We start from the raw sequence: 71524 nt of genomic DNA on the forward strand, positions 1-71524 counted from the left end.
AAAAAATTGAAATGTAAGTCCGTGTAAGATTTCTTTTTGAACTGTACGGTGTTTTTTTTTGTATAGTTAACACACTATCAAATGTGTCTTTAGATAGCCCTGTCCTGGTGGTATTTTCAAGAGCCACTAACCTTGCCTGGTACAGTATGGGGGTTGTAAACTGCCACAGAAATTTAGCCAGTTTTTGTTGATGCACAGCACAAATTAGTTATATATGAGGATGGTAGTTTTTTCATCTTCCATTGTCTCTGATGCAGCTTAAACAAAATAATTGTTGTTCTGTTAACTGAATACCACTCTGTAATTGCAAAAAAAAAAAAAAAAAGTTGCAGTTGGCCGGGCACGGTGGCTCACACCTATAATCCTAACTCTCTGGAAAGCCAAGGAGGGTAGATTTCCTGAGCTCACAAGTTTGAGACCAGCCTGAGCCAAAGTGAGACCCTGTCTCTAAAAAATAGTCAGGTGTTGTGGTGGGCACCTATAGTCTCAGCTAGTAGGGAGGCTGAGGCAAGAGAATTGCTTGAGCCCAAGAGTTTAAAGTTGCTGTGAGCTATGATGCTACTGCACTCTACCAAGGGTGACAAAGTGAGACTCTATCTCAAAAAAAAAAAAAAAAAAAGTTGCAGTGGTTTTGTTGACGTTCCGAATGCTTCTAAGTAAATACAATTTTTTTAAATTAAAAAATCTCCAAAATACTGGGAGGTGCCTGTGGCTCAACGGGCAGGGCGCCGGCCCCATATACCAAGGGTGGTGGGTTCAAACCCAGCCCTGGCCGAACTACAACCAAAAAAATAGCTGGGCCTTGTGGTGGACACCTGTAGTCCAGCTAATCGGGAGCCTGAGGCAGAAGAATGGCCTAAGCCCAGGAGTTGAGGGTTGCTGCTACCGAGGGTGATAAAGTGAGACTCTGTCTCTACCAAAAAAAAAAAAAAAATCTCCAAAATACCAAGTTCAAGTTTGATTCAAATCATATCCAATAAATATTGCATAGGATATACTTCTACTAAGAAGCAGTATTTATTGCTTAACTGAAATTTAAATGTAACCATACTTAAAAAATAAAATAAATAAATGTAGCTATATTTTAAGTGGAAACCCTACCTCTGCTAAACTTCCACTAAGCCAGTTGTTTTAGGCAGCAGAACAAAAAGCGAGATGCTAGCTGGTGCAGTGTGTTAGTTCTGGGGTTAACCTGCCCAGGTTTAAATTCTAGATCTACCCTTTTCTAGCTGTGTGACATTGGGTGAGTTATTTGCCCTCTGTGTCCCATGTGGAAAGTGGAAAGAATAATTGTATTCATCACCTGGAGTCTGGTGGTAAATTAAATGAGATACTACCTGAAGCATACAGGAGTCGCTTCACAAATAATGTTATTTTTTTATACACACAGTGTTAGATAAGCTAGGAATATCATGCAACTGATGCCTGAGGGTTCCGTTTCACTTCCAATCACCCCTCAGTTTTCGGTTGTTATTTGCTAACAATCCCCAGCCCTCTCAACACACAGGCACAGATGGCAGTGGCCTCAGTAGAAACTATGTTCAATAATGCTGTAAATGCTAAGGGTGGTGCCTGTGGCTCAGTGAGTAGGGCGCTGGCCCCACATACCAAGGGTGGTGGGTTTGAACCCAGCCCTGTCTAAACTGCAACAACAAAAAAATAGCCAGGTGTTGTGGCAGGTCCCAGCTACTTGGGAGACTGAGACAAGAGAATCACCTAAGCCCAAGAGCTGGAGGTTGCTATGAGCTGTGACTCCACAGCACTCTACCAGGGGCAGCAAAGTGAGACTCTGTCTTTAAAAAAAAAAAAAATAAATAAATGCTAAGCCCCACCCCCAGTCCTGGAGTAATGTGAAGAGCTCAGGGCTGGTCGATTCCAGTTGTTTCTCAACATTCATTTCCCCCTTCTTCCCTAGTGAAAAATAACAACATTCTAGCTGGTCATATGATCTGATGACCCAGCTAAATGACTTCACTTCCCAGCTTCCCTTAAAGCAGTTATGGCCCAAAGACAAAGTTCAAACCGGTAAGAAATAAGCAGAAGTGTGGAATCTCTGGGAATTGCTCTTGAAAGGGGCAGAGGACCCTCCCTTTCTTCATCTTTGTTCTTCCTTCTTGCTCGCTGGGATGGTGAAGTGATGGCTGGAGCGAAAGCAGACATCTAGGACTATGAGTTTCCTGGAAGCCAGAGCCACAGTGAAAAGAAGAAGCTAGGTTCCTGGAATTGTAGATCATTTAAAAAAACCCTCTACTGACCACCAAGTCTTGTTCAAGCCACTGTTACATGTTTCGTTGTTATTGTTGCTCATCTGTTGTCATTATATGCAGCCAAACCCGATCCCAAGTGGTACATGAAAGGTTACAGAGCCAAAGATGAAAGATTATTCCAAGGTGAGAGACGAAAGGAAAACGGAGATCTGGTTTGTGCAATAAAAATGGCTTTATTCCACCTGGCTGCAGGTGGGGAGGATCTCCAACCAGAAAGAAATCCACAGTTGGGTAACAGTGAACAGGGGGGTTAAAGGTCAGGAAGGTAGGGGTTGGGACATTCCCTTTCCTGGGTTGGGCACCTGTTGTAAGGGTTGGACCATTTACCTTTCCCAGGTGGAACATCCAGTGGGGTAGTGTAGGGGGTTGACCCATTCACATTTCTTAGGTGGGACATCTGGTGGGGAAGGCTAGGGGGTCGATTCTTTTAGGTGGATCCACCCTATATAGGTACATGAGGGCTCTCATCCTACTTGACCATTAATCAGCTTTACAACTTTAATCACATTGGCAAAAGGGCAGGGGAATAAATTAGTAAAAATGGAGCAACTTGCTCATTCTAAAATTCTCTGATTCCAATCAGTCTGATGCGTCAGCCTTCCGTAACATGTGTTCCTAAGGGAGATGGAAGGTGAGCTGTGGTTGGCATGGAGGTGCCCCAGTGGTGCCAGCTGGTGCTAATTTGCTACAGAGGAGAAGATGCTCAATGCCTGTCTGCTGAACAAAGAACTGAAGGAATTCCTACCAGGAGAGAGTGCTGGCATTGGCCAGAAAGCCACCAGTGGGATTTATTTATTTATTTATTTATTTTGAGACAGAATCTGACTCTGTCACCCTGGGTAGAGTACTGTGGCATCATAGCTCACAGCAACTACAAGCTGTTGGGTTCAAGCAATCCACTCACCTCAGCCTCCCAGAATGCTAGGATTTCAGGCGAGAGCCAATGCACCCGGCCTACTAGTAGGCTTTATAGTCGATCAGAAGGCAGCCTTGGCCCCATTGTTCTTGCCCAGCCTCAAAAACCGTGGAATGAACAAGGTAAGTGTTGGGAGAGGAGGTGTTTCTGATTCAGGAAAACCACGCTGGCTCAATCTAGACCCCAGGCAGGGATGCCCTAATGAGGGCATTCTGGGGCGTCTGTACATGTGAAAATAAATAACAGTGAGTCAGGCCAGGGCCAACATGACACAGTTGGTCTGGTAGCAATATCCCTGACAGCAGACCCGCCCTGGCATTTCCACGGGTCCTCTGTGTCTGCAACACGGAAGCTACATTCTCCTCCTGGTGCCGTAGGCCAACCACCACCTGACAAGCAGGGCCCCTGTCTGTGAGGTCCCTGACCAACACAGAGGTCTCAAATGTTGGGGTCTCAAATGTCTCCACAAATGAAGAACTCCAAGAGATTTTTTTCACTGCACAGGGAGAAATCCTAGGGCATCTAGTACTTGAGAGGTGCTGGAATAGAACCGGTGTGAGGGTCTGCAAGAAAGGCGAGGGGGCCAGCCCAGGGACAAGGGAAGACTGTAATAGAGGGGAAAGGGGAATGGAGATGGACCGGGTGTCTGCTCCTTCCCACACAGTCGCAAAGGTGTTTATTAACCTTATCAGTCTGTCCGAGATGGGGAAGTGAGCCCAGGGCTCACCTCTAGTTCGGATTAGGATTATGGGTGTATCCTAAGGGTCAGGGTTATGGGCGGGTTTCCAGGAACGGCCTTGAGGAACTCCAGGAATCTGGGAAGGGGATTCCTGGTTCCTGACCTGATTTTCTTAAATGGTTGCACTCCCGTGAGAGTTGTGAGAATTCCTTTCCTACAGTAGCCAGGCAAGAGTGCAGTGGGCAATATACACCGCATCCTGAATCCCAGGAGGAAGGACACAGTTAGCCAGGTGGAAGCTCCTCATTCCTCGAGAATTTGGTAGCTATTTGCCCACTGAAGAAACTGAAGGAGCTAAGAAAATTTCACCCCAAAATAGGACTTCCTGGCAGAAAGAATATTTTTAATTGAAGGCCATTCAAGGTCAGGGCACGCTGAAGGAGCCTCCCCTTTACATAAACCGAACTGGACTGATCAGAGGATCAAAGGAGACAATTGACTCCCCTTCTCTGTTCCTGTTATCCCAAAATATTTCAGGAATGAGGGTTGGGAATGTAGGTGGACTTGGCCTAAATCATTTGGGTCATCAACACCTGTCTCCCAGGTTAATCCACAGTGAATCTATTTCTCCCCCATCCATTCCTCTTCCCTAGCAACCATTTGTCACCCTATACCCCTCAATATCCCTCCTCCCCTCTAAAAAGCTTATGTAAAAGTATCTGAACTCCTTTGGAAAATTGGGTTATCACTGTGATTTCTCCCTATGCATGTGGTAAATAGATCCTTTCCCTTATTAATCCCGTAACTGTGAGTTGATTTTTCTTTTTGAGACAAAGTCTCATTTTTGTCGCTCTCCGTAGAGTGCCATAGCATCATAGCTCACAGCAACCTCAAACTCTTGGGCTCAAGTGATCCTCTTGCCTCAATCTCCTGTGTAGCTGGGACTATAGGTACCCACCACAAAACCTTGCTAATTTTTCTATTTAGTAAAGAAGGGGTGGCTTCTTTAGTAAAGAAGCCCTGGTGAAGGGCTTCTCCATGATGCTCCACAAAAGAATGGTGTTTACAATCAGAGCCCTGGGTTGCAGGTTTTCTCACCAGCCCCCAACAGGAGCCAGGAGGAGTCTGGCACCACTCTGGAGGCAGAGCTGGAGCCAGAAAGGGGAGTGCAACCAAGGGACAAGAAGCCACCTGACACTTCACACCCACAAGGATGGGTAGAGTCAAAAAAGATGGACAATGACAATGGGTGGCAATGGTGTGGAGGTATTGGAGACCCTGCTGGTGAGAATGGAAAATGGTGCAGTCACTTTGGAAAAGAGTTAGGCAGTTCCTGAAAAATTCAAACAGAGTTACCCTGTAGCCTAGCAATTCTGCTCCCACATAGGTGCCCAAGAGAATTGAAAACACATGCCCATAAAAACACATGTGAACACAAATGTCCACAGTAGTGGCATCATTCACAATAGCCAAATAATAGAAACCATCCAAATGTCCCTCAGTTAATGAGTGATTCATCAAAATGTGGTATACCTATGCAATGGAGTATTATTCATCCTAGAAAAGGAAGTGCTGAAACATTCCACAACATGGATGGACCTTGAAAACAAGATGCTCAGTGAAAGAAGCCAAGCCGCAAAGACCAGGTACTGTATACCTGGGAAATGTCCAGAGTAGGCAAATCCATACACACAGAATATAGATCAGTGGTTGCCAGGAGGAAACAGGGAGAGATTGCTAATGGGTAGGGGTTTCTTCTCATGGTGATGAAATGTTCTGGAATCAGATAATGGTGAAGGTTGCACCATTCAACCCTCTGAATATACTGAAACCATTGATTGTACACTTTTTTTTTTTTGAGACAGAGTCACACTCTGTTGCCCTCCATAGAGTGACTTTGTATCACAGCTCACAGCAACCTCCACTCTTGGGCTTAAGTGATTCTCTTGCCCCAGCCTCCCAAGTAGCTGGGACTACAGGTGCCTGCCATAACACCCGGCTATTTTTTTGTTGTTGCAGTTGTCATTGTTTAGGTGGCCCAGGACGGGTTCAAACCCACCACCTTTGGTGTATGTGGCCGGCGCCATAACCACTGTGCTACGGGCACCGAGCCTGATTGTATACTTTTAAAGCATGAACTTTATGGTGTGTGAATTATATATATATCTGTTTTTTAAATAGGCCAGGCATGAAGGAGCTACAGGGCCACAGCACCCTCTGGTTTCCAGAGTGGGCTGGACAGCAGGGAGGGGGCTGGTCAGGCTCAGCACTGGCTGGGAGGAGCCGAGGAGTCGTCAGAAGTTCTGGGTAGTCAGCACTCCCTCAAGAGGGGTCACTGTGGATGAACTGGCAGGCAGGACCTGAAAAGAGCAAGGAATGTTCTAGACCTCCTCCACGTGCCCCCTCCAGCCCCTCTGAGCCTCTTTTGGTCTCTACTTTTTATCTGCCTGGAACATTATCCCCTCCCCATCCTCACCTCTTGTCCCCACCCACCTGCCCAACCAGGTAACTCCAGCTCAGCTCTCCAAGCTTCAGACAAAGCTCTGCCCACAGCATCAAAAACAGACAAAGTGGGAGAAAAAGCAGAGAAAACCGATTTTATTCAAATGGTAGGGGCAAGGGCTGAGCTCCCTTCTGATTTGGGCAGAGGGGATTGGGATTCTCAAGGAAGAATGCAGGAGGGGAGAGCCAGAGAAGTGAAAAATTACAGAAGGCTGCTCAGTACATCTGCTCCCTGCCAGTCCTTAAAGTCGGGATTCCAACCCTCACAGAGCCGGGGGGACACAGGCCTTTCCCTTTCTGAGGATCACATGTCACAGGAATGGCTCCCAGGTCCTGGAGAGACACTGTGAGCTGTGGGAGATAATCGCATGTCTCAAAGGGCCAGAGGGGCATCACAGCTGCCAGCCTCCTGGAGTATTATAAATGCTAAGAAAGGGAGGTTGGGGCTCGGCACTCGTAGTACAGTAGTTATGGTGGCAGCCACATACACAGATGCTGGCAGGTTTGAACCTGGCCTGGGCCAGCTAAACAACGATGACAACTGAAACAAAAAATAGCCAGGTGTTGTGGTGGGTGTCTATAGTCCCAGCTACTTGGGAGGCTGAGGCAAGAGAATCGCTTAAGCCCAAGAGTTTGAGGTTGCTGTGAGCTGTGACACCATAGCACTCTACCAAAGGTGACATAGCGAGACTCTGTCTAAAAAACAAATAAATAAATAAGGGAGGCTGGGGGTGACAATGGCTTCTCAGGCAGCTCTGAGCTTTGTCAAGTCAGTGTTTCAACAGGGGCTGGGGTCTCCCTAGGGAAGTGGCTTTCTGCTACCAGAAGCCACACTGGAGTTTGGCCATCTGTCTCTTGGTGCAGATGTTTGGATGGAGTCATTACCTGTGCAGAGTTCTGTGGTTCTCACCAGGCACCCCTTTCCTGACCCTGGACCCCGAGATGGTCCCAGCTCTAGGCTTCCCATGCCTCCTGTCATAACTCATTGTATTTGTTATGACACTTGTTGATAGAAAAGTGTGTGATGTGTTTGTCCCGTTTGCTCCTGTATGACCAGCAGCATGGAGTAAATACTTATTAAATCCTGAATGAGTGAATGGATGAATGAATGAGTCCCAAACTAGAAGTGTCTCAGACGAGGAGGATTTAGGCAGGATGAATGGGAGGTGGGGAATGAGAGAAAAGTTCAAATCCAAATAACATGAGCACCTGTCCCATCCTCCCTGGAGCCTTGGAAAAGGGGGTCAGGTTCCCCCCTGCATCTGGCAATAGCCTGAGAGCGGCAGGAGCTGTAGGCTTCTGTGCCCCACTTGACTTCTGTGCCATGGGCCAGGCTGCACTGCAAAGGCCCTTCCTTGGACGCGGGAGTCACAGCGGGATCACAAACCACGGAAGGGGTTAATTCCACATTACACAGATGACCATGAGCTTTCTCTCACCGTCCCTCGCTTTTCTACCATCATGCTTGCCCCCCTAAACAAGCAATCAGTCACTTGAGTCACTTTAGAAGATTCAGGATTAGTGAGAGGATAAGCTCTTTGAGGGAGCCCACAAGCTGACAGGCAGACATCAGTCAGGGCTCAGACTCTGAGACGACGAATCTCCAGGAAATGGAATGGCCCGAACAGTCCACCCTCTCCTGCCTCTAGAGGCAGGTGGTGGACAAGGACTGATGAAGGACACCCCTTTCCCACTGTCCCTGAGTTTTAAGCCCTTTTTTGCAGGGAAAGCCTGTCCAAGTAATTAACAGAAGTAATTAGGGGTCAGATGGTCACAAATGGAAATCACTCAGTGGCCAGCACTGATGCCAAGGCTGGTGCTGCCAAAGAGGGCAATGGCTCAGAGAGGGGCACGGGTGGCTGTCACTACCCAGCCAGACATGGTGACCTGACTGACAGCCTTGGTCTTCCAGGCTCTCAGAGAAAAGGCAAGGCCTGGGGTCTGGGGGTTGCAAACAAAATCAGCAGCTGAGATGCTGGGATGGGCAGCTGCCAAAGAAGGAAACATCACAGGTGGTTCCCGACATCACTGCAGGCCTGAGCCCAGGCCTGCGCCCTCTGCAAGGCAAAGAGGGATTCTTCTTTAGTGCATTAAGTCTGAGTCTCTCTCTTTTTACTTATTTATTTATTTGAGATAGAGTCTCACTTTTTCACCCTCGGTAGAGTGCTATGGCATCATAGCTCACAGCAACCTCAAACTCTTGGGCTCAAGCGATCGATCCTCTTGCCTCAGCCTCTCAAGTAGCTGGGATTACAGGTGCCCACCACAATACCCAGCAATTTTTAGAGACAGGGTCTCTAGCTCAGGCTAGTCTCAAACTCATGAACTCAGGCTATCCCCCTGCCTCGGCCTCCCAGAGTGCTCGGATTACAGGCATAAGCCATCGCACCTGACCTCTTTTTTTGTTTTCAAGTATGGGACTTATAAATCCTTCTTCAGTCATACTTCTCACATGTAATGTATGCCTTTCAAAACCTTGGAAAGAATAGGAAACTTAGCATCCATCCATCCATCCAGGGAATGAATGAATTCTCTCCACCTTTTTGTTTCACTCCGACAACAACCTCCCACATTGGGTAAGGGCTGATATTTTTGATCCCTTCTGGAAATACCCTCACACACACACACCAGAAATAATGCTTTACCCGCTACCTGAGCATTCTGAATGGAGTTAAGTTGACACCTAAAATTAACCATCCCTGAGGGTGACGGGTGAGGGTTTCCTTGGCTGGGATGGGCAGGGAAGTCTTCTCCGAGATGATGACCTTTTAGCTGAGACCTGGGTGCCAAGAAGGAGCAAAGGTCTGGGGGAAGAGCCTCTAGACAAGGAGACAGCAGAAGCAAGGGCCTCTGGCTGGGCCAGGCTGGGCCTGTGAAGAACCAAAGCAGGACCATGGGGCAGAAGGGCATGAGTGACAGGAGAGGCTTGGAGCAGCTGGCAAAGCCAGGACACCAGAGCACCATTGCAGAGCCCAAAAGGCAGCTGGCTGAGCAGCTTGGCTGTCCCCTAAATACTCAGGAGGAATGTGAAACTCTGCTATGCTGCTTGAGTACCCTGTAACTCTACTATTATTCTAATACTTGTGTAATACTACAGCCAAATAGTGTCTTAGAACCACTTCTGTGGTTGGGTGTTTTGGAAAAGGTCAAATGCAATCAACTCTGGCTCGAACCCCAGCATGAACTCTGCCATGCCTCCTCACTCCTGGACTTGTGCCCTTAAGGGAGACCGCATGTGGCAGGGTCCTCTGCAGAAGTATTTAATGATGGGTGACACCCACTATCCCTGACCTCATGGAGTTTACAGTCTAGAGGGCACCTCTGGGGACAAAGGAATTACAGGGAGGAGGGGAGATGGGCAATGGTGCCAGCACAGACCCCTGGTGGAGGGCCCCGGGCTCATAAGAGCACGTGTGGAATCCACGGCTTCCCTGGTCACCAGCAGGAGGAATTTTCACAACCCTGACAGTACAGCCATTTAAAAAAATCAGGTCAGAAACCTGCAATCCTCCTCCACAGACTTCTGGATGCTTCAGGGACAGAATTTCTGGGAAGCATCCTACCCTCCCACATCCATAATCCTGACCCAAATGGATCACTTCCCCATTCCAGCTGTGCTGATAAGGCTAATAAAAGTCTTTGCAGGGCTGTGCCTGTGGCTCAGTGGGTAGGGCGCTGGCCCCATATACCAAGGGTGGCGGGTTTGAACCCAGCCCCAGCCAAACTGCACCAAAAGAAAAAAAAGCCAGGCATGCTGGTGGGCACCTGTAATCCCAGCTACTCAAGAGACTGAGGCGAGAGAATCTCCTAAGCCCAGGAGTTGGAGGTTGCTGTGAGCTGTGATGCCACAGTACTCTACCAAGGGTAATAACACAAGACCCTGTCTTAAAAAAAAAAAAAAAGCCTTTGCAACTATGTGGGAGCCAAGCAGACACTTGGTCAGTCTTCATTCTGTTTTTCCCCTCTATTAAAGTCTTTCCTTGTCCCTGAACTGGCCTCCTGTCTGTTTTTGCAAACCCTCACCCAGCTTATATGCCAGCAATCAGGAAGGTGGGGTGCTGTCCCAGCCTGATCTGGGGCTGGCCAGGCAGGGCTGGAACCTGAGTGGAAGAGGCTGATGAAAGAGAGGTCTTGGTATTCAGGGAAGAGATGGGAGAGGGAAACCCTGGAGATTTTAGGGAGTCTGCTCCCAAGCCTGCCCCAGAGACAGGTCTGACTTCAAGGAGGGGTCATGGTCACCATTTCCATGAGAAAGAGTGGCCCTGGGGGGTGAGTAAGGGCTGAAAGGACACTCACCCCAAGAGGGAAGCTCTAGGGATTGAAGCTCTAGGATTAAACCTGTGGCCGGGCTTGGTGGCTCACGCCTGTAATCCTAGCACTCTGGAAGGCCGAGGCGGGTGGATCACTTGAGCTCATGAGTTTGAGACCAGTCTGAGCAAGAACAAGAACCCATCTCTGCTAACAATAGCAAAACTGAGGCAAGATGATCACTTGAGCCCAAGAGTTGGAGATTGCTGTGAGCTATGATGCCGCTGCAGTCTACCCAGGGTGACAGCTTGAGAATCTGCCTAAAAAAAAAAAAAGATTAAACTTGTGGGCATGTCAGGGACAGCTTGAGGTTGGGGGGAGGAACCACAGCAGGGAGGGTGGAGATAACAGTGCCTAGGGTAAAGATGAGCCTGGCGCAGACATCCTGGATGCCTAGGGGGCACCAGTTAGGCTGGGCTTCAAGCCCCAGAAAAGCTTAGCGTCTGTGGGCTGGGGCATGGAGTAGGGGAAGGGGCACTTTTACTGGGCTGGAATCTTGCATTCAGGTGGTAAGATGACCAGGACATCATTTGGGTTGTATCTCTAGATGAGTGGACCCTGGGGATACGTGGGTCACATGTGCAAAGCAGCCTCAGACATTTACATAGATTGTCTGAGGTGTAGCTGGGGCATTGGGCCACTCACAGGGGCCCTATGGACTAATTATCCAACAATAAAGAGAGCTCGGGTCTTCAGACTACTGGCCGTCAGTTCCATTTTCTTTTCTTTTCTTTTCTTTTTTATTATTATTTTATTTTTTATTTTTATTTTTTACTTTTTTTTTTTTTTGTAGAGACAGAGTCTCACTGTACCGCCCTCAGTAGAGTGCTATGACGTCACACGGCTCACAGCAACCTCTAACTCCTGGGCTTATGTGATTCTCTTGCCTCAGCCTCCCGAGCAGCTGGGACTACAGGCGCCCGCCACAATGCCCGGCTATTTTTCTTTTGCAGTTTAGCCGGGGCTGGGTCTGAACCTACCACCCTCGGCATATGGGGCCAGAGCCCTACTCACTGAGCCACAGGCACCGCCCCTCAGTTCCATTTTCTGATGTTGGGATTTGAGGTCCTCTGACAACTGCAAACCTCTTCCATGCACCTGCGAATATTCAGCCAGACACCGTAAGGATTCTGAAGGAGGAGGGCAAGGAACAGACATTTGCAGAGCGATCCCTCTCAGTCCCTCATGGGCTCTCATCAGCTCTGCCATGAAGTCAGTGTTACCCTGTCCCACCGAAAGGACCTGTGGCTCAAGAGGACTCATAGTGTATCACAGAGGATAGACGGAAAAAAATACAGCAAAAATATTTTCTTTTAAAACTTCCTCTACTCTGGCTAGGCATGGTGGCTCAGACCTGTAATCCTAACACTCTGGGAGGCTGAGGTGGGTAGATTGCTTGAGCTCAGGAGTTAGAGACCAGCCTGAGCAAGTGCAAGACCCCATCTCTACTAAAAATAGAAAAGCTAGCCAGGTTTTGTGACAGGTGTCTGTAATCCCAGCTACTCAGGAGGCTGAGGCAGGAGGATCGCTTGAGCCCAAGAGTTTGATGTTACTGTGAGGTATGATGTCGTGGTACTCTACCCTGGGCAACAGAGTGAGACTCTGTCTCAAAAAATAAAACTTCTCCCACTCTTTCGGGGAACCAAAACCTGCATCCCTGCCTCAGGTCAGTGGCCAGGACAATGTCTTTTATTATTCTTCTCCTTCTTTTTCTTTTCTTTTTTTTTTTTTTATGTTGCCCTTGGTAGAGTGCTGTGACGTCACAGCTCACAGCAACCTCAAACTCTTGGGCTTAAGCAATTCTCTTGCCTCAGACTCCCAAGTAGTTGGGACTACAGGCGCCCGCCACAACACCTGGCTATTTTTGTGTTGTTGTTGTAGTTGTCACTGTTGTTTAGCAGGCCCGGCCGGGATCGAACTGCCAGCCCTGGTGTAGGTGGCCGGTGCCCTAACCATTGAGCTATGGGCACAGAGCCTCTTTTGTTCTTCTAGCTACAAATGACTCAGCAGAACTGTCAGCTTGAGGGGCTTGAGGGCAGATGTCTGTTGGGCGTCCCAGGCGGGTTGAGGTCACAGAGGAGATTGTCCTCACCTGAGATGGAATCAAGCCTGGAGGCAGAGGTCCCAGGCTGGGCCTTCCAGGTGGCTGGAGGTCACAGCAGAGATGGAATGATCAGCACCATTAACTGCAATTGAAGGACAATAGCTAGAACTGAAAACCCTCCCTTTAAAATAGCTCAGTACTTCTGCTTACTTTTAGGACCGTGCATCTAGACAGGAGTCTCCATCCTCCTCATTTGTGGGCAAATGAATGAACTCCTCCTTCCTTCTCCTCAGACCACTTGTCCTTGCTCTCCTGAGGCAGCCTTAAGGACAAGTGCCCAGCTTTCAGGAACAATAGCACAGCCAGGGCCACTCAGCTGTGCGGACAGAGTGGAAGCTCCATTGGCGGGCGCCCTCCACCACTCGACAGCTCCTGGAATGAAGGGTTAACATGAGGTGGCTTCGCTCTGTGACTATCCACAATCAGAGGCTCGGATGGTGATAAGGGCTCTGTCTTGAAGATCAAACACGGAGAATGATTCTTGGAAAACCAACGCCCAGCTCGGGTTCCACCAGAACTCCAGAGAGCAGATGAGCTCATGAGTAACAGCCCTGAGTCCAGGTGTGAAGTTTTACCAGAAACATACATTGCATTTGTTCTAAGCCCAAAACATAACAACTCACACCCTGTTTACCAAAAAGACATTGCATTTGTGAACAGCAGAGAACAGTGCTCTTTTTCTTTCTTTTTTTTTTTTTTTGTAGAGACAGAGTCTCACTTTATGGCCCTCGAGAGTGCCGTGGCCTCACACAGCTCACAGCAACCTCCAACTCCTGGGCTTAAGCGATTCTCTTGCCTCAGCCTCCCGAGTAGCTGGGACTACAGGTGCCCACCACAATGCCTGGCTATTTTTTGGTTGCAGTTCAGCCGGGGCCGGGTTTGAACCCGCCACCCTCGGTATATGGGGCCGGCGCCTTACCGACTGAGCCACAGGCGCCGCCCGAGAACAGTGCTCTTTTTCATTTTTAAAACAACTTTTCCATGGAAATACCATTTAAAGTTCTGATGTGTGTTTACTGGCCTGGGGACCTCCAGAACAAAGCTACCTAGTTGGTGCCAGACAAATTAAACCCACAGGGGTTTGCTTTTGGGAGGTTTCACTGTTCTAATAGAACATATTGCAAATAATAAATGACTTGACCCTCAAGGCCACTAGAGGCCACTAAGAAGTTCAGACCACAGCCCAGCCGCAGGGCTGGCGGCTGACTCAGTGGTGACAGGATGTCAATGCAACTCAGAGTCTGGATGTGCTCTAGGTCCAGTTAAATTTAATAGAGTCGGAAAAGCCACCCAACCCCAGCTGCTGACTGTGTCTAGATCAGACCTGTTAACTTTGGCCACCTGAGCATGTAGAGCAGTGGTTCTCATCCACAGGAACTGTATTAAAGGGCTGCGGCATCAGGAAGGTTGAGAACCACTGCACAGAGACATGGGGGTAGGGAAAGGGAAGAGGGGGAGGGGACCAAGGAGAAGGGGAGGCAGCAGCAACAGTGGTGTGGTAATGTTCTGCACAGCCCTCCCTGACTGGGGAGAGCAATCACACATGCACATTTCTCAGCCTTCCTGCCAACAGAAAGGCTGGTGCAGACCCGCACGGCAAGACAGCGCAGTTGCAGGTCCTGAGGCCAGAGCCAGGGCATGCTGCTGCCCTTTGGTCCCTGCGGTGGTACCCAGGCCCTCTGTAACATCTGTGAAGCCAGGACAGGAATGCAAATACCCTCCACACATTTCTTTTCTTTTTTCAGACAGAGTCTCACTTTGTCACCTTGGGTATAGTGCCATGGCATCATCATAGCTCAAAACAGCCTCAAATGCTTGGGCTCAAGCAATCTTCTTGTTGGCCAGACATGGTGGCTCATGCCTATAATACCAGTATTCTGGGAGGTTGAGGTGGTTGGATTACTTGAGCTCATGAGTTTGAGACCAACCTGAGCAAGAGTGGGACCCCATCTCTAAAAATAGCTGAGTGTCGTTGTGGTCTGTGTCAACATCCTGTGTGGCCACTCAGTCTGTCCTGGAGGAAAGATGCTGGGAGGAGGCCCACATCAGAACTTGGGATCATTTGTGCAGGAAATTCTGGGATCCTGAGTACCCAGAGAATGTTCTAGAAGAGCACACTGATTCGTGGGCATGTGCCTTTAGTTCCATTGTTCCTTACTCCCTCAGGAAAAGCACAGCTGGAGGAAGGCTGGAGTAGGGTCCTCCAAAACGCTGGACCTAACTAAGATAGGGCCTTGCCTGCCCAAGGGCAGTGCTGGTGGTACCCACTGTCACCATGGTAAGATGGACTCGACTGTGACGCTGCTGGGATCCTCTAGTCATTAAAGAGAGCATGACAGTGAGAGGGAATATTCTGCTTGTTTGACTCTCCCAAAAGGATCAGAGATGTTTGATTTGAGGTTTGAAAGAAAGTCACATCCGGGCAGAGACAAGATGGCTGACTGAAGCCAGCTTTCCACAGAGGCTCCCATCCAGAAGGAGAGTTAAAGGACAGAAATTTAGCAAGTAACCTGGTGGATTGGAGCTGCACCAAGAGAGAAGATTGAAGAACGCACATCAACCCCGCTGAGGCAAGCTGCGACCCTAAGGATACAAACAAAAGGTACAAAATCCATCACCAAGCAGACAAGAGTCTGCTCCCACATGAGAACACCTCAGAGTGCCCCACAAACAAATGAGCAGAGTTCAAAGGTCCTCCCACTATACTCCATAGAAGAGACCCTCTAAAAACTGGACCTACCTCCCCTACTAGGGTGCCATGGCATTCTCCTGCCAGGCATAAAACTGTATAAAACTGTATATATTCTCTACCTGCAATTCTGAGCTCCCAGCACTCCCGTCCACTCTCACTCTGAGGTCTAGAGGCCTGTCCGCCAGGAGTCCAGATTCTTGGGTGATTTCTCAAGGGATGTGGACGGGGCCTGGACTGCAGCTGGTCAGTGCTGATTCTGCGACATGGGAGTGAGGAGAAGAGAGGATGGTCAGCTGGGAGGGAACCAAGCTGGAGTGGCGGTGCTCCAAGGCACAGAGCAGCAGCTGTTTTTTGGCAACAATAGGGCCCACTCCCGGATATTCCAAAGTCATACCCCCTGTCTCTCTGGGAAACCAGAGGAGGCTGGGCATCTTCTCAGGTGGCAACCACCATGGAACAGATCTAGGATGGAAACGCAGGCCCTGTGAGTAAAGGGTTTGCCTGAGGTGGTACCAGCCTGGGTGGAGTGCAGAGCCGGGAGATTCCCGGGGCAGGCCTGACCCAGGGACAGTCAGCTTAAACAAAGGAGGGCAGGCAGAGGCTGGATCTGACAGGTAAGCGTGCTGCGAATACAAACAGCTGAGACGGTACAGCAGCACAGACAGGGCCTGAGGCACAGGTTCTGGGAACTCAAAACAGCTTCTCTTCTGCAGGGGAATTTAGCGGGGACAGAAACAAATTCCCACAAAGTTGTTCTGTTCTGTCAGTAATATCAATCAGGGGCGGGGGTGGAACTGAGTGAACCCCACCAGCCTCCATCAAGTGCCCGAGGTTGTCAGGCGTCCCTCCCCCTGCTGGATAGAGGCAGAGAACAGCAGCCTGGCTGAGCAGACAGATTTCCTTGTGATTCAGGCAGGTGCAAAACCCTGGAGTATCTGCTCATTGGAGGCAACTGGGTCACAGCCCTGTGGGGTTATCAGTACTGGGTGTGACAGAGGTACAAGGTGGGGAAGGAGGCATCAACCTTCCCAAACTAATCTATTTGGTGGGTGGGTCCTCCTGGCTTCACAGAGCACCGGAGCAAGTCATATTTGAGTTGTCTGCAGACCCCTGCGATCTAGTTGCCAGAGACCTTTTAAACTCTCCCACCTGAGACAGGTGCTGACTGAAATAATTGATTTGGACCTTTTGAACTGAGCCAATCACCCAAGGACTATCCAAGTGGTGCCCTAAGTGTGTGGTTGTAGGAAGGTTCGATTTTCCTTTTCCAATTGTTACCTGTGGGGGCGGGGTGACTTAATTGCTGGTATTTCTCCACAGCTGAGACTTCAACCCAGAGTAACTGTTTCACTAGGGTTGGACAGAGAACAGGTGAAAACAAGACAGAGTCACTTAGCCCCAACACACCAAACAGGTCCCCAGTTTCTCAAGCCATAGCACTGTACAGGTCCTCGACAAAGCTCCAGGGGAAAAGTAAAACGGTGTAAAATAATCATGAGGAGGAATCAGCGGAAAAAATCTGGTAACATGAATAACCAGACTAGATCAACTGCCTCAAGGAAAGATATGACAGATGTAACTGAAGATACCACTCATAAACAGCTGGCCGAGATGTCAGAAATCGAATTCAGAATTTGGATTGCAAACAAGATTAATAGAATGGAGGAAAATTTGGAATTAGAAATTTGAGGAGCAATTCGAAAGTCGGAATTAGAAATTTGAGGAGAGGGCAACGCCTGTGGCTCAGTCGGTAAGGTGCCAGCCCCATATACCAAGGGTGGCGGGTTCAAACCCGGCCCTGGCCAAACTGCAACCAAAAAATAGCTGGGCGTTGTGGCAGGCGCCTGTAGTCCCAGCTACTCGGGAGGCTGAGGCAAGAGAATCGCTTAAGCCCACGAGTTGGAGGTTGCTGTGAGCTGTGTGAGGCCACGGCACTCTACCAAGGGCCATAAAGTGAGACTCTGTCTCTACAAAAAAAAAAAAAAAAAGAAAGAAATTCGAGGAGAAATTCTAAAGTTGTCTCAAAAGTTTAACGAATTTAAAGATAAAACCACCAAAAATTTTGACACACTAAAGCAAGAATTTGCAGCCCTCAAAGATCTGAAAAATACAGTAGAATCCCTCAATAACAGAGTAGAGCAAGCAGAAGAAAGGATTTCTGACATTGAAGACAAAGCTTTTGAACGCTCCCAAACTCAAAGAGGAAGAGAAATGGAGAGCAAAAACAGATCATTCTCTCAGAGAGCTCTGGGATAATTCGAAGAAGGCTAATATCTGCCTCATTGGAATCCCAGTGGCTTCGCAAAGCACAGAGGCCCTTCTCCATGAAATTATGAAAGAGAATTTCCCAGACATGCCAAGAGATTCTGAAATTAAGATAGCAGACAGTTTCAGAACCCCAGCACGACTCAACCTGAATAAGACATCCCCCAGGCACATCATAATTAACTTCACTAAAGTTAATATGAAGGAGAAACTTCTGAAAGCAGCCAGACGTAAGAAATCCATTACCTACAAAGGGGAGAAAATTAGAATGACTGAAGATGTCTCTGCTGAAAATTTTCAAGCCAGAAGAGGGTGGTCATCGACTTTTAATCTCCTAAAACAAAAGAACTTTCAACCCCGGATCCTGTATCCAGCTAAACTGAGTTTCATTTATGATGGAGAAATTAAATACTTTAATGACATTCATATGTTGAAGAAATTTGCCATAACCAAACCAGCTCTTCGGGATATTCTTAGACCTATCCTCCATCATGACCATCCCAATCCTCTACCACAAAAGTAAACTCACTCCAAAATCGATCACATCTTAGGTCACAAGACCTATCCTCCATCATGACCAGCCCAATCCTCTACCACAAAAGTAAAATCACTTTTGATCAAATTCCAACTTCCACAGTGGCGAAAGGATTAAAAAATGTCCACTGGACTTTTAAAAAACTCAATACCCAAAATTTTACCAGACTTATCAATATCCTCCATTAATGTGAATGGCTTAAACTGTCCTCTAAAGAGGCACAGGTTGGCTGACTGGATACAAAAACTCAGGCCAGATATTTGCTGCATACAAGAATCACATCTTACCTTAAAAGATAAATATAGACTCAGGATGAAAGGATGGTCGTCCATATTTCAGGCAAATGGTAATAAGAAAAAAGCAGGTGTTGCAATTCTATTTGCAAACACAATAGGCTTTAAACCAACAAAGGTAAGGAAGGATAAGAATGGTCACTTCATATTTGTTCAGGGTAATACTCAATATGATGAGATTTCAATTATTATTATTATTTTTTTTTTTTTGCAGTTTTTGGCCAGGGCTGGGTTTGAACCTGCCACTCCGGCATATGGGGCTGGTGCCCTACTCCTTTGAGCCACAAGGCGCAGCCCCGAGATTTCAATTATTAATGTTTATGCACCCAACCAGAATGCACCTCAATTTATAAGAGAAACTCTAACAGACATGAGCAACTTGATTTCCTCCAGCTCCATAATAGTCGGAGATTTCAATACTCCTTTGGCAGTGCTGGATAGATCCTCCAATAAGAAGCTGAGCAAAGAAATTTTAGATTTAAACCTAACCATCCAACATTTGGATTTAGCAGGTATCTTCAGAACATTTCATCCCAACAAAACTGAATACACATACTTCTCATCAGTCCATGGAACATACTCCAAAATCAATCACATCTTAGGTCACAAGTCTAACCTCAGTAAATTTAAAGGAATAGAAATTATTCCTTGCATCTTCTCGGACCACCATGGAATAAAATTTGAACTCAGTAACAACAGGAATCTGCATACTCATACAAAAACACAGAACTTAAATAACCTTATGCTGAATGATAGCTGGGTCAGAGATGAGATTAAGAAGGAAATTGCCAAATTTTTTTTTAACAAAACGACAATGAAGACACAAATTGTTAGAACCTCTGGGATACTGCAAAGGCAGTCTGAAGAGGGAAATTAATAGCACTGCAAGCCTTCCTCAAGAGAATGAAAAGAGGGCAGCGCCTGTGTCTCAAAGGGGCAGGGTGCCGGCTCCATTTGCCAGAGATGGCGGGTTCAAACCCAGTCCCGGCCAGAAACTGGAAAAAAAAGAGAACAAAAAGAGAGGAAGTTAACAACTTAATGAGACATCTCAAGCAAATGGAAAAGGAAGAACATTCCAACCCCAAACCCAGTAGAAGAAAAGAAATAACCAAAATTAGAGCAGAATAAAAGGAATTATACAATAGATCAATAAATCAAAAAGTTGGTTTTTTGAAAAGGTCAATAAAATAGATAAACCTTTGGCTAACCTAACCAGGAAAAAAAGAGTAAAATCTCTAATTTTATTAATCAGAAACGACAAAGACAAAATAACAACAGACTCCTCAGAAATTCAAAAAATCCTTAATGAATATTACAAGAAACTTTATTCTCAGAAATATGAAAATCTGAAGGAAATTGACCAGTACTTGGAAGCACGTCACCTTCCAAGACTTAGCCAGAATCAAGTGGAAATGTTGAACAGGCCAATATCAAGTTCTGAAATAGCATCAATCATACGAAATCTCCCTAAAAATAAAAACCCGGGACCAGATGGCTTCACGTCAGAATTCTACCAAACCTTTAAAGAGGAACTAGTACCTATAATTACTAAACCTGTTCCAAAGTATAGAAAAAGAAGGAAGACTACCCAACATGTTCTATGAAGCAAACATCACCCTAAACCCCAAACCAGGAAAAGACCCAACAAGAAAAGAAAATTATAGACCAATATCACTAATAAATATAGATGCAAAAATATTCAACAAGATCTTAACAAACAGAATCCAGCAACACATCAAACAAATTATACATCATGACCAAATCGGTTTTATCCCAGGGTCTCAAGGCTGATTCAATATACATAAATTTATAAGTATAATTCAGCACATAAACAAATTAAAAAACAAAGACCATACGATTCTCTCAATTGATGCAGAAAAAGCTTTTGATAATATCCAGCATCCCTTCATGATCAGAACACTTAAGAAAACTGGTATAGAAGGGACATTTCTTAAACTGATAGAGGCCATCTACAGCAAACCCACAGCCAATATTGTATTGAATGGAGTTAAATTGAAATCATTTCCACTCAGATCAGGAACCAAACAAGGCTGCCCATTGTCTCCACTGCTCTTTAACATTGTAATGGAAGTTTTAGCCATCGCAATTAGGGAAGAAAAGGTGATCAAGGTATCCACATAGGGTCAGAAGAGATAAAACTCACTCTTGGCAGATTATATGATCTTATATCTGGAAAACACTAGGGATTCTACTACAAAACTCTTAGAAGTGATCAAGGAATACAGCAGTGTCTCAGGTTACAAAATCAACATTGATAAGTTGGTAGCCTTTATATATACCAACAATAGTCAAACTGAAAAAAGTTAAGGACTCTATCCCATTCACAGTAGTGCCAAAGAAGATGAAATATTTGGGAGTTTATCTAACAAAGGACATGAAAGATCTCTATAAAGAGAACTATGAAACTCTAAGAAAAGAAACAGCTGAAAACGTTAACAAATGGAAAAACATACCATGCTCATGGCTGGGAAGAATCAACATTGTTAAAATGTCCATACTACCCAAAGCAATATACAATTTTAATGCAATCCCTATTAAAGCTCCACTGTCATACTTTAAAGATCTTGAAAAAATAATACTTCGTTTTATATGGAATCAGAAAAAAACCTCGAATAGCCAAGACATTACTCAGAAGTAAAAACAAAGCAGGAGGAATCACGCTACCAGACCTCAGACTATACTATAAATCAATACTGATCAAAACAGCATGGTACTGGCACAAAAACAGAGAGGTAGATGTATGGAACAGAATAGAGAACCAAGAGATTAACCTAGCTACTTACCGTTATTTGATCTTTGACAAGCCAATTAAAAACATTCAGTGGGGAAAAGATTCCCTATTTAACAAATGGTGCTTGGTGAACTGGCTGGCAACCTGTAGAAGACTGAAACTGGACCCACACCTTCTACCATTAACTAAGATAGACTCTCACTGGATTAAAAATTTAAACTTAAGATATCAAACTATAAAAATACTAGAATAGAGTACAGGGAAAACTCTTGAAGAAATCGGTCTGGGCGAGTATTTTATGAGGAGGACCCCCCTGGGCAATTGAAGCAGCTTCAAAAGTACATTACTGAGACCTGATCAAACTAAAAAGCTTCTGCAAAGCCAAGAACACAGTAAGTAAAGCAGACAGCCCTCAGAGTGGGAGAAGATATTTGCAGGTTATGTCTCCGACAAAGGTTTAATAACCAGAATCCACAGAGAACTCAAACGTATAAGCAAGAAAAGAACAAGTGATCCCATCGCAGGCTGGGCAAGGGACCTGAAGAGAAACTTCTCTGAAGAAGACAGGTGCATGGCCTACAGACACATGAAAAATGGTCATCATCCTTAATCATCAGAGAAATGCAAATCAAAACTACTTTGAGATATCATCTAACTCCAGTAAGATTAGCCCATATCACAAAATCCCAAGACCAGAGATGTTGGTGTGGACGTGGAGAAAAGGGAACACTTCTACACTGCTGGTGGGAATGCAAATTAATACATTCCTTTTGGAAAGATGTTGGAGAACACTTAGAGATCTAAAAATAGATCTGCCATTCAATCCTATAATTCCTCTACTAGGTATATACCCAGAAGACCAAAAATCTATTATAACAAAGATATTTGTACCAGAATGTTTATTGCAGCCCAATTCATAATTGCTAAGTCATGGAAAAAGCCCAAGCGCCCATTGATCCATGAATGGATTAATAAATTGTGGTATATGTACACTGTGGAATATTATGCAGCCTTAAAGAAAGATGGAGACTTTACCTCTTTCATGTTTACATGGATAGAGCTGGAACATATTCTTCTTAGTAAAGTATCTCAAGAATGGAAGAAAAAGTATCCAATGTACTCAGCCCTAGTATGAAACTAATTTATGGCTTTCATATTAAAGCTATAACCCAGTTATAACCTAAGCATATGGGGAAGGAAGAGAGGGTGGGGAGGGAGGGGGGAGGTGGGCAGAGGGAGGGTGATTGGTGGGATTACACCTGTGGTGCATCTTACAAGGGTACATGTGAAACTTAGTGAATGTAGAATACAAATGTCTTAACACAATAACTAAGAAAATGCCAGGAAGGCTATGTTAACCAGTGTGACGAAAATGTGTCAAATGGTCTATAAAACCAGTGTATGGTGCCCCATGATCGCATTAATGTATACAGCTATGATTTAATAAAAAAAATAAATTAAAAAAAGAAAGAAAGTCACATGGGGTGCTTATAGCCACTGCTGGCTGCTTTTCCAGGGGTTCAGCACACAGCCCCAAGAAACGCACCACCCCATACCAACCTTGCCAGGCTGTGCCCACTGGCACAGAGAGGGCACGTGGGTAGGTGAAGAGAGGCCGTGTTGTGCAGCCTCGCAACACCTGTGGCCAAATCCTGCTCCATCACTGGAGGGCTGCATCCAGCCCAGCAAGTCTCTCCCAGGCCCAAACCAGTTATTTCAACAGTAGAATAGAGGTGATGGAGTCATAAGGGGAGGAATAGTGGTACCTGCCTTATGGGGTTTAGGGGTGGCTCAAAGCGGGGGAATCTGCATAAAGGCCCTGGCCCCGCATCCAGCACAGAGCAAGCCTTCCATACACATGAACTGTTACAACCAAGAGTAGTTTTGGAGTCCAGCAACTGACTCCACGCTGGCTCTGTTACTTCCTGTAACCTGCCTACTTCCTCTGAGTCTCAGTTTCCTCACCTATAAAACCAGGACGAGAGTGGTTCTTACGTGGACTTGTGAGGATGCTCACATGGGGCTCGGGTTTGCGGACCAGCTGGTGTGCTATCTGGAGCTCATTCATTTGCTCTTTCAACCAATATGCATATGGGTTGTGCCACTGCTCTGTGCCAGGCATGGTTCTAAAGGTGGGGGACATGAGTGGCCCAAGGTCCTGCCCTGGGGGAGCTCAGGTTATAGCCTGGGGAGATAGACAAAAAAACATATGAATAAATAGATCAGATCAAGGTCCCTGATAAGCAGAAAACAATAGGGGTGGTGTGCTGAGGAGGTGAGATTTGAACTAAGACCCAAATGGCACCTGTGGGGATGCAGGAAAGACCCTCTACCATTATGCAGGCAGCACTGTCATAGTTGTTAATGACAATGACACGAGACCCGCAGGCAAGTCCCAGAGCTCTAAATCGTTGCCTATTGTTTGTGCAATGCCGTGTCTCTCCCTAGCTGAGCTACGGCTCCTGGTCAGTATATTTTATTTTCTTCAGCCTGATGACAGATGCTGCTACCCCGGCTCCCCCCTCCCTTTTCAACGTCCCCAATGTCCCCATTGTTTTACAAGAATTTTATATCCAGGCAGTAAAAGTGACCATTTTAACTAGCAATATTTTAAAGCTCCTCTTCTTCCTGAGAATCACGTTCATTCCCAAATCCTGGGATGCAGCCAGTAGGCACAGATGCCCTTGCCCTGCTCACTCACTCATTCGGTGAATGACTCCCTGCCCCACCCCGGCTCTCTCCTCCCAGGCAGGGCTTGTGACTTCCGAGGAAACAGCAGAGCCTGTGGATCAGCATGAATCACTTGACACAGACTGAAAGGACAGAAAACAGACTCATTAGGGGAAAACTCAGCCACCAGAACCTATTAGAACAAGGCTCTGATATTATTTCCCCAGCTTGGGGCACCATCTCCTCAGGACTCTAGGAGAGATGACTTTGGCAGAGCCCTGTTGGGTTGGGGCCTTCAACTGCACCCCTAGGAGTGGCGCTCCTGGGGCTGGGAGCAGGTGGAAGCAGCAATCCCAACCCCACACAAGACTCAGCTGAAGCCGTGGCCAGGTTGGGGAGGTGCCGACATCATATCATTTTGTCTCAAGCTGTCAGCAGAAGTACACCGGGTCAGAGCCTAAGACAGAGGGGCTCTCAGAGGCTGAGGCTGCCATGGAGTCACTTCTCCACCCACCCAGGGACTCTGAGGAGACCGTCCTGAGCCAGCAGTCTCCTCCACCAGAGCCGATGATGCTGGGGAGCAGAGGGCAGATTGAGAGTCTCCCCAAGGGTGAAGCAGAGAGAGAGAGTAGGAAAGAAGGGAAGGAGAGAGGGCTGGAGATGACAGAAGAGGGAAGCAGGACACAGCTCCAAAGCCATCAGAGGCCCTGTGGGATGTGATGGTTCGTTGTATAGGCTTGACTGGGCCATGGGGTGCCCAGATATTTGGTTAAACATAATTTCTGGATGTGTCCGGGGTTTGGGGTGAGATTAGCACTTGAGTAGGCAGCCTGAGTCAGGCAGATGGCCCTCCTCAGTGTGTGTGTCTCCTGGGCATCCTCCAGTCTGCTGAGGGCCTCAACAGAACAAAACACGGAGGAGAGGGAATCTACTCTTTTTTGCCCAACAGCAGACAGAACTGGATCTTCTCCTGCCCCAGACTGGAACCATTGGCTCTCGTGTCTCCAGCTTGCCAACTGTAGAGCCTGGAACTCCTTTTTTTCTTTAGAGAGAGTCTCACTATATCACTCTCAGTAAAGTGCCATGGTGTCACAGCTCACAGCAACCTCAAACTCTTGGGCTCAAGCGATTCTTTTGCCTCAGCTTCCTGAGTAGCTGGGATTACAGGCTCCTGCCATGATGCCCGGCTATTTTTAGAGATGGACTCAGGCTTGTCTCAAACTCATGAGCTCAGGCAATCCACCCTCCTCAGTCTCCAGAGCGCTGGGATTACAGGCGAGCCACCTTGCCCAGTCAAGGACCTGTCTTTCTTATTCAAGACTCATTCAAGACCACAAAGCTTGCACCAGTACCTGGCACTTAGTAAGTACTCAGTAATTATGTATGGAAGCCAGGATGGAAAGAAGCAATGAAGGCAAGAAACAGAAGTCAAATATTATAAAGAACAATGGAAAAACAATGCTCAAAAATATCCCGAGAGTTTCTCCTGAGCCCCTGTTCCAAGTCTCAGTCCCCCGCCCCGGGCCAATGCTGCTAACACAAGTCATCTTGTATTAACTCACCAGGGCACTAGACTTGTTTGTCTCATATTGTCTCTGAACCAAAGTCCTGCATTCTGCATCCTGGAAAGCACTGCCTGTCACAGCCTATGTACCAAAGAAATGTCACACACACCCTAAGGCCACCACCAGTGGAGGTTTTTCATAGGCCAAGTCCCAGCATGTTTTTTAGCATTTTGTTGATCCAATGAAACCTGTGGATTAGAATATTGGTCTTGAGGAAAGTGTACGGAGAGCTCTGGTCGTTCTGGGAGGGGAACAACCTGACTTTCAGAGGCAAGAGTGACTCTGAGCAGGGAGACCATCACAATGGTACAAAGCAACTGTCCTTTCTCAACAAGCTGCTACCTCTTAGGATGAACATCAGGGTTTGAGTTATGTCAACACAATGTTTCCAACCTTTGGTAGGTCCCAGAGCTTACCAAAAGACAGCAAACACCCTTTGGCCAGTTCTTAGCTTTTCCCTTGGTGCTATTTTAGCCAAACATGGTGTCTTGGTCTCTTTCAACTGTTGTAACATTATGAGTCCCACAGTGTGAGTGCTTAAAACAACAAATATTTATTTCTCCAGTTCTGGGGGCTGTAAGTCTGAGATCTGGGTGCTGGCCTACTTCTTGATTCATGGAAAGCTGACTTCTCAAGTGGTAGAAGGGGTGAGGGGCTCTCTAGGGCCTCTTTATGAGGACACTAATCCCAGTTGCAGGCCCCAGCCAAGACCTCATCTAAACCCAGTCACCTCCAAAGACCGTCCCATTGGGAATTAGGTTTCAACATACGGATTTGGGGGCAGGGGAGGGACACAAACATTCAGTCTATTGCACATGGGTCTTTTGGTTTGGTTTGGTTTTGTGTTTAGAGACAGGGTCTTGTTCTGTCACCCACGCTGGAATGCAAAGGCGTGAGCGTAACTCACTGCAGCCTCCAACTCCTGGGTTCAAGCAATCCTCCCACCTCAGCCTACCAAGTAGCTGTGGACTTCAGGCACCCACCACCACACCCAGTTTATTTTTAAATCCTTCTTGTAGAGATGGGGTCTCGTTATGTTGCTCAGGCTGGTCTCAAACTCCTGGCCTCAAGCCATCCTCCTGTCTCAGTCTGCCACAGTGATTACAGGTGTGAGTCACTGCACCTGCCCCTTGCACCTGAGTTGATTGGTTATCAGTATAACATCCCAAGGTTACTGAGGCCCATTATAGAAAGGGAGATATTCTTGCTCCCATGGACAATGATCTGAATTTTTAGCCCTGCTATTTGAGCTGCTGTTTCTTGGCGGGAAGGGGCTGCTTCATGATCTCCCAGTCCAGGGCAGACATAGAATCGTCTTTACAGTCAAAAGCTGCAAGCTGTCACATCTCCCAGGGGAGGTTTTTGGCCATCAGCTATAAAGCCCGACTCGGTCATCTTCTCCCTAACACAAACCTTGATCTGAGAGGCAGGCTCTGCTCCAGGAACGACTCCCTGGCTCCTTCCTGGGGTTCTCTACTCTGCTGATTCTAAACCCCGAGATCAGGGGTCCCACTGGGGCACCCAGGGGCCAGGACGTGGAGCAGGCCCCGCTCTGTTCACTGACAGTGGCCAGCGCTTTTCCCTCTCTTCCTGGAGAGGAGTTATAGAGAATGAGGAGCGGAGAGCGGGGGCTCAGTCGTCCTCGTCCTCGTCCTCGTCCTCCGTGTCTTTGTTGGGGGCACACCTCTGGAAGCACTGCACCACGGTGGCCAGGAAGAAGCTGGAGATGACGGCAGCAATGGACACGGCCACGCCCGAGAAGACGATGATCAACAGGTCTGTGAGCGACAGGCTGAACTTGCACCCGCTGAAGCTGGCCTCCGACAGCTCCCGCAGGGGTATCCTCCTGTTCTCCATGGGCAGGGAGCACTGCATCCCGTCGAGGCCTGAGGGGAGATGGGCAGAGGGGGAGAGAGGTTAGGCAGCAGCCTGCAAGTTCACCAGGTGAGTGTCACGGGGCCAGCAGAGCGGGAGCATTCCCCAAAAGTAAAAGGGGAGAAAAAGCTTCTCTGTGGAATTTAAATTTGTTCATTTTTTTTTGCAATTTTTGGCTGGGGCTGGGTTTGAACCCACCACCTCCAGCATATGGGGTGGGCACCCTACTCCTTTGAGCCACAGGCACTGCCCAACTTTTTTTTTTTTTTTTAAGTTATTATTCACTTTTTATTTCCTTCCTTTTTTTTTTTTTTTTCCACTCTGGTAAGAGTGCTGTTGCATTACAAGTCATAGCAACCTCAAACTCTTTTTTTTTTTTTTTTTTTAAGAGACAGAGTCTCACTTTGTCACCCTTAGTAGAGTGCCATGGTGTCACAGCTCACAGCAATCTTCAGCTCTTGGGCTTAGGTGATTCTCTTGCCTCAGCCTCCCTAGTAGCTGGGACTACAGGCGCCTGCCAAAACGCCTGGCTATTTTTTGTTTACGGTCTGGCCGGGGCTGGGTCCGAACCTGCCACCCTTGGTATATGGGGCCGGCGTCCTACTCATTGGGCCACAGGCACGGGCCAGCAACCTCAAACTCTTTAACTCAGGTGATCCTCCTGCCTCAGCCTCCTGAGTAGCTGAGACTACAGGCACCTGCCACAACGCCAGCTAGTTTTTCTATTTTTAGTAGAGATGGGGTCTCGCTCTTTCTCAGGCTGGTGTCTGACTCCTGAGCTCAAGCAATCTGCCTTCCTTAGCCTCCCAGGGTGCTAGGATTTCAAGTGTGAGCCACTGCGCTCATTATAAGAGAGAGCAAATGCCAAAATACTACCCGTATCTTGATTATATCTTCATAAAAATTTTTTTCTATTTTTTTATTCCAGATTAATATAAAGATACAAATGTTTAAGTTGCACTGTTTTCATTTCTAAAGTAAAGTTCAAGTGGTAGGTGAGCCCTTCACCCTGGGAGCATGCTGAACACCCCACATTGTGCACAGTAGGTGAGATTCCCCCAGTCGCCCTCCATCCTCCCCGCTGCCCCTGGCTCTCCTCTCCTCTCCCCCTTGCTAGACTATACTTGTGTTTTATCTTTCATGTGGGGATATAGTTGTTGTTTTTTTTTTTTTTGTAGAGACAGAAGTGCCGTGGCGTCACACAGCTCACAGCAACCTCCAACTCCTGGGCTTAGGCGATTCTCCTGCCTCAGCCTCCCGAGTAGCTGGGACTACAGGCGCCCGCCACAACGCCCGGCTATTTTTTTTGTTGCAGTTTGGCCGGGGCTGGGTTTGAACCCGCCACCCTCGGCATATGGGGCCGGTGCCCTGCTCACTGAGCCATAGGCACCGCCCGCGGATATAGTTGTTTATATACTGGTTTCATGTTAGTATTGAGTACATTGGATACTTTTTTCCCCATTCTTGAGATGCTTTACTAAGAAGAATGTGAAACTTTTTTTTTTAAGCATCAGAGTAATCACAAAGGAAAAAAATCAGAACACGTTGGTCTAAAGTTTAGACCTTTTTTTTGAAAGATAGGTCTTGTTCTGTCATCCATGCTTAGTGGTACAAGAGTTCAATGGTGCAATCATAGCTCACTGCAGCCTTGAACTCCTGGGCTCACGTTAGCCTCTCACTTCAGCCTATGAGTACCTGGGACTACAGGTGTGTGTGCTGCCCACACCCGGTTGATTTTTAAAATTTTTTTGTAGAGATGAGTTTCACTGTTACCCTATAGCAGGGGTCCTCAAACTGCGGCCCGCGGGCCACATAAGGTGGAGCTCTGTAAGCTTCTTCCCTTTACACTTGATTACAGTTTTTGACCGTTTTTCTTTTTTTTTTTTTTTTTGTAGAGACAGAGACTCACGGCACTCGGTAGAGTGCCGTGGCCTCACACAGCTCACAGCAACCTCCAACTCCTGGGCTTAAGTGATTCTCTTGCCTCAGCCTCCCGAGTAGCTGGGACTACAGGCGCCCGCCACAACGCCCGGCTATTTTTTGGTTGCAGTTTGGCCGGGGCCGGGTTTGAACCCGCCACCCTCGGTATATGGGGCCGGCGCCTTACCGACTGAGCCACAGGCGCCGCCCTGACCGTTTTCTTTTTCTTAAAGAGGTCAAACTTCTGTCTATTTTCTTCTGAGTATTTCTTTTTTCTTTTTCTTTCTTTCCTTTTTTCTTTTTTTTTAGAGATGGGGTCTCGCTATGTTGCCCAGGCTGGAGTGCAGTGGCTATTCACAGGCGTGATCCCACTGCTGATCAGTACAGGAGTTTTGACCTGCTCCATTTCCGACCTGGGTCGTTCACCCCTCTTTAGTCAACCTGGTGGTCCCCCGCTCCCAGGAGATCACCACATTGATGCTGAACTTAGTGCGGACACTTGATCAGCATAGCGCTCGACAGCCCAGAACTCCTGGACTCAAGCGATCCTCCTGTCTCAGCCTCCGAGTAGCTGGGACTACAGGCCTGTGCCACTGCATCCGGCAGAGCATTTTATTTTTCATTTTATTTTATGTTTTTGAGACAGAGTCTCAATGTCGCCCTGGGTAGAGTGTCATGGCATCATAGCCCACAGCAATCTCCAACTCTTGGGCTTAAGCAATTCTCTTGCCTCAGCCTCTCAAGTAGCTGGGACTACAGGCGCCTGCCATGGTAAAAAAACCACCTGGCTATTTTTTGTTGTTGTTGTATTGTCATTGTTGTTTAGCTGGCCCAGGCCGGGTTCAACTCACCAGCCTGGTATATGTGGCTGGCACCATAACCACTGTGCTACAGGTGCCTGGCCATTTTCTGAGCATTTTTTTTTCTTTTTCTTTTTTAATTTAAAATTTTTTGAAGAACATTATCCCTATTTTTTTTTTAAATTTAGTTTAATATGAGGGTACACATGATTAGGTTACATTGTTTGTTTTTCTAAGGTAAAGTTCAAGATGTAGTTGGGGTGCTGAACCCTTCATCCAGGGGGTGTAATGTACACACTCAAAATGTGTCCATCACATGTACCCCCCCTTTTTATTTAATCTTTAAAATTTTCTAAAAAAGGCATTTGAATAAAAGAGGAGCACTTAAAGACAGGGTTATATTGAAGCTCCCTCACAGATACTGATTTCTTCGATGGAAAAATGGAAAATGCAATCAACCTGCCTCCTCTTAGCAGCCCACACCCAGCCGAAGACGTTGTGTAAGTGAATAAGATGGACACCAAGAGATTGCATGAGGCTCAGGAACTTTCTAAAGCCAGCAGATTATTTGCAACCTTCAAGTTAGTAACAGGTCATTATTTAGCTGGAGAAACTTTCTAAAAATCCTTGTCTTCTATACACGGTATTAAATGAAAAACAGCCACACTACAATAACACAAGCTCACAGAGCGTGCTATTTAAATCCAGCCTTTGCTGGCCACGACTTCTTGAGTCAATTTTGATTTCCACAATGTTCTTTGTGCCTGGAGATTAGTCTTGGCATTTTTACAAAGCGACAATTTTAGAAAATGTCATCTCACATTTCTCTGTGGCTAAAAGAACCGGGGCTTGTTTGAAAAACACTGCACGCAAGCCCACCAGGGGCGGGGAATTTTGGAATAAGGATGCTCAGTGGAGCTGTCATGATAAGATGCACTGACTTGATGAGTTTTCGTAGCTCACAAATTGCAGAGAAATAAAAAGGGTTGCACAAAGAGAGTCAGCCAGGCAGACGGGGGTCCAGAAGAAGGGGAGAGGGTATTCCTACTAAAGCCGTCTAAAAAGGCTGTGAGACCAACCTCAGGACTCTGGATGGACGTAGTCTAATTTTGGGGTCCCCTCCTTTCCCCTAAAGCAGTGGTTCTCAACCTTCCTAATGCCCATGACGTATTTTCATTTCTCAAAGGGGTCGAGACCCACAGGTTGAGAATTGCTGCCCTAAAAGATCTTAGTTTTAGACCATGTTTTCTCAACCTGGATACTATTACATATAGGGCAGGATAATTTTTTGGTGGGGGGGGGGCTTTCTGTGCACTGTAAGATATTTATAAGCATCCCTGCCTCTACTCACTAGATTCCAGCAGCAGCTCCTTTGCAGTGGGATAATCAGAAATGTCACCAGAAATTTTTAGGAGACCTTGTCCCCTGGGTAAGCAGGACAAAGTCCTCTTGGTTAAGAACCACTGCATTAGATTGAAATGCTCTGCTAAGTAGGTTGCTATTAAGGACTGAATGTGTCCCCTCAAAATTCATATGTTGAAGCCCTAGCTCCTACTGTGATGGGAAATGGAGACTTCAGGACACCATCAGGGTTAGATGAGGTCAAAAGGATGGGGGCCTTCCTGATGGGATTAGTGCCCTTCTAAGAATAGACATCAGAGACCTGTCACCCCTGTCTCTGCATCTCTCTCTCTTTCTCTTTCCCTCTCACACTATCTCTGCCATGTGAGGACACAACAAGGAAAGGGCCACCTGCAAGAATACCCTCTCCAGGACAGCACCTGTGGCTCAAAGGAGTAGGGCACTGCCCCCATATACCAGAGGTGGGGGGTTCGAACCCAGCCCCAGCCAAAAACTGCAAAAAAAAACAAAAAACCAACCCTCTCCAGAACCTAACCCTGCTGGCACCCTGACTGTGGACTCCCAGCCTCTAAAACTGTGGGCAAACAGATGTCTACAGATGTCTGCTGCTTAAGCCTCCCAGTCAATGGTATTTTGTTAGGACAACTAGAGCAGAATAAAACAGTAACCTTCCAAGGTAGGCCTACCCTTAGTTACTAAGTAGACATTCAGTTATTAAATGGCTTCCTTTAGGGGCAGCACCAGTGGCTCAAGGAGTAGGGCACTGGCCCCATATGCCGGAGGTGGTGGGTTCAAACCTATTCCCCAGCCAAAAACTGCAAAAAAAATGGCTTCCTTTAATTCATACATTAAGAAAAATAGGCCAGACACAGTGGCTCAGGCTCAGGCCTATAGTCCTAGCACTCTGGGAGGCTGAGGTAAGTGAATTGCCCGAGCTCAGAAGTTCAAGACCAGCCTGAGCAAGAGTGAGACCCCTGTCTCTACTAAAAATAGAAAAACTAGGCCAGGCGTGGCCATGGGTGACTATAGTCCCAGCTATTTGGGAGGCTGAGGCAAGAGGATTGCTTCAGCCCAGGAGTTTGAGGTTTCTGTGAGCTGGGCTGACACCACTGCATTCTGTTAGACTCTGTCTCAAAAAAAAAAAAAAAAAAAGGAAAGAAGAAAACCAGATGAGGCTGTATGTTAAGTGCCATAATGGACATGAAAGAAAGGAATAAAGGAAGAAGGAAACAGACAAAAGAAAGGAAGGGAGGAATGGAGAAAGGAAGGAAAGAGAGCAAAACGGAGGACAGAGACGGAGAGATACAGAGAGTCAGGGACGGAGATCGCTGGCCTGGGCCTCAGAGAGCTTAGGTCTAAGGGGAGAAGCATCAGGACAGAGACGGAGAGATACAGAGAGTCAGAGACGGAGATCGCTGGCCTGGGCCTCAGAGAGCTTAGGTCTAAGGGGAGAAGCATCAGGACAGAGACGGAGAGATACAGAGAGTCAGAGACGGAGATCGCTGGCCTGGGCCTCAGAGAGCTTAGGTCTAAGGGGAGAAGCATCAGGACAGAGACGGAGAGATACAGAGAGTCAGGGACGGAGATCGCTGGCCTGGGCCTCAGAGAACTTAGGTCTAAGGGGAGAAGCATCAGGACACATGTGCGAATAACACTTCCCTGCCTCCCTTAGCCGGAGTTGGCTTCTGTTGTGTGCACTCAACAGAGGAACGCGGCGAGTCAGCAGGCACCCGGGCCACTGCAGGGCTCCTGCTCCGGGGCAGGGGCGCCAGGAACACCAGCTCTCATTTCTGATAGTGCTAACCTTGGCTCTCCACTTCCACTTTCATTAAATATTGACCATCATCCAGGGGGAGTGGGGTGGGGGTGCTCGGTGTCCTGTCTGCCACCACCCCCTGTCTGCTGTCTCTCGCTGACTGATGACTTCTCCCCATCAGCTGACACCTGAGCTGGAGAGGGTGAAGAGCTGCCACTCTCCAGAAATAGACAGTGACACAGCAGATGATAGATGGAGATTAATCTCTTGTACCAGACCGGCCCTTTGCCAGAGGACCGGAGCCAGAGGACCTCTCGGGGCCTTTCCCCTGCTCTGGCCTCCCAGAGACTGAATAACTCAGATCAACAACAGACTCTGGTAAGTGATTTTTGTGGTTAAAAATATATTTTTGGTTTTTAATTCCACTTATTAGACAAAGTCTGCAAAACACACTGAGAGAAAAGAAACAAAAAGGAGACTAAAAGAATGCACAAATAAATGGTTAATTCTTTGGGTTTTACCTTTCTAGAAGCTTTTCTGTGTGTGTGCATAAACCCACCAGGTAGACCCACTGTGCCACTCTGGTGGATAACCAACCACATCGGGAACATCTTTTCCATTCACCAAATATAATTATAATCCACTTAATGGTTGTAAGGCATTTGGGTGGTAAAGGAACCATACATTTACCCAAACCCAGGGTGTTTCTAGTTTTTTTCATACGAGGAGCCATGTTTCAATGACCAGCCCTGAACCCATTCTCAGTTATTTCTCTAAGACAGATGCCTTCAAGTTGAAAATCATGTGTGAGTCCAACAGTGGATTTTGTCATTCTTACATCTTTATCAATCTGATAATCCATAAAAGAGTATATGGTTGGTATTTTTAATGTTTAGATTTTTAATTTTTTTAAATTTTAATTTAATCATTAATTAATTTTTATTTTATTTTTTTGAGACAGAGTCTCACTCTGTGCACTGGGTAGAGTGCTGTAGTGTCACAGCTCATAGCAACCTCAAACTTTTAGGCTCAAGTGATCCTCTTGCCTCAGCCCACCGAGTAGCTGGGACTACAGGTGCCCACCACAACACCCAGCTAGTTTTTCTGTTTTTTAGTAGAGACGAGGCCTCACTCTTGCTCAGGCTGATTTCAAACTCCTGGGCTCAAGCAATCCACCTGCCTCGGCCTTCCAGAGTACTAGGATTATAGGCGTGAACCACTGTGCCTGGCTTGTATTGTTGATTTGATTGTCATTTCTCTGATTACCAGCAGAGCCGAACACCTTTCCCTATCCTCCATGCCACCATTCTGAATACTAATCTCGAAGGCCTGGGAAACATTAACATTGACAGAAGCAGCCTTTCGTCCCTTCACACCACTCTGAAGCCAGCACATTCTGGTTTCACAGCCTCTTAGGTTGGCAGATCTAAAGGCATATTTGATATTTCTCCTTCCCTCCCCACTCCACTCCTTTATTTTACAGATGAGAGACCCAGAGAAGTCAAGCAATTTGTCCAAGGTCACTTGGAGTCTGGACCGAAACCCAGGTCTCCTGATTCCCCGTTTCATGCTCTTCCCAGGCCCCAGGCTCTCGGGTCAGCTCCGAGCACCTGTGTTACAGTCGCCGCTGCAGAGGAACACCACAGCGTCAGGAGGCACCCGAGGCCACCGCAGGGCCCGCCTGCTCCCGGGGCTGGAGCGCCAGGAACTCCAGCTCTCATTTCTGATAGTGCTAACCTTTGCTCTCCACTACCACTTTCATTAAATATCAGCCATCACATAGGGGGAAATTCCCAATTAAAATCCCAGCTGAGAGCAGACATTTGATCTGATTAAGTAACAAGCTGACTTTGCTAAGAGGAAGATGCCCCTGCCCTGTTGGGTGAAAGGCTTGTCCTGGCTCCCCAGATTGCATCCTGGAGAAAGGACAGAGTGACAGCAAGGATGCAGCACCAGCCGTCTGACTCCATCTGTACCCTACACCCCAGCCCCGATGCCCAGCCCTCACCTCAGGACACTGGCCGCACACGCAAGCAAGGAAAATCAAATGACCCCCAATGTGGCCGTCTCAGCTTGTGTCACCCTCCCCTCCTAAGGGACAAGCACAGAATGATCACAAACAGCAGGAAAACGGGGAGGGAAGCATGCGTTTCCACTACCCCCACCAACATCGCCATCATGAATGCCATGCAAGTTGGGCCCTCAGCTAAGTACTAGGGATCCTGACCTGTGTCTGGTTATTGTTGATGACCTGTTTAGAGAGAACCTTCCAGGAAGGCCAGTGTGAGGACATCTAAGAATGGCCCATGAGTTTGGCACCTGCCACTGCTCGCCATGGTGATCAGAGCTCCATGTGGCCTCCCATGCTCAGACCCCACTGTGGCTCCCTGCATGGACCTGCCCTTGGAAGTACCGACTGTCCAGAGACAGTCTCCAGTGGTGAGCTCACTGACCAGCTAGAAGAAGAAACGTGCCGTGTGTCACGGGATACAGAGGGCTGTGTCTCAGGGGGTTCCCTGCTATGATACCGTCAAGATGACATTCTACTGGGAAATCATATTCCTGGATACTCCTACTATTTCAGAAACAGGAAGTACTTCCCCATAGCACCTCATTCAGCCCTCCCTCTCAACAACCCTCTGAAGCAACACTTCTCAATTGGGGTGATTTCACCCCTCCGCAGGCATTTGTCGATGTCTGGGGACATTTTTTTTTTTGGCTGGGGCTGGGTTTGAACTCACCACCTCCAGTATATGGGGCTGGCACCCTACTCCTTTGAGCCATTTTTTTTGTTGTCACATTGGGTAGGGAGCTACCTGTCTAGGGGACAGAAGACAAGGGCACTGCCACACACCCGACAGTGCACAGGAAAGCCCCCTGGATGAAGAAGGAGCCAGCCCAACATGGCAACCGTGCTTCAGACAAGACCCTCCGCTCTGGGGTATTTTTTTTTTCTTTTGTAGAGACAGAGTCTCACTTTATGGCCCTCGGTAGAGTGCCGTGGCCTCACACAGCTCACAGCAACCTCCAACTCCTGGGCTTAAGCGATTCTCTTGCCTCAGCCTCCCGAGCAGCTGGGACTACAGGCGCCCGCCACAACGCCCGGCTATTTTTTGGTTGCAGTTTGGCCGGGGCTGGGTTTGAACCCGCCACCCTCAGTATATGGGGCCGGCGCCCTGCTCACTGAGCCACAGGCACTGCCCCTGGGGTATTTTTTTAACCTAATTTTTAACAAATATTTTAATTGCCGTAAAATATGTATAACCCAAAATTCACAATTGTAATCATTTTCCAGTGTGCAGTTCACCAGTGTTTAGTTACATCATATTCCACATTACATACAACCATCGGTCGCCTCCTTCTCCAGAACTCATCTCATCTTCCCAACAGAAGCTCTGCCCCCATTAAACTCTTAACTCCTCACCCTCCGTCCTCCCAGCCCCTAGAAAATCCCTATTTTCAGTTTCTACGAATTCGATAACTGTAGGTACTTCATCCAAGTGGAATCATACGAGGCTGGACAATTAAGTCCTCAAACACACCCTCGAAAAAGAGCCACCTACTTCATTGCTGAATATCAACTACATCACCTTCGAAGTCCTCCCCTGGGGAAGCTTTGCACTGATGCCAGGACCCAGACCACCCCTGCAAGCCATTTTGGAACTTTTTCTGAATGGCCATCAGCGCTGTCATCGCATTAGGTATGACAGTTAAGTTTGCAAACTCATCCCAGAAAAAGTGGTTTGAGGGTGGATGAGGTGCTGGTGTGGGTGCATAGATTCCCCATGGGAGCACCTTGACGGCAACCGGGGTGCCACTCAGCAGTGAGGTAGGTAGCACTTTTTCTAGGATGAGTTCACGGACTTCATTGTCTGACCTTGTATAATATCTTTCCTTTTGTGTCTGACTTATTTCTCTTAGCATAACATGGTCAAGGTTCATCTGTGTTGTGGCATGGCTCAGAATTCCCTTCCTTTTAAAGGCTGAGTGATAGTCTATTGCCAGCAGGGGCCACATTTTGTAGTTACATTTTTCGAGGCAGAAGAAATGTAATATAAAAAAGAAAGTGGAGAAAAAAATCATTCTTAAAAATAAGTAAAAACATAACAAGGATCAGGTCCTGAATCTCACCCAGGACACGTTTGGCTGTGTTAATGCTCACCGTATTCTAGACTTGAGGGGATTCAAAATGCAGACGAGTCCATATGAGGTAGGCTTTGCCATTTTATTATAAAAGATGTGGCATCTCTGCTCAGCGCTGCCACTTTGCCCCCCACCTCTGACCCAGTCCTTCCCTCTGACCACGTGAGGCCTGGCTATCTCTGACGTACCCTGGGGGCTGCCCCATCCAGGGGTTAGGGAATCCCCATCTGTGCTGCCTGTGACAGCCCTTCCAGGGACATCTTCCTGTGGCTGCCAGTGTTCTCTCCCCCTCACCCCCAAACAGCTCCAGAACAACTTACAGACAAAAACAATTCTGGTTTTCCTGGTCAAGTCAGGAACCAAGCTGGAAGTTGGTCTTTTGGTTATATTTAGGACTTCTTCCAGCAGCCCAGGGCAGACCCAGGATCTTAGCTGCAGACACCTATACCTGGTGGGTTTCCAGCAATTCCCAGTACTGCTGACAACTGCTGTCACCAAGGCCAAAGTTGCAAATTATTGGGATGTGACCCAAGGGAGAGGTGTTGGGGATAGGAGCGGGAGAATTGATGAGAAGCAGGTCCTCTACCGTCACAGCTGGGGACAAAGACCTCCTGGCTCCGTGTTTCTCCTTATGGTGCATCAAGCTCAGTTTCCCTGTAGTTCCCAATCACAGGCCCATCTTCTGAGGCCAGAGCAAGCGTCCTCTATTCAGTGACAGCCTCTCAGATGTCCAGAGCCAGGGACCGTGTTCTTCTAAGTCTCTACTTCTAAGAGCTGAACATCCATTTTCCGACACCAGCACAGCCTCACCCTCCAAATACGAAGCATGATGTGACATTTCTAATAGACAGGAAGCCTAGGTAACTGCTTATAAGTTGTGATTTGCAAGGATTCGGGGGCCCTGCCCTTCCTTCCTGGCTTCCGACCTCCCCAACCCAGCATCACATCTGGAATTCTGTGCATATTGATGCCTCAGTGACCAGCAGGCTCCCATCCTTCTGCCCTGATGGCATTTACCCCCGGCTGACCCTTGAATCACTAACACTTGGGGGAGAATGAGTTGATCTCACTGGTTTCTCCAAGCCAGGGCGGTAGTTCTGGAGGCCTCTCCTCCCCACTCGCCTTCCTCTTGCCTTGGCTCAGCACGCAGTGAAGCATCCATTCCTTCCACACACGTGTCCAGTCCACCTGCCCTGCTGGCACAGTTCCAGTCTAGCACTATGGATAAAGCGCTGAACAGAACACACAAGCCCCAGCCCTGATGGCTACAATTTCATGAGACAAAGAGTGAATCAGTGAAATGTACAGTATGATGGGCAGTGACAGGTGCAACAGGGAAAAGAGGCCCAGAGGGGACAGGGAAGGAAAGACCAAGGCAGCAGGGTACAGGCTTCAGCGGGGCTTGGGATAGGCTCAGGGAGCAGGTGGCATCTGAGCAAGGAGGGAGGGGCAGGTCATGCCCACATCCAGGGGAAAGATGCTCCTGGCAGAGGGAGCAGCATGTGCAAAGGTCCTGGGGTGGGGGAGGGATGTGCACGGTGTGTGCAGAACAGCAAGGAGTCTGGGCCATTGGGCCAGAGTAAGAGGGAGAGAAGAGTAGGAAGTAACAGATCAGAAAGCAACGAGAAGGAAGTCAGATCGTGGGGCGGGGCGTGTAAACCACTGAAGGACCAGGCTTCCACTCTGTGACACGGGGGACTCCTGGAGAGTTCTGAACCCAGGACAGGTGCAATTTGACATCTATTTGACAAGCAGGGAGGGGTCATTGTTTCAGATAAAGTTCTCACAGGAGCATTAGAAGGGGCCTGAATTTGTTTTCAACAGGTGTTTGATCCACTTTGATTTCCTCTACTAGGCTCAAGTCAATTGTTGTTTATACCCCTCCAAGGCTTTGAGTCAAGAAGATTCACTAAGTGGGTCCTGAGCACACAGCAAGAACCACAGACCCTAGAGGAGAGAACTAGAAGGGGCCTTTGACTAGCTTGAGCAATGGTAAGACCCTGTCTCTACTAAATAGAAAAAATAGCCGGGCATTGTGGCGGGCACCTGTTGTCCCAGCTACTCGGGAGGCTGAGGCAAGAGAATCACTTAAGCCCAGGAGTTTGAAGTTGCTGTGAACTGTGACTCCATGGCACTCTACTGAGGGTGACAAAGTGAGACTCTGTCTCAAAAAAAAAAAAAAAAAAGAAGGGGCCTTCATGATCATTCAGAACAGGGGTCTACAACTGGTGGCCAGGGGGAGGAACCTATCTCAGGGGAGTTTGGCAGTATGGTGCCCTTCACTCTCTGCTGACTCCTGCTCACTGCTCTCTTGCTAACCTTGTCAGGGTGCTCACTCGGGAGTGGGACCACGATTCTTGAGTCTTTGGTCTGGGTTGGGCTCCAAGGAGCTGTCCCTTAGTCCTGAGTGGCCTGTAGATCCCTCAAGGTCCTGACTGGCTGCCCTTGATGTTTATCACATAACCAGCTGGGAGGATGACGGGCAGCCCGACCGAGAGCCCAGGGAGGATGCACTTTCATGGGGCCACCTGCACCAGCCAGCACACATTTGGGGTTTGACAGCCAAGTCCTAAGTTGGGTGGGTTTGTAAGGCTAAGTGCCTCTCTTCTCTGCATTTCCAAGATTTGAACAACAAAAACCACAATTAACAGCTTCTACCTAGGGCAATGAGGGAAATGACATCCTTTGAGGACGAAGGGCAGATGCTACCATCTGCTCTTAACAGAGGGACATGGGGGTCCACCAACAAACTCATGGGGGCTTCTCTGCCATCAGACAGTTTGCCAGACACACAGCAACAGTCAGGGCGCCTGGTGGGTGGTCTGCCCCGCCCCCACTCCCAGTGCTGCTCCCTAAACTCCACCCCACACCCACATAACCACCATGCCCAGCCTCCAGCATCACCAAGAAAGGGACACTTCCCAGATAGGACCAGATAGCGCCTCTTCCTGGGACCTAGAAATCAGGACCAAGGGATTTGGCTGGGCCTAGACTGGGCTCCTGAGTGGTACAGGCAGCGGGAGGGAGGGGGATTTGTTTTGTCACATGGACAGGAAAGCAGAGTATGAGAGGCAGAGATAGGAGAAGACAGAGGGGTGCTGTGTCTCTTGCGCCCCTGGCTTTCTCTCCCATGACTCCCTGGAACTTGACTGTTTGGGACCAAGGATTCCCAGCCACACCATGCCGCTGCACCCTGACCAGAACCCTCTATCTGCTCATGCCAGACGAGTATTTCTGTTTCTGGAAATGAACAAGCAAAGGTGTGTGATTTGGCCACCCCCGCCACACTTTGCAAAGGAGGGAAGAACAACGGTCCAGACTTGGGACTGTTACTCCGGCCATCATTGCTCCAGGAGATGGGTCTGGAGCAGCTGGCTCCCTCCCACCCTACTCACAGCAACGGATTGGCCCAGGATCACACAGACCTGGGAAGGAAACCCTGTATTTGGGCCTCTGCTTTTTTTTTTTTTTTTGAGACAGAGCCTCAAGCTGTCACCCTGGGTAGAGTGCTGTGGTGTCACAGCTCACAGCAACCTCCAACTCCTGGGCTCAAGCGATTCTCTTGCCTCTGCCTCCCAAATAGCTGGGACTACAGGTGCCCGCCACAACACCCAGCTACTTTTTGGTTGCAACTGTCATTGTTGTCGGGCCCTGGCTGGATTCCAACCCGCCAGGTTTGAACGTGTATGTGGCTGGCGCCTTAGCCGCTTGAGCCACAGGCGCCAAGCCAGGGCCCCTGCATTTGCTGAAGGTCACCTGATATGCTCTGCTGACCTGAGTCAGGGAGGGGCACTTGCTGAGGACAAAAGTAAAAGCCAGTGGTGTCGACCTGTCCCCCGGTGGCCCTCAGGAGCATGCACTTCTTGGCTCTCTCACTCCCACAGCCCCACTGAGACCTGCCACACTGGGCATGGCTGATGGCAGTGGCTGTGCTGATCTCTTGGGGCCTGGGTTCCTAGTGTGGACATTATTCGTGGACTAGATAATGTCAGCCTCAGGGAGGGTCATAACGTTAAGTACACTAAGCAGATGGGATCGAGAGAGATGGAGTGGGGGTGGGATGGTCCGGGAAGGCCTCCTGGAGGAGGTGACACTTGACTGGACACCTAGTGAAGAGGAAGACACAGTTATTTGAAACTGCAGGGAGGCGGAGGGAGCAATGCGGTCCAGGCCCTGGCTAGGTGTTGGCGCTTGATGTGTTCCAGGGACAGACCAAGGCTGGGGTGCTTGACGTGGCAGAAAGTGGATTGGAGTAGGAGGCGAGCCAAGGAGAAATGGTGGGGAGGGGGCCCTTTGAGCCAGAAAAGGGGGCTGGGTTGGTTCTAAGTGCAGCATCGGCAGGTATCCAAACATGCCCTATATTGTCCCAGCCCTGGGGATTCAAGGAGGAACAAGACGCGTGTTGTGTCCTCAGAAAGGGTCAGACATGTGACCTGCAACTGTCAGCGGTGATGGTAGAGTTAGTGCAGGATCCCAAGAACTCACACAGGACAGGCACGGTAGGAACCAGAAAGGTAAAGCAATCCAGGCCGGCCACAGTGAGGGGAGTCTGCAGCGCCATAGCACTGACACAGACCCGGGCTCAGAGTCCACAGTGACTCCCGGAGTGGAAGTAAGGCATCCAGCTGTGTTCTCATGGTCAAGACACGATTTAACTCACGGAACCATGAATACCCCTGATTCGGGTACTCACCACAACGCCCACAATGTGAAGGTCCCGATGCATCATGGCTCCTGCCCGAAAGCCTGCTGGGCACCGCATCACTCCAGACTATGTCTGAGACTATGAGATTCGGGGCCAGCAGGCACTGGATGGCCACCTGCCTGAATGGCTTGAAAGGCTTAACCCTTTGGGTATCTGAATTGGCCCGCAAATGGTCCACTGCACCTAAAGGTGACACTATCCTCCCCAAACCAAATCCTCAGCTCTGTTCCCCTGAGGCTGTCCACCCCAGGCCTTTCAGCAAAGAGGTCTGCCTCCCTTTGAATTCACTAACAGAGTGACAAGAGGAATATTCTATTTCCAGGAAGAACTGGAGTGTGGGGACGCTGTGGGGCTCTCCAGGGAGCAACCCAGACAGGGTGCACGGTAGAACAGACTGAGGTCAAGTTTGCACTTGACTCTGTGCCAGAACCACAGACCACGGTGCCCATAGAAGCTGGCACTCAGCTCCTGGACACTGGGAATGGTGATAAAGGTGACACCCACTGACTCAACTCTAATTGAGAGACAAATTAAAAGTGGCACAGAGGCATGTACAGACCGGTCAACAGCAGGAAAGCGGCCACTTGCAAGAAAACTGAGACCTCCATCAACCTCTTGCTCAGGAACAAGATTCTCTTAGGTACCAACACACATAAAATGTTCATTGTTTCCCCTGAGTAAATAATGCAGAGTAAAGCCAAAAAAAACAAACAAAAATAAGGGCGGTGCCCATAGCTCAGTAGGTAGGGCACCAGCCACAGAGACCCAGGTTCAAACCCACCCAGGCCAGCTAAACAACAACTGCAACCAAAAAGTAGCCAGGCGTTGTGACAGGTGCCTGTAGTCCCAACTACTTGGGAGGCTGAGACAAGAGAATCGCTTAAGCCCAAGAGTTGTAAGCTGTGATGCCACGGCACTCTACTGAGGGTGACAAAGTGAGACTCTGTCTCAAAAAAAAAAAAGAGGTCATCATTTCGCTTATCAAATTTTTAAAGTGAGAATTCATAAAGCTGGGAGCAAAAAAATAAAAAACCCAGAAAGCTGGGAAAGCCAGGCTACATTTGTGTTCCCTGCTAATGGTCCCAGCTCTCCAGGCAAAAATATATCCAGGGGTTTCCCCCCGAGAAATAACCAGAGGGTTCCACAAACTTTGCCTATTGTGAGCATGTTCAGCTCAGCACTGTTTACATATAAAAAACCAAAAGGAAACAACCCACATTTCCAACAATAACAAACAGATTAAGTAAGTATAAAATGGCCAGTTCACATGGCCATTAAAAGTTAAATCTTAAAAAAAACTATAAGGACAAGAAACTCTCACAGTTCAACAACAGAAAAAAATTATTTAGAAAATATCTGGTGTAGGCCAGGTGCAGTGGCTCACGCCTGTAATCCTAGTACTCTGGGAGGCCGAGGTGAGTGGATCGCTTGAGCTTAGGAGTTTGACACCATGGGCAGTGCCTGTGGCTCACGGAGTAGGGCACCAGCCCCATATACCAGGGGTGGTGGGTTCAAGCCCAGCCCCAGCCAAAACTGCAAAAAAAAAAAAGGAGTTTGACACCAGCCTCAGCCAGAGCTAGTCCTCATCTCCAAAAATAGCCAGGTGTTGTAGAATCACTTCAGCCCAGGAGTTTGAGGTTGCTGTGAACTATGACACCATGGCACTCTACCCAGAGTGACAAAGTGAGACTCTGTCTCAAAAAAAGAAAAAAATAAATAAAATATATAGTGTAATATCAGTTTGTTTCAATATGCACAGACAATAAAACTTGAAATATATAGCAAAACTTTAATAGTGACGGAATTATGGGTAGTTTTTATTTTTTTCATGATATATCCATCTATCTATTTATCTATCTATCTGTCTATTTTTAGAGATGGGGTACATTTCTGTTGCCCAGGCTGGCATGCTCATAGCTCACTTTAACTTTGAACTCCTGGGTTCAAGCGATCCTCCTGCCTCAGCCTTCCCAATAGCTAGGACTATAGCCGCACATCACCATGTCCGGCTAATTATTAAGGGTTTTGGAGAGATATGGTCTTGCTATGTTGCCCAGGCTGGTCTCAAACTCCTGGGTTCCTGTGATCCTCCAGACTTCGTCTCTCCAAATGCTAGCACTATAGGCATGATCCATGCTTTTATTTTTTATTTTTTATAAGAAGAAAAAGAGTCACCCTGGAGTCACCTGGGAGAAAGGACCAGTGTGACCTTCAGGTAAGCACTGGCTTTTGTCCCTCTGGCTGAAATACAGTTTATTTTGCCAGCATGACAAGAAGTCCTCACTTGTCTGGCCAAACCCAGCCTTCATAGTGTCCCCACATTAAAAAAGGGGAGAATCTGGGAGATGAGGGTAGGCTCCCCTAGCGAGCCCTCAGTCAGGCCTCGTAAGCAGGTGGAGTTGGTGATGCCCCTTCCAAGAAAGGACACTTCCCACAGGGTCTGCCCCACCAGGGATCAGAGCCTCTGAATACTCAGATGCTCCAGGCACGATGTAATGGCTCTTCTCTGGGAAGCTGTCCCCTCCCAGGGACCAGGGTTCACAGACCCAAGGCCTGACAGGTAGTCCTGTTTCATTCCACCTCACTCAGTCCATCCATCTTCCCAGCCCTCCCTCCCTCCCTATACCTCCATGTGTCAAGGTCACAGGGCGAGGGAGTCAGCCCACATCTCTTCCCTAGTGCCGTGGGCAGTGACCCGAAGGCCGCACGTGACCATGGAGAGAAAGGGAGGTGCAAGGGGGTGCCTGGTGAATGCAGCTCCCCCGCATATCTGCATGTGCTTTTCCTGTGATGGGCTCTCAGGCACGGTGGCGTGGGCTGTGTCACCTGCTCTGTGCCCCTCCAGAGCCAAGCACAGAGAAGCCCTGTCCTTGCCAGCCTTGGTTGAGTATGCACGGGACACACTCACGCTAAAACATCGTTCATAGTGTAGCTGAAATTCATCATTAATAGGGTATCCTGTGCTTGTTTGTTCGTTGTTGTGTTTTGCCTTCGCTAACTGCCCCCTGGGTGTTCCGGCATCCCGCCCTGTCCCCTGCAGTAGGGGCAGTTCCTCCTCAGTCCTCAGGCCCAGACCTTCCCACTCCAGGACCCTGGAGGAGCCTGGACCAAGGGCACCAGTGTGCCGAATGGCATCTCGTCCTCCCTTCCGTGTGAGCTCTCTGGCTGAGTGCTCCCCATCAGCACTGCGGCCACAAGGGGAGGCTCAACTGGCAGACAACACATTTTTGCAACTGTCACAGCCAGTCAAGGTCACAGAGAGAAAGCTCTGTGTCTGTGGGAGAGAAGGGGACAGGGGAGGGTAGGGAAAGACAGTGAGGACAGGATACTCTCTGTTCCTTTGAATTCCTGCCTTGGAAGAGGCAGAGTGCCTGCCTGGACAGCCCAGGCTCCTGTTCACCTGTTCCCTGGTGGAGCCCGACTCTCTTATGCAGGAAGTGGGTGGTCCGCGTGGTGGGGGCAGGGGTGCCAGAGGCCCCGGGGCATCGCACACCTCCATTTGTAACTCTGTGATCTTGGGCAAATTACACATCACTGCTTCTAGTTAAAATAAGAAAACACCACTAGCACAACGCATTTGATGTGTTTTAGGTACTATTTTAAGTCCTCTTGAATAACGCCCTTTTAATTTTCCCACTCATCCAATAGGGTGGATACTGTTTCATCCCCACCTTAGAGATGCGGAAAGTGGGATATGAGAAGGCACACAACCAGTCATAAGTAGAGGAAGGACACTTCAGGCAAGCAGCTTGGGGCCAGGGTCCCCAGCTCTTGGCCACTTGCCCTTCTTCCTCTCTGAAAACACAAACAGCAGCTCACACTTGGGAGGGAAGGCAACAGCATCTATCTAGTGAGCACCCACGGCTTCGCTAAGCCTGACTACGTCCTTTACAGTGTTGATCTCATTTAAAACTCACAACAGACACGGTGGAGGACATCTCGAATGTACAGGCAGGGAAAGAGGCTCAGAGAGCTCGGAGACCTCCCCTGATCAGAGATCTGAAGCCAAGGCCGGGGACTCACGCTTGTAACCCCAGCCCTCTGGGAGTCTGAGGCAGGTGGATTGCTTGAGCTCAGGAGTTCGAGACCAGCCTGAGCCAGAGTGAGACCCCCGTCTCTATTAAAAATAGAAAAATTAGCCAGCCATTGTGGCAGGCGCCTGTAGTCCCAGCTACTCAGAAGACTGAGGCAGGAGGATTGCTTGAGCCCAAGAGTTTGAGGCTGCTGTGAGCTATGACACCACAGTACTCTGAGACTGTCTCAAAAAGAAAAAAAAATCTGAAGCTAGATCTGAACTGGGTTTTCTCACATCAAGGTCTGTGCCAGCTCTTCCACTGCCCGCCCTGTGCCTGGTTCGCAGTCTTGGGGACACTGCTTTGGCCCCATAGCACGGGCAGCTGTGGTGAGGAAAGAGCTGCCCTTGGTATTACAACCAAGAGGGGCCAGGAGCCTTCGGGCTGCACTCAAGCTGCCTCCATCCTCTCCCTCCTGGCTGAGATCAACCACCTCCTGCACCTGCCTTGTCCCCAGAGCGCTGGACACTGCTCCTTGCCCAGAACCTGTCCACCCTCCCTGCAGCTGGTGTCTGCCTGACATTATGGACAGGAGGATGAGAAACACATTACATTCAGCTACCTGTTACTTTAACCCACATCAGCTTGTTTTGGTCTTGACAACCACCCAGTCAGATGGACCATGTAGCATTGCCCGTGTCCTGATTCCATATGGGGAAGGTAAAAATCCCCAAAGTAAAATGACCCCCGCAGAAAGTCCCCCAGATTTCAAGCCAGGACTCAAACACACATCTTCACACTGAAAGCCAGGGCTCTGTGCAGCTCTCAGAGGCCACCTCAAATCTAGGGTCACATCTAGAGATGAAGAAACTGAGGCCCAGACAGGGTAAGTGGCCTGCTCAAGGTCACGGCCACCCATAACAGAACTGAGACCGAAACCTGCAGCTCCTGGCCTCATAACACCCTCCCCTCACCCAAAAAACAGAGGAAGCCAATGCTGCCAACCCAACCAACAAAGGGGATGAATGACCAACCTCATCTAAAAACAAAAAGGCAGGAACAATCAGCTTCGAGGTGCACGCCCACCCCATCTCCAGTACAGATTCCAGTGGGGAGTGCAGGGGGCACCAGGCAAGCACATGAGGATCAAGTTGAAAGCTGGGGACTCTGCGCTGGCACACTGGATCTCTTGGAACTGCTCGCATGGCAGGGCCAGCCTGGGCTGAGAACACCAGCTCAGGGGCCTGCATCTGCTGAGGGTAGCCGCCTGCACAAGGCGTGTACTTGTTAACAGTATGGAAGGAAGAAGGGAAGGCAGGAATTTAGCACTTAGATAAGCAGCACCTTGGCTTCTCCATAAATGGTGAAAAAAAACACGCTGAAGCTAAGTCTTCACCTGCATAGCCCTGTATAACGTGCGCCTTACAGCTCTGGTTCCCATGCCGCCAAAACGTGGTAGCCAGGTGGGAGGCGGGGTCTGGCTCTGAGAGGTCACTGCTGGCACCATGACTGAGGGGCAGGACACCACCTGCCTGGCCAGGTGCTCCCCCCTACAGACGCTGGGGTCCCTCCTCCTCCCTCGGCCTTGGCTTCCTTCCTGCTGACCTTCTCAGGACACCTTAATTCCCTTGCTCTTGGGTTCTTGTGGGCCAAGTGGGTATGTATGTTCCTGTCACAGCTGGAAGGGTACACCAGGAAAGGAAAGGGGGCGCCAGCAGCCACATTTTATTTCGCTTTTTCACATCTGGGCCGAAAGCCACAGCACTATTCATCATTTACAGCATCACTGGATTCCAGCCGGCTGCCATCAGTTCCTCTCTGTGAATATTCCTCGCCCCTTTTAGGCAGAAGAGCAAACTGGGCTGAGAAGCTGAGAGACCAGCTTAGGCCTGGCAGAGCACTGAGAACCGCTGCTGGCTCCCACCCATTCACAGCAGGAGGACCTCCCGCTTAGAAGGGACCGGTAAGTCACCGCCCCCAGCAGTCCCAGGACTCAAAGACGCATGAGACCATCCTGGTCACTCCCAAGAACTGAACGTTCCCTACCTTAGAAAAGTGAGTGTTAGAGAAGCGGCGGGGAAAGTAAACCCTGGGTCCAGAAACTCCGGATGGAAAAGTTCACCCGGAGCGGCTCTCACAGAGCGGGTTGCTCAGAGCCACCAAGGGGCCACATCCAGACGCAACCCAAGGCCCCCCAGGGGCTGGTCAGGGCTCCTCACCGCCCAGACTCGGGATAGTGGAGGCCCGTCCCTGCGTCCTCCCTCAGCCCGGCCAGCCTGGCTCACCTTTGGGCAGTTTGGGCGCGTTCTCCTGCATCCAGGAGAAGAGGTGGGCGAACTCGCAGTCGCAGAGCCACGGGTTCCCGTCCAGACGCAGGGTGCGCAGCGCGGGCAGCGCGTCCAGGGCGGCCACGCTGAGGCTGTGCAGGTTGTTGTCGTGGAGTTCCAGCACCTGCAGCGACTCCAGGGTCTCGAAGGCGGCCTCGTGCACGCCCGCCAGGTTGTTGTTGGCCAGGCTCAGCTTGACCAGCCTTGCCGCCGAGCGGAAGGCGCCGGCGCCCAGCTGGGTCAGGTTGTTGTAACTGAGGTCGAGAAACGCCAGCTTGGCGGAGCCGCTGAACGTGCCCTTCTCCAGCGAGCGCAGCGAGTTGTTCCTGAAGTCCAGGTACACCAGGTCGCCGTAGAAGATGAAGAAGTCCTCGGGGATCTGCTGGATGCGGTTGCCCGCCACCAGCAGCTTGCGCACGTCCAGGGGAAAGAGGTCGGGCACGCTGGGCAGCCCGCGGTCGCGGCAGTCCACCGTGTGCGGGTCGGTGCAGGCGCAGCCCGCGGGGCACGCGTGCCCGGGCGCGAGCAGCGGCACCAGCCCCAGCAGCAGCAGAAGGCTACGGAGCCAGAGAGCCGCGCAGGCGGGAGCGCGGGGGGCGGTGCAGGGGCGCATGGCCGAGGGGCCGCCGCGACGCCCACGCGACCCTCAGAGCGAGCGCACACTCGGGGCAGCGCGCCGGGCCGGGCGTGGAGAGCCGGAGGGCGGCCCAGGCGAGGAGGGCGTGCGCCCGGGCGCGCGGGGGCGACGGAGCGCGGCGCGGACGCACTTGGGGAGTCCAGGCGGCGGGGACAGACAGAGGCGAGGCCGGGAGGGAGGGGCAAGGGACTAGGGAAAGGATTTACCGGGACAGGAAATTAACCCGCTGGAAAATCCCGGGGAGAGGCGGGAGCGGTAGGGGTGGCTGAGTTGCGGTCGCCAAAAGCAGCTCCACCAGGCGGCTTATTTCCGAGACCGGGGGATAGGACCAGCCGCGCGGATTTGGCTGGTGGCTCTTGAAGTCCAAGTTCAGTTACTGAGCCTGGGAGCGGTTTCCATAGGGCGTGTCCAGGACGTGTGCCCCGCACCCCAGCGCCCGCCTGGTGCCAAAGTGCGCTCCCCGCGCGCCACCCGGGTTGCCAAAGGGAATGAAACCTGGGTCATTCCGACTCTGCTCCGTAGGCAATCCCCGCAGGCTCTCAGGGGCCAGGCTGACCTGACTTTGGGCTGGCTCCAAAGAGAGAGTGAGTGGCTGGTCTTCCCTCTCCTCTGCCCCGCCCGAACTTGACCCATCTTAGTGAGAGGCCTGAGAGTAAGAGGAGACAGGTGGCTGCCAGGGCCCCTGCTGTGGCTGGAAGGAAAGCCAAGGCCAGTCAGCACTTTCCATGCTGGCCCCACTTCTCCACAGAACTGGAATCCACCGAGCAAAGATCAGCTGCTGGTCTAACAGAGGCCCAACTTGTAGGCCTTCCGCCGGGATCACCAGGCCTGGGTTCTGAGCTGTGTGGCCTCAGACCAGTGCCTCTGCCTCTCTGGACCAGGTTAGCCCCATCTGTGAAATGGGAAAGGGGACCGTGTATCTCACCAGCTTTGGAGGAGGACCAGAGTTCAAAAATTATCTTTCCATTCTCTCCTCCACCAAACCCCCAGCTTTTATGGCCTGGGTAGTGGTCAGGGAGGTTCCAAGGCAGGAAAGGAAAGCGTGGAGTTGGTGGGGTTAGCCTCTAACACTGGCAGCATTCCCTCTTCACCATGGCTCAAGCCAAATTCCTTCCCCTCTGCGCCACCCCATTTTAGAAACTTCTCTGTGGGGAGGTCCCCACAGAGCCACCAAGAGATCTTCCTGCTGTGGGCTATTTTGGTCCAGATACCCTGGAATTGATAAGCTCCACTGGAACAAAAATAACCTAGGGAACAGCTGTTGGGCAACAGGCCCCCAGAGACCCTGTGTGGGGCCCCAGCCCTGCTGGGGATTGGGACTGGAGCCTTAGATTCTGAAGCTAAACCCCTAGCCTTCTCCAAAGGTACAGACAGTCTTGATGCTGCTGAGCCACAGGATTAGAACACTGAGCCTCTGGAACAGAGCCAAGGGCTCAAGAGAGGAGAGTATTTGCAGGAGCCCAAGAGAAGGGCAGGGGGAGCCCCCGGGGGAGACTTTGAGACATTTCAGCTCTTTCCCTGGTTATAGGCCAGACCTCCAAGTTCCCTGTCTGTGCCCACTCACCCAGGGGCCCCAGTTTGCTGTTGTCATCCCAGCTTCAAAGGCTCAGCCCCCCACTCTGATCTCATGCTCTTGAAGAGGCAGGTGCTGGGGGAAACGGGTCTGAATGCTCTCTAGTGGGTGAAAATGCTTCAACCTACATAAAGAATGCATAATTATTGAAGTCACACAAAGTGCAAGCAGGTGGCAGAATAAACACATTCTCCACCCCTGCAACTCTGCAAAATCACTCGGAGACAATCTGTTGCACTTTTCCACACTCAGACACGGTTCTGGCTGCTCATTCCATTACTGAGGGGAACCTATTACTTGTTTGAGCCCTTCGCATCGCTGCTTCATAATACCTGCGTTTGGTTGAGCTGCCATCCTGCACACGTGCGTGCACCCGTGTGTCTGTGTGTCCAAGTTGCACACAAGTGGTCTGGTTGGCTGGCACACTGGTCTACAGTCAAGATCCCGGATCTGGTCCTAGCCTCAGCCATAGAATCTTTCATAGCAGCTTAATTGATCTTCCTGGGGACTTTACAGCCTAGATCCCTGGGTCCCTTGAAGTCTTTACAGAATTTCAAAAAGTCTGGTGCAAACTGGGCCTTGACCTTTGAGGAGGTCACCCAGAGTAAGTGTTGCAAATTTTTTGTTTGTTTGTTTTTGAGATAGAGTCTTACTTTGTCCTCCTTAGTAGAGTGCCATGGTGTCATAACTCACAGCAACCTCAAACTCTTGGGCCAGAGCCTCCTGAATAGCTGAGTACAGACACCTGCCACAAGACCCGGCTATTAGTTTTTAGAGACGGGGGTCTCACTCTTGCTCAGTCTCGTCTCAAACCCAGGAGCTCAGGCAATCACCTGCCTCGGCCTCCCAGAGTGCTAGGATTACAGGTGTGAGCCACAGCACCCAGCACAGGTTGTAATTCTTGGCAATGAACTCAGTGGTAACCCTAGTTCTTTTGTGCCAAGCAGAAACTTGAACTTGTGACTTTAATTAATGAAAACAGAGATAAATTTCTACTTAATAAATATAGACTATTTAGTTGACAAAGGTTTGCAGAAGCTGGTAAAGAAGTTGTTGAGAAATACTCCTCCTAGCCTTGATTTCTTTATCCTGAAACTAAGAGAAAATACCTCCCGTCTCCCCTTCCACAGATATGTGAGGGCCACATTATTTGGGAACATGATTTGAAAAGTATTTGGAGAAACAGTGTAAATAAAGGTAGTGATGAGTCTTGTCTTGGAAAGAACTGCTTACTTCTTTGGGTATCCCCCAAAGTTCCTTGAATCCAAATCTAAGCACTTTTTTTTTTCATTAATAGCAGCTAGGACAGGGCGGGGCCTGTGGCTCAGTGAGTAGGGTGCTGGCCCCATATACCGAGGGTGGCGGGTTTGAACCCGACCTCGGCCAAACTGCAACAAACAAATAGCTGGGTGTTGTGGTGGGCGCCTGTAGTCCCAGCTACTCGGGAGGCTGAGGCAAGAGAATCACCTAAGACCAAGAGCCTGGAGGTTGCTGTGAGCTGTGATGCCACAGCACTCTACCGAGGGTGACAAAGTAAGACTCTGTCTCTAATAGAGACTCTGTCTCTGTCTCTGACTCTATATATACTATATATATATATATATATATATATATATAGTAGGTAGGACCAGACACGGGTGGGGATTGTGGGAATCAGGGCTATCTCCCATATTCCAAGATTCCCCTCCCGTGGAGTAAATGCGAGCTTTGCCACCTCTGATTTTTTTCCCCAGCAAATAAAACAGAGCTGTGACCTTAGCAAGGTCACATTGCGAGTCAGTGATAGAAGCTGGAAATAGAACACAGGCTTTCTGAGTCCCACCTGCGCCATTCACCCGCTCACACTATTCCCTCCCCGAAAAGGAGCCTCTTATCACTCCAGGACAGACATTGCTGGTAACAGGGAGAAACTTCTAGAGATTCCCTTTCTCAGCTCTGGTTCTGTGTTTATTCGTAGTGTCACGGTGCTTTGTAATTCATATTCAAGATGTTCAAAACAACACCCAAGGTATCTCTATGCTTTAAAACCTGATGTCATACCTTCCCCAGCTCTCCCGGCAGCCTCCTTATGGGCTCTGTGCTCCCATCTTGTCTCACTCCACATCCTCATCTGATTCCCCCCTGTGGTTGGGCCCTGGGAACTAGTTGAATGGTGGTCCCCAGGACATCCTCTATCAGAGGCCTGGTCTCTGTAAGCAAAAAAAAAAAGAAAAGAAAAGAAAAAAAAATGCAGGCTTGGCACCCATAGCACAGTGGTTACAGCGCCAGCCACAGACACCGAGGGTGGCAGATTCGAACCCAGCCTGGGCTAAACAACGACAACTGCAACAGAAAAATAGCCGGGCGTTGTGGCAGGTGTCTGTAGTCCCAGCTATTGGGAGGGTGAGGCAAGAGAATCACTTAAGCCCAAGAGTTTGAGGTTGCTGTGAGCTGTGATGCCTCGGCACTCTACCGAGGGTGACATAACAAAATGCTATCTCAAAAATAAAATAAAATATCCAATATCCAGGAATGAGAGCTTCCCCTTTGGTTGCCAGACTTGCACTATATTAACCCAAGTCCCAGCCTGTATTGCTGAGGGTGGAGGGTTCAAACCCGGCCCCAACCAAACTGCAACAAAAAAATAGCTGAGCGTTTTGGCAGGCGCCTGTAGTCCCAGCTACTTGGGAGGCTGAGACAAGAGAATCGCCTAAGCCCAGGAGTTGGAGGTTGCTGTGAGCTGTGACGCCACAGCACTCTACCGGTGGTGGTAAAGTGAGACTCTGTCTCTACGAAAAAAAAAAAAGCAGATGATGCCAATATAGGCAGTCCCTGGTTTCTGTAGGTTTATTCTTAAGTCGAATTTGTATGTAAATTAGAACAGGTACATTTACCTATTATGTGTAATAGCCCCCATTCTTAAGTGCAAAATTCGGGGACTGCCTGCTTGTCGTGTGCAGGGGTCTGAATTTAGACACAAATGCTAGGTTTGAACAAGAGCGTGGTCATGTTTGGTGATGTCATTTGGATTACTGGTGTGTATTGACCCTGATCAGCTCCTGGCCAACCTGGGCAGAAGGCATGAGGATGTCTCATGGGCCCCGGAAAAGGAAGAAGGCTCTAGTGCTTTGCTTAGGACAGCCTGACTTGATGGAACCTGCTCTGTTCTCCAGGGACACTGCTATGTCTGTCCCCCACTCACCAGCCTATACTAAGTAGCTCCGTGTTCCCATTCCACTGTCTTTCCTTATCATCACCACCAGGGGGCACCACCTCCTGCCACACCAGTCTGAGTTGATTTCTTGGTCTCAACTCTTCGTCCTCTCTGGCCAGCCCAGACCTGTTTTTCTTTTAGAGACAGAGTCTTACTTTGTTGCCCTCAGTAGAGTGCAATGGCGTCACAGCTCACAGCAACCTCCAGCTCTTGGGCTTAGGCGATTCTCTTACTTCAGCCTCCCAAATAGCTGGGACTACAGGCACCCACCACAACGCCTGGCTATTTTTTTGTTACAGTTTGCCTGGGGCCGGGTTTGAACCCGCCACCCTTGGTATATGTGGCCAGCACCCTACTCACTGAGCCACAGGCACGGCCCAGCCCAGACCTGTTAAAATAAAACCCTTGCCAATCACTTGAGCCTCCCAGGAGTTGGAGGTTGTAGTGAGCTATGATCTTGCGGCTGCACTCCAGCCTAGGTGACAGAGTGAGACCCCATCTCTAAGTGAATAAATGAACTCCTGCTTCTGGACTTTCACCTCTGGAAGCAGGAAATGAATCTTCTACCAACGTAACTAGGGGCAAGGTCATAGCAGCCGCTGGGAATCTGGGTTTGGAGTCAGACAGATCTGGATCCAATCCTGACTGTGCCACCTTGTGCCCAAGGTCACTTCTCCAAGCCTCAGTTTTCCCATCTAGGAAATGGCATCATACTAGTGTCGACATTGCTGAGTTGTTCATGAGGATGAAATGAGGTACCTGTTATATCAAGGGCTTAACAGCAAGACAGACAGAAAGTAGCAACCCCCATTTGGTAACCACAAAATGATCTATTTCTCTCTTTACATGTATAGCAAATAAAGGTTTCGTGTAGGCAGACACTTTCAGGTAAAGAATTTTAAGTGTTTGTCTTTCTGGAATTTTTTTAGCTAGTAATGCCCTGACATTCTAGGGTCATTGTTAGTGGATCTCCCTGCCCTGCACTCTGAGTGTAGCCCACCTAAGACAGACAGACACACAGCTGCCTGAGCCCTCTCAGCGCTGGCTGACTTTGTGAGCACAGTTATAGGTGACCAGCGCCTCCCCCGCCACCGTGGCTCGCTGTCTTCATTGGTCTGACCGTGGGCAGACTAAGGAGACTGAGGACATGGGTCAGTCCCTCAGCCTGGCACAAGGAGACATCAGTTCTCTGCTCACAGTTGGAATTCTTTGAGCTGGCCAGCCACCCAGCACATTTGTCACCTTGGGTAGGGCTGTGGGAGATGGAGAATGTGCCGCCCTGTCTGTCCCAGGAGGCAGGAGGCGCATGGCCCTGCAAGCTCAGGAGTCATCCCAGTTCTTCTTTGCCCTCCCCTCATCTCCATCCATTGGCAAGGCCCCTTGGCTACACTGCTTGGATCTCCACCACCACCTTCTTGGTTCAAACCAGAACCTTTACAGTAGCCCCTGGCTGGCCATCTGGCTTCCACTCTTGTTCATCGCCTGCTCACCACTCCCAATACTCAAAGAAGCCAAAGTGACCTTTTGAAAGTATATGTCAGACCTTGCTTGGATACCTCCAAGGGCTTCCTGTGAAGATGGCCCCCAAGGGTTCCCAGCAGGGGCAGGGCCGGCAACTTGCTTCTAACATAGAATATGGCGGAGGCAAGGGGTACCATTTCTATAATCGGGTTACAAAAGATGGGACTTCCATCTTCCTTGCAGACGCTCTCTCTTGCCTCCTGGGCTTACACAGTTGGGTACAGCAAGCTGCCATGTTGGCCTGGCCCTCACAGCAAGGAACAGAGTGGGCCTCAGATGGATGTCCCATGAGGAACCGAATCCTGCCAATGATGACATGAACTCAAAGCAGGGCCTTCCCCAGATGAACCCAGACATGACTCCAGCCCACTCAACACCTTGACTAGAACCTGTGAGACACCCAGAAGGAGAGGACCCAGAAAGGCTGCCCACACTCCTGACCCACAGAATGGATGAGATTAAAAATGTGCAAAATGCTAGGGTGGGCCAGGTGGCTCACGCCTATAATCCTAGCACTCTGGGAGGCTGAGGCAGGTGGATTGACTGAGCACAGGAGTTTGAGACCAGCCTGAGCAAGAGTGAGACCCCGTCTCTACTAAAAATAGAAAAACTGAGACAATTGCTTGAGCCCAATAATTTTATGAACTATGATGACACCATGATACTCTATCCAGTGCAATGGAGTGAGATTCTGTCTCAAAAAAAAAGTGCAAAATGCAGGGGTAATTTGATACACAGCAATAGTTAACTAATACATGACTGGCAGATGGAATGAAAGCCTCCCAGTCCCTGCGTGGCCTGGCCCCATGTACTCCCTCCCACTTCATTTTGGACCTCTCTTCTCTTGGCTTACTGGGTTTTTTGTTTTTTTTTTTTTTTGAGACAGAGTCTTATTGTGTCTCCCTCAGTAGAGTGCTTTGGCGTCTTAGCTCACAGCAACCTCAAACTCTTGGGCTTAAGTGATTCTCTTGCCTCAGCCCCCCAGTAGCTGGGACTACAGGTGCTCACCACAACACCCGGCTGTTTTTTTTTTTTTTTTCTTCGCTGTTGTTATTGTTGTCATTGTTGTTTAGCAGGCCCTGGCCAGGTTCAAACCCACCAGCCCCAGTTCATATGGCCAGCGCCCTAACCACTGAGCTATGGGCCCCGAGCCCCCTGTGGTCTTTTTACATGTCCAGTTCCTCTGCTCTTCCCCACTGCAGGACCTCTGCCCTTGCCGTGCCCTCCTCCTGGCTGCTTTCTCCCCAGCTCGTGGCCCGATTAGCATCCCTTGATCATTCGGTTCTTCTCAACCAAATGTCCCCTCCCCAGACTGGCCTTCCCTGACTTCCCCACCTCCCCCATCACTCGGCCTTGTCTCCCCCAGTCACTTCCCTTGTTTTGTTATCTTTAAAGCACTTAAGCACTCTTTGTCACCTGAGTTACCCAGCTTGCTGGTTTGCAGGCTTACTTACCATCCTCCCTACCTTTCCGCCAGTAAAATGGCGTCTCTACGAGGGTCAGTGCTTTATTTCAGTTCCTAGAATCAGCCCCAGAACAGATAGGTGCTCAAGAAAGACTTGATTAAGTTACTACCTGCCACTGACAGATGATGGTTCTCAACTAAGCTACTAATTTCTCAGTGTCTTCCAGTGGCATCTGGCCCAGAGACGCGCAGTTAACCTTTCTGTTGGGGCAAGAACCTCCCTCCCTGCAAAGATGGCCTCGGCCTGGTCCTGTGGAAAGAAAAGGGGTCTCAGTGGGAGGCACAGAGCACCCCAGCTGCATCCCTACAGCAGCCTGGGGGGGTTGGGACCTACTTTCTTTTCACCCCTGTCAGAAACATGGAGGGCCCTGTAAATGATGTCACCAGATCTGCCTTCGAGCCTTCATGCAGCCCCTCCAACTGGCTTGTCTCTCACCACATTCCAAGTTTATTTAAGGGAACTTGGCCTCCTCCAGTGAGTCCTTCCAGGATTACCCTGAACAATTTGAATAAGTGCTACACTAGGTGTGGGGGCGCATGCTCCAGATGCCATCGCAGCCGTACAGAGAAATAATCACTACTCAGTTAGAGCTCAAACTTTTTTTTTTTTTGTAGAGACAGAGTCTCACTTTATGGCCCTCGGTAGAGTGCCGTGGCATCACACGGCTCACAGCAACCTCCAACTCCTGGGCTTAAGCGATTCTCTTGTCTCAGCCTCCCAAGCAGCTGGGACTACAGGCACCCGCCACAACGCCCGGCTACTTTTTTGTTGCAGTTTGGCCGGGGCTGGGTTTGAACCTGCCACCCTCGGTATATGGGGCCGGTGCTGTACTCACTGAGCCACAGGAGCCGCCCACAGAGCTCAAACATTTTTTATTAAATATACTGAAATAGGCCGGGCACAGAGGCTCACACCTCTAATCCCAGCACTCTGGGAGGCCAAGGCAGATGGACTGCTTGAGGTCAGGAGTTTGAGATCATCCTAAGCAAGAGTGAGACACGTCTCATTACTAAAAATAGATTAACTAGACGGGCATTGTGGCGGGCACCTGTAGTCCCAGTTACTTGGGAGCCTGAGGCAAGAGAATCACTTGAGCCCAAGAGTTTGAAGTTGCTGTGAGCTACGCCACCACTACCGAGGGTGACAAACTATCTCAGAAATAAACAAATAAATATACTGACATATGGGACAATAAGTTCAGGTGGAGTTAAAGCTAAAAACATCCGCTGTTGGATCCCTCACCTGCATTCAAATTTTGGTTCTTTCGAGTCTAGGCTGCTGCCCTTCCCACAAGTGAGGTAATCTCACTGAGCCTCAGTAGTTCCCTCTGTGAAATGGGAACTCACATTGTCTACCTCCTAGGGTTACTGTGAGGATTCAACACAGTGATGTACAAGGTAGTGTTGGTGCCACATCTGAGGGGGTGCTCAGTAAACACACAACAGCATCGTGAAGGTGGGAACCTTTTCACCCCTTTGGACACCACCAGCAAGGGGGAAAAACAGTCTCTGGCCTGCTTAATATTCAAAGGAAGGTACTGAGCTGGGTCCCAGGAAGACAAAGACAGAATAGGCAGCCTCAGTCCTCAGTGACTCACAATCTCCTGGAGGAGACAGGCTGCATGCTGCAAGGACTCACTCTATACAGCAACTGCCAAACAAGTTCCGTGGTTATAAATGCCACCTGCATTCGGAGGAGTCAGGGATGTCTGGGCTGGGACAGTCGGAGAAAGGTGCACTGTGATGCCACTCACCACGTTCTCCAAGTCAGATCTGGGCGTGCATGGCCAGGAGGCTTCGTGCTTCTGCACCCTGGGCTCCTCCCCGCCCTTGGAGACACCAGCACTCCTCCGTGAGGCCTTGACCTTTCTAGGTACAGCCCCAAATTTCCCCCATTGTGTATCTTCCTGTCCAGGCTTCTGTTATTGTCCCTTGCACGTGGGGTGAGATTTGTTAGTTCCCATATGTGACTCTGTTCCGGGGTCCTTATGGAGCTCTGGTGTGAGGACAGACAGGTGCTCATGAGCCAGGACAGCAGCAGGTCCTCCCAAGCAAAGATCATGTCTGTTCATTCTTTTATCCTGGAATCCTCTGCCCAGAGCAGGTATCCGGTGTTTCTCTGCCGAGTGAATGAGTGCGTGCGTGCATGTCTCAGCAAATAGTTCTGCCACATGGCGCGGTCAGGAGGGCTCTGTAATTAGACTGTGGAACTGTCTATCCAGCCACACGAGTTCTGCACTCTGTCCGGTGGCCTCATGATATCCGCTCCTTCCTCACCACCTCCCCCATCCCAAGCGGCACTCATATTGACTCTTACAAGCCCCTTTACACCCTCATCTCAGGTGATCCTCAGAGCCATTGTCACTGGGGTGGGCATGCATCCTGGGGTCCGTTTTACAGAAACCCAGCCTCCAGAGGTCGCTGATAGCTCACCTTTACACAGATGAGGACCCTGAAATTTATTAAACAAAGAAGTGAATTTCTCTCTTGAGTGGTAATTCCAGGTGAGTGTCCCAGGCTGGTGGGCAGCCCTGCTGTATCTGCACAGTCATGCAGAGAGCCCAGGTTCCTTCCACATCATTGCTCTAAGCACCCAGGACACTGTCTTTCACCTGCTTAGGTGAAGCAGGGCTGCTGCCTTGTCCCCATGTAGCAGCAGGAAGGTGGAAGGGAGTCTAGAGGGCCACACCTAGTGCGCCAAAGCCCCAGCCTGGCAGGTACAGTGGGCATTTCTGTTTCTTCTCTATGTGTGAAAAACCTAGACCCTGTGGCCATTTCTAACTTCCAGAGGGGCTGCAGAATAGGGACCAGCCGGGAGCCAAGGAGGAAGAGGGGAATGGGATGAGCAATGAACAGGCTTTGCCGTGGAATGTCCGTCACAAAGCAAATAAATGTGTTGGGTGATGTCAGAGAGCAACAGGAGCAGTGAAGGAAAATGAAGCAGGGGTCGGGCCAGAGAGGGATGGGGCCATGTTTTCAGACAGAGCCATTGGCTCTTAATCTCTGTCCTTAACTGACTCCGTTGCCCCTATGCTCACAGTAACAATGATGCAGGCTTGGGACAGCCTTGAGCACTTCCTGAACCAAATAAGGTCAGCTTATGTCCAGCCGAGTAGCCAGGTGCTCTGGCTAAGCAAGAATTTACTGCACTTGACCTTCACGGAGCTTTTCATGCCTTTTTTCAAGGTATTTTTACTTACGAGTCATTTCATGCTCATTTTTTAAAACCACTTAAAGGTACCTACGGCAGGTACTGTCACCCCCCTCTGATGAGAGGGGAACTCAAGAATTAGAAATGTTTAGTTCAGGGCGGCACCTGTGGCTCAGTGAGTAGGGCGCCGGCCCCATGTGCCGAGGGTGGTGGGTTCAAACCCAGCACCGGCCAAACTGCAACAAAAAAATAGCTGGGCGTTGTGGCGGGCGCCTGTAGTCTCAGCTGCTCGGGAGGCTGAGGCAAGAGAATCGTGTAAGCCCAAGAGTTAGAGGTTGCTGTGAGCCGTGTGACGCCACGGCACTCTACCCGAGGGCGGTACAGTGAGACTCTGTCTCTACAAAAAAAAAAAAAAAATGTTTAGTTCAGTTAAAAAATAAACTGTAGTGGCCAGGGATGGTGGCTCATGCCTGTAATCCTAGCATTCCGGGAGGGCAAGGTGGGTGGATTGCTTGAGCTCAGGAGTTTGAGGCCAGCTGAGCAACAGCAAGATGTTTGTCATTACCAGAAATAGAAAAAATTAGACAGGTGTTGTAGCAGGAGCCTATAATCCCAGCTACTTGGGAGGCTGAGGCAAGAGGATCACTTGAACACAGGAGTTTGAGGTTGCTGTGAGTTATGATGCCACGGTGCTCTACCCAGGGTGACAGAGTGAGACTGTGTCTCAAAATAAATAAATAAATAAATAAAATGAACCGCACTGAGCTCCTACATGCCAAGAAACTAGGATACAAGGGCAAATGGAATGAGGCTCCCTCATGTCCCTTGATAAGCAGCTTAGTGTGGTATGTAGACATATAAGCAAATAATTTTCTAAAATATACCAGGATAAAAGTATGTGTAAAATATAGCAGTCCAGAGGAGGAAGGAAATAATATTTCTGCCTGGGTAGAAGGGATCAGAGAAAGTATCACCAAAGAGGCCATGACTGATTATGGTTTTGAAGGATGAATAGGAGTTCTCCACATGGATGTGGAATCTATTCCAAGTAGGGAAAATATGTTCCAGAAAGAACCATGCACATTAAGGCATAGAGATTCAGCAATACAAAATGCTTCATAAGTATAACTACGAACATTTGAGAAAGGCTCATGAAGCTTTTTCAAGACATGATTGCAAGAGGGACTTTACCTAACAATTGCAATCAGTGTAACTGGCTTATTGTACCCTCAATGAATCCCCAACAACAAAAAAAAAAAAATCAATGCCAGAAAATAACAGGTTTCCCAATTCCTCGTCCACACTAGTTTGTGATATTCTTTTGCAGTTGTGCCAGGATCTGGCAGGCTAATGCCTGGGTGTTGGCTCTGTTTAAAATCAGAGCATTTTAAAAGTTGTGATCACAGAGCTTCAATTTCTAGTCCTTCATCCAGCAATACCTACACAGTGCCTTCTAAGTGGATTCCAGGCTGGCCGTGGTAGCTCATGTCTACAATCTCAGCACTCTGAGAGGCTGAGGCAGGAGAATTGCTTGAGCCCAGGAGTTCCAGGCTGCAGTGAGCTATGATCCCATCATTGCACTCCAGCCCGGGCAACAGAACAAGACCCCATCTCAAAATAAATCAATCAATAAAAATATATGAATCCCAAAATATATGAACTAAAACACTGAGAATACAAGAACACTTCCGGGCCAACCTGATCCCCAAGATGACAGACAGAGCTGAAGGGAGGCCAAGATGCACTGGGAAGATGACAGTCTTGTGCATGCTCAGGAATCTGTACTTTGTTCTGAGCTCCTAAAAGATTTTACTCTGATGTAATTGGGTGTGCATTTTAGGCAGCTGATTCTGGGGGCAGTGTAGGGATTGAATTGAAAGGAGAACCTGTTCTAGAAGATGCTCCCAGCAATTCAAGGTAGGGATGATATCACCCAGCACTCCTGGGAGTCTTCCAAGAGACAGGGACATATAAGCCACCCAAAGACATACAGACTAATGCTCCCAGCAGCATGATTTATATTATAATAGCCAGAAACTGGGAACAACCCCACGTCCTTCAGCTGGTGAATGGATAAAACGCAATGTGGTCCATCTGTATAATGGAATACTATATGACCAAACAAAGAAAACAAACTAGTGCTACAAGTTACAACATGGATGAACCTCAAGAACTTGGAACAAGTCAGGAGTAGTGGCTTATGCCTCTAGTTCCAGCTACTAGGGAGGCAAGGTCAGAGGTTTGCTTGAGCCCAGGAATTCAAGGCTGCAGTAAGCTGTGATGACACCACTGCCCTCCAGCCTGGGCCACAGACCCCATCTCTAGAAAATAAATTTTCTTAAACCAAAAACTCCATGGTGCTGAGTGAAAGAAGCCAGTCACCAAAGACCATAGATGATATAATTCTGTTTATGTGAAATGTCTGGGAAAGGCAAACCTAGAGAGACAGATGGCATAGATCCCCCGCTGAGGCAGGGAGTGGGAGTGGGGATTCACCGCACCTGAACGGGAGGGAACTCTCTGGGGTAATGAAAATGTTCTAAGATTAGATTGCAGTGATGGTTACACAACACCATACATTTACTAAAAATTATTGGGTGGGGCAGCGCCTGTGGCTCAAAAGAGTAGGGTGCCAGTCGCATATGCCGGAGGTGGTGGGTTCAAACCCAGCCCCTGCCAAAAACTGCAAAATAAATAAATAAATAAATAAAAATTACTGGGTGGGCATTCTTCTTTTCTTTCTTTGGGATGCCATACTATTTCCCTGCTCTTCTCTCTCGCTTTCTCATCTCCCGCTGCTTCCTTCTCTCTAATATAAAATAAATTTTTAAAAAATTATTGGCCAGGCACGGTGGCTCATGCCTGTAATCCTAGCACTCTGGGAGACCAAGGCAGGTGGATTACCTGAGCTCACGACTTCAAGATCAGTCTGAGCAAGAGCAAGACCCCATCTCTAAAACATAGCCAGGTGTTGTGGTGGGGTCCTGTAGTCCCAGCTACTCAGGAGGCTGAAGCAAGGGGATCACTTTAGCCCAAGAGTTTAGGTTGCTGTGAGCTACGACGCGACAGTACTCTACCGAGGGTGACAGAGTGAGACTCTGTCTAAAAATAAGTAAATAAATAACATTAATTAATTAAGTAATCAAAGTAAAAATTATTGAAGTGACGTATTAGTGGGAGCTCACAGGCACGAAATTATATAAAGTTGACGAGAGACCAAGAAGTAGGAAGAGTGGGGTTAAAACTTACCTATTGAATGCAGTGAACGCTATTCTGGTGATGGGCATACCCTTATACAAGCTATCTCTGTAGCCAAAACACTTGGACTCCCTTAACTAATACATGGAAATTTTTTAAAAATCATCAAAGTGTACACTTATTGCATACAAGTGAACTCAGTAAGTGTCTACGTTATGCTTCAGTAAAGTGAGTAATGATGGATCCCGAACTAGGGTCTTGACAGCAAGTGGCCTGGAAATTTCCTAAGAGGCAGATGAGAAAGAGGAGGGAGCCAAGGACATCCTGACTGCAGGTCCCACTGACTCACCTTCTGGGCCCTGAAACATCTGCCATTGTTTGTTCTTATTATCATTGCCCAAGCTGGGGTCATGGGTCAATTGGGCAAGAATGGGGCTGGAGGCCTGGTTCAAGTCAAGGGGGCTCCAGGAGGGGCCTTGGGATGCTGGAGTCACTTTGCTGCCATTTACTAGCTGAGGGGACCTGGTACATTACACTTCTGAGCCTCAGTCTCCTCCCCTGTAAAATGGGCCAACATCTCCCCCTGTTGTAACTGCTGTGAGGTTAAACAGAGGCCTGGAACGTGAAGTCCTCAGTAGGTGCAAGACTTTTACTCCCCATTCCCTGCTGACTCTCAGCAACAGCTGCCTTGACCCGCTCAAATATCTGTCTTCATGGGACACAGGAGGCTTCACCAGGTGCTCAGATTCTGAGGGTTGGTGGCAGCCACAGAAGTTCTGGGAGTGCCTGACATCCCTTTCATCCTCTGCTTCTTCCTTCTTCCTCCCTCCATCACCCCACGCCCCGATCCCAAACCACACGCAGACCTCCAGCCCAGCCTTTGGGGCTGCTGGAGGAAAGATCCACTCACTTTTCAATCCTGCTATTGGGTAAAAGTGGGTTAATCATCTCCCCTCACCAGGGACATCAAATAAGGGCCTTCTGGAGACACTGACCAACTAAGTGACCTCCCCGGGGACTGAAGGGGGCATCTTCTATGTTAACGGTGGGGACACTTCACCGCTTTACCGCTTACCACAAAGCAGATGTTGGGAATCAGGTTTAAACAGGAGCATTTATTTAAAGAAAACAGTGAAGTGCTTATGGAGAAGGGGCACATATAGACAGTGGCTAAGGGACTTCACGGGGCTGAGGGGCAGCACATGACTGATGAGCAGGGTTCAGACTGGTGGAAGACCAGGAGGAGAGCAGGTGGCAGGAAGGGATTGGGGGCTCTTGGGTGCCCCTTGAGGTCACTATGTTTTCTTTTTTTTTGCAGAGACAGAGTTTCACTTTATTGCCCTCGGTAGAGTGCCGTGGCGTCACACTGCTCACAGCAACCTCCAACTCCTGGGCTTAGGCGATTCTCCTGCCTCAGCCTCCCGAGTAGCTGGGACTACAGGTGCCCGCCACAACCCCCAGCTATTTTTTTGTTGCAGTTTGGCCGGGGCTGGGTTTGAACCCGCCACCCTCGGCATATGGGGCCGGCGCCCTACTCACTGAGCCACAGGCGCCGCCCGAGGTCACTACATTTTCAATGACCAGCTACCCCACCTAACCCACCAAGCAGAGGAGGGTTAGAAGGACAGAGGAAGACACAGGGAAGACACTGGAAGTTACTTCGCAGCAGCAACCTCAAACTCCTGGACTCAAGTGATCCTCCTGCCTCAGCTTCCCAAGTAGTTGGGAGTACAGGCATGTACCACAACTAATTTTTCTATTTTTTTTTTAATAGAGACGGGGTTCCACTCTTGCTCAGGCTGATCTTGAATCTTGAGCTCAGGCAATCCTCCCACCTTGGCCTCCCAGAGTGCTAGGATTACAGGCATGACCACGCCTGGCTAGGGATTAAATTTCAACATGAGTTTCGGAGGGGACAAATATTCAAACCATAGCATGTTCTGTGCCTCGTTTTCTTTTCATCTGTAAAGTGGGTGGTGTAAGGATAGGAAGGAATAATGCAAGCTTAGAATAGCACTTGGCTTCACCATTATCTCTCCCATATCCCGAGAAGCTGCTGCTTCTCTCTCTTTCCCACACTCCTGGATATGAAGTCCTGAAGGTCTCCTTCCTGTTTCCCTGGCACGGGGGTCCTCTTCCCCAGCTGACTACCGTTGATGAGGTCTACGGGTGTCAGCCTCACATTTCCAGCGGTTGTAAGACATAGCTGGTCCTGATGGAGTTTCTGTCTCCTGTCTCAACCACCACCTCACACAGTCTCATTTTGTTGCCCTCCGGAGAGTGCTGTGGCATCACAGCTCACAGCAACCTCTGAGTCTTGGGCTCAAGAGATCCCCTTGCCTCAGCCTCCGGAGTAGCTAAGACTACAGGTGCCCGCCATAACGTCCAGCTAGATTTTGTATTTTTAGTAGAGGCGGAGTTTCACTCTTGCTCAGACTGATTTTGAACTCCTGAGCTCAATCAATTCATTCACTTTGGCCTCCCAAAGTGCTAGGATTATAGGTGTGAGCCTCTGTGGCTGGCCCACTACTGTGGCCTTTCAAAAAGAGAAACAATCTTTAATAAAGCCTGCTAATAGATTTTGGGAGACCAAGATGGGTGGATCGCTTGAGCTCAGGAGTTCAAGACCAGCCTAAGCAAGAGTGAGACCCCCATCTCTAAAAATAGCTGAGCATTATGGCGGGTGCCTATAGTCCCAGGTACTCGGGAGGCTGAGGCAAGAGAATCCCTTGAGCCAACGAGTTTCAGGTTGCTGTGAGTTATGATGCCACAGTACTCTACAGAGGGCTATAAAATGACTCTGTCTCAAAAATAAATTAATTAAAGCATAGGGCGGCTCCAGTGGCTCAAAGGAGTAGGGTGCCAGCCCCATATGCCGGAGGTGGTGGGTTCAAACCCAGCCCCAGCCAAAAACTGCAAAAAAAAAAATAATTAAAGCCTTTTTTTTTTTTTGGTAGAGACAGTCTCACTTTATCGCCCTCAGTAGAGTGCCGTGGCTTCACACAGGTTACAGCAACCTCCAATTCCTGGGCTTAAGCGATTCTCTTGCCTCAGCCTCCCAAGTAGCTGGGACTACAGGCGCCTGCCACAACGCCCGGCTATTTTTTTGTTGCAAATTGGCCAGGGCCGGGTTTGAACCCACCACCCTCAGTATATGGGGCCGGTGCCCTACCCACTGAGCCACAGGCGCTGCCCTAATTAAACCCTGTTAATGACCAGAGATGTGCATGAAGATGTTCATTGTGTTGTTATTTATAACAGAAAAAAAAAGTTAGAAACAGTCTGTAATATCCAGCAATAGGAGACTGCTTACCTAAATTATGGCGTGCCCACACAATGAAATTTTACGCAGCTCCTTTTGGGCTCGGCACCTGTAGTACAGTGTTGTTTTTTTTTTGTTTGTTTTTTTTGGCCGGGGCTAGGTTTGAACCCACCACCTCCGGCATATGGGACCAGCGCCCTACTCCTTGAGCCACAGGCGCTGCCCTGTAGTACAGTGTTTACGGCACCGGCACCAAGTGAAAGTGGAGGGGAGGGGCTTTCTCTGGGCAATTACCTAACACCAAGGCTGGTGGGTTCAAACCCAGCCCGGGCCTGTTAAACGACAATGACAACTGCAACCAAAAAATAGCCAGGCATTGTGGTGGGCACCTGTGGTCCCAACTACCTGGGAAGCTGAGGCAAGAGAATCGCTTAAGCCCAAGACTTTGAGTTTGCTGTGAGCTGTGACACCACAACACTCTACTGAGGGTGACATAGTGAGACTTCTTCTCAAAAGAAAAAAAAGAAACCTTATTTTGGGAACCTTGTAGTGGCATAAAAAGTGATGCCATTAAGTGAAAATAAACTGTTTGCAAAACCTTATGTAGTATATAGTCCTAATTTCATTTTATAGACACACACACACGGAGAAAAAAAGAATAAATATTAGCAGAGCTTATCTCTAAGTGGAATTTGATGATCCAGAAAAAGACATTAAAATCAAAGTAAAAATTGCTGGCAATGCACTTTTGCCCTTAGGGTGAGTCCAAACACTGATCAAGGATTTTGGTTTCTAGATGTGACCTCAGTCTGGGCCTTTCTTTCCATCGTAAGCTCCAGCCACCCTCTCTTCTGCTCACCAACATGCTGGTCATGGTCCCCTCTGTCTCTGTGCCCTGCTGTGGTGGTGACAGAGATGCTCTTCCCTGCTCTATGTCCCTGCTCCCTGGCTGTGCTCTCCCGGTGCAGCAGTTCCCAACCTGTGGGTCGCGACCCCTTTGGGGGTCTCCTGCATATTTACATTACGGTTCATAACTGTAGCAAAATCATAGTTATGAAGTAGCAACAAAACTAATTTTATGGTTGGGGTTCACCACAACATGAGGAACTGTATTAAAGGGTCACAGCATTAGGAAGGTTGAGAACCATTGTCCTAGTGCTTGGTACTTAACTTCTGGACTCGATGATATATCTGTCCCCTGCAGGAAACCATGGGCCCTGTGAGAGTCTGTGACTCCCTCCTAGCCCCAGATTCTACACAGCTGCTGGCATAATTATAGGCACTCAGGAAAAGCCTAGTGTTTTTTTTTTCTTTTTTGAGACAGTCTAACTATATCACCCTTGATAGAGTGCTGTGGTATCACAGCTCACAGCAACCTCAGACTCTTGGGCTCAAGAGATCCCCTTGCCTCAGCCTCCCGAGTAGCTGAGACTACAGGCACACGCCACAGCGCCCGGCTATTTTGTTGTTGTTTTTGTAGTTGTCGTTGTTGTTTAGCAGGCCCAGGCTGGGTTCGAACCTGCCAACCCCGGTGTATGTGGACGGCGTCTTAACTGCTGAGCTACAGGCGCCAAGCCAAAGCCTGTTGTTTTCATATCTTGGGTTCACAGTCATAAGCAAGGCACATAAGCAAAGAGCCTGGTGTCAAATTCTAAGAAATGCATCCTTGTAACCTAAAGTAGTTAAAATATAAATTCAGTCTCTGCTGGCACTTTCTGAATAACATCAGACAGGATCAGAGTAAAAAGCCACCACAACCTTTCAGAGATCCCTCCCTCTCTCTGAGTCTCTCTTATTCTCTGCGTCCAATTCCCTTCACCGGCTCTTCCAGGCTCCAATTTCTCACACTGACTGCTCAGCCCGCTCACCTTTTCTGTCCTTTCCTGTCCTGTTTCCTGATTTTCTCAACTCATTGTCCCAGTTTGGTATCTCAGAAGCCCAGAAACCAGGCTACAAAGGCATACCTCTCCTAAGAGGGTGAAGGGAGGCAAAGCTGAGGGGGCAGGGACACGCTGCTCTCTAGCCCCGGGGCTGGAGGTGAAAGGGGACCTTTCCGTCAGTGGCCCCTGAGTTAGATGCAAGGGTAATGCTGGCTTAGAAACAAGCTGTATAACACCCAGACCGGCCAGTGCCCCGGGCGGCCATGACCCTGGAAGAGCTGATGTTCACCTTGGGGAACATTTCCTGCCATGTGGAGGGAGCTGCCCTTGGTCTTGGCACCTGGTCCTTCCAGGGGAAGAGCTAGAAAAAAACGAGCATGGCTGACCCAGCCCCCCCTCCCTTCCTAGTCCTCTTCCACCCTAGGAACAGGGAGGCCCACGCGGGCCCCGCCCTGCCTATACCCAGGCAGGTACGCCTGTCCGTTCCCATCCTGGGATGTCCATTTGTCCTCAGACTTAAGCCTCCTTTTCCAATGTCAGCTTGCTTAGTAATAAAGGGAATGTTCTAGTCCTCTATCCACTAAGAGTTCTCTTATTTCTCAGGGGATTTGAGCCCAGGCAGGGACAAGGGATGCTGTTCATCAGCTCTCCTTAAACCCCAGTACCCCTCCCCGGCTGAGCCTGACGCAGGCCGTCTGCATGTGAAACTGTTTTCTAAGCCGCCCTCCCTGGGCCTCGAACTCAGATGCGATGGGCAACCCCTCTCCTCCTTTTAGCAGTTGTCCTTTGCTTGTCCTCTGGCTGGAGAGTTCAAATGTGACTCTTCCCCAAGTTGTCTCAAGTGAGACAAAGGAGTCTCCCCCTCTGAGCACTGGTTTCTTCACCTCATATAGAATATTTCTTTCTTTTTTTTTTCTTTTTTGAGACAGAGTCTCACTATGTTGCCTAGATAGAGTGCTGTGACGTCACAGCTCACAGCAACCTCCAACTTTTGGGCTTACGCGATTCTCTTGCCTCAGCCTCCCGAGTAGCTGGGACTATGGCGCCCGCCACAGCGCCTGGCTATTTTTTGTTGCAGTTGTCACTGCTGTTTTAGCAGGCCCTGGCTGGGTTCAAACCCACCAGCCCGGGTGTATGTGGCTGGAGCCATAACAACTGTGCCCTGGGCGCTGAGCCTCACATAGAATATTTCGATGGTACCCTCTTCTCAAGTGTGCTGCAAGAATTAGACTAGATAATCTGCAAAGCTCCTGGGAAATCCCAAAATTCTTTGCCAAGGTAAGGCACCCTTCCCCCCATGCCACTGAAGACTATGACACATCCATCCTCTGCTCAGGTAGGTAAGAGTAGAAGACTCAGATGCACCTGTTTCTCCCAAGAACGTTCTCTTCCTGGGATGGCATGGTAAGTCGGCGAGCTCTTTGGAGGTTGGAGGGAGGGCGGCTTTATATAGGTGCGTTTGTGGAAATCCTTTCCAATTGCTCACCCAGAAGATGCCATTCTTCTCCTAATGAGCATATGACATGCCTTTAGGTTATTTTGGTGCCAAGTTGATTCCCTCTGAGTTTGCTGCGACAAACTTTAACCAAGATTACAAGGAAGCATTTTGTGTCTTCATTTAAACATCAAACAACTTGGTTTCCTCAAATGCTGTCTGGGCAGCAAGGAGATTTGAAGAATACACTCAGGGCTGGTCCTCTGAGTAGAGAAAATGGATTCATGTCCACTGGCCAATGGAAATAAAACAAACCTACTTTTTCTTTCTTTCTTTCTTTTTTTTGAGACAGAGCCTCAAGCTATCGCCCTGCGTAGAGCGCTATGGCATCATAGCTCACGGCAACCTCCAACTCCTGGGTTCAAGCAATTCTCCTGCCTCTGCCTCCCAAGTAGCTGGGACTACAGGTGCCCACCACAATGCCCGCCTATGTTTTGGTTGCAGCTGTCATTGTTGTTTGGCGGGCCCGGGCTGGATTCGAACCCACCACCTCAGGTGTACGTGGCTGGCGCCTTAGCCGCTTGAGCCACAGGCGCCTAGTCCAAACCTACTTTTTCCATGGTGTCAGTTCCCCTGACTCTAAATGCTGCTTGTGTTGTGTTCCCAGGTTTTACAAATACCTGATGATAGTCCAAGTGGGACTGGCATCTTTGGGGGAGTTTCTGATGCACATTACTCATTCAAGTCGGATGTGATCACACCTAGAAATGCGTTTTAACAAGCAGTGTGCTACAAAGTGTTTTCTGGCTCTCCAGAAAAAAATGTATGCTTATGAGGTTAGACAATTAAGTTCTTGAACTCATCGTAGAAAAACTGCGCTACAGGGCGGCGCCTGTGCTTAAGCAGTCCCATATGCCAGAGGTGGCGGGTTCAAACCCAGCCCCAGCCAAAATCCCCAAAAAAAAAGAAAAACCGCGCTCCATACCTCAGTGCTGAGTATCACTCTGGTCACCTTCCACGCCCTCCTGTTAGGAAGCCAACACCAGAACCCAGGCAACCCCCACCCTTCAGAGCACTTTTTTAAGGATGAGTTTGTGAACTTAGTAACTTGATTATCTGACCCGCCACAGGCCATTCCAGAAAAAGACTTCCAAAATTGCTTCTCAGGGTGGACTAGACCCTGGCGTCAGTGCACAGCTTACCACGGGGAGCACTTTGAAGGTGACCATGGTGACATTCAGCGCTGAGGTATGTAGCACTTTTTCTAGGACGAGTTCAAGAACTTCATTGTCTGACTTCATATATATACATAAATCAATATCAGTTTTGCTCACATCGAGGATATATAGAGCACACAATTTACGAATAATAATAAGTTATATGGGCTCGGTGCCTGTAGCTCAGCAGTTAGGGCGCCAGCCACATACACTGGAGCTGGTGGGTTCGAATCCAGCCTGGGCCTGCCAAACAACAATGACAACTACAACCAAAAAATAGCCAAGCATTATGGCGGTGCCTGTGGTCCCAGCTACTTGGGAGGCTGAAGCAAGAGAATCACTTAAGCCCAAGAGTTTGATGTTGCTGTGAGCTGTGATGGCACGGCACTACCCAGGACAACAGTTTGAGACTCTGTCTCAAAAAAAAAAAAAGTTATATGGTACTTTTTTTTATTGTTGGGGATTCATTGAGGGTACAAGAAACCAGGTTGCACTAATTGCATTTGTTAAGTAAAGTCCCTCTTATACTTGTGTCTTGCCCCC

At 49.0% G+C, this 71524-nt stretch overlaps 1 protein-coding gene across 1 annotated transcript; it reads right to left on the reverse strand.

Moving 5' to 3' along the window:
- Window positions 1–24392: 24392 nt before the first annotated feature.
- On the reverse strand, window positions 24393–49977 carry LRRC38 (leucine rich repeat containing 38). Its single transcript, XM_053576711.1, has 2 exons — window positions 48408–49977; window positions 24393–27434 (listed from the first exon to the last, which is right to left on the reverse strand). Exons 1-2 carry the CDS (start codon window positions 49060–49062, stop codon window positions 27181–27183), a joined length of 909 nt encoding a protein of 302 aa, XP_053432686.1. The 5' UTR covers window positions 49063–49977; the 3' UTR covers window positions 24393–27180.
- Between the last annotated feature and the right edge of the window lie 21547 nt (window positions 49978–71524).

This window comes from Nycticebus coucang, chromosome 22, assembly GCF_027406575.1.
Source record: "Nycticebus coucang isolate mNycCou1 chromosome 22, mNycCou1.pri, whole genome shotgun sequence".
Taxonomy (NCBI): Eukaryota; Metazoa; Chordata; class Mammalia; order Primates; family Lorisidae; genus Nycticebus; species Nycticebus coucang.

Coding starts and splice junctions, on each gene's coding strand:
- LRRC38 (XM_053576711.1), bottom strand. CDS start 49,062: ATGCGCCCCTGCACCGCCCCCCGCGCTCCCGCCTGCGCGGCTCTCTGG. Junction 27,435..48,407: donor CGCGCCCAAACTGCCCAAAG/GTGAGCCAGGCT, acceptor ATCTCCCCTCAG/GCCTCGACGGGATGCAGTGC.